This window comes from Schistocerca nitens, chromosome 8 (genome assembly GCF_023898315.1).
Source record: "Schistocerca nitens isolate TAMUIC-IGC-003100 chromosome 8, iqSchNite1.1, whole genome shotgun sequence".
In the NCBI taxonomy this organism is placed as follows: Eukaryota; Metazoa; Arthropoda; class Insecta; order Orthoptera; family Acrididae; genus Schistocerca; species Schistocerca nitens.
The window spans coordinates 455,440,246-455,512,334 of NC_064621.1; positions in this window are offsets into that span (position 1 = coordinate 455,440,246).

Below are 72,089 nucleotides of genomic sequence, written 5' to 3' on the forward strand. Positions count from 1 at the left end.
TGTTCCGGATTTACGAAAATGATATGTGGTGTCACCGCCAGACACCACACCTGCTAGGTGGTAGCCTTTAAATCGGCCGCGGTCCGTTAGTATACGTCGGACCCGCGTGTCGCCACTGTCAATGATTGAAGACCGAGCGCCACCACACGGCAGGTCTAGAGAGACGTCCTAGCACTCGCCCCAGTTGTACAGCAGACTTTGCCAGAGATGGATCACTGACAAATACGCTCTCATTTGCCGAGACGATAGTTAGCATAGCCTTCAGGTACGTCATTTGCTACGACCTAGCATGGCGCCATTACCAGTTTATATTGAGATTGTAATTAATGTATCATCAAGAGCGATGTTCTCCAATTATGGATTAAAGTTAAGTATTCCAGAAGCTATGTACTATTTTGGCTACTATAACTCCTTTAACTGTTCCAGACCTCACGCCAGTCTGCGTGAGCTTAAACGCGTGCATTTCGGTCTCCTCTAGCAACACGGTGTTGGCTCTTCTGCCAACACATCATGATCTAGGTGATAATCTGAGCAGCCCCCTTAGAGTGTTTGCAGATGACGCCGTAATTTAACGTCTAGTAAAATCATCAGACGATCAATTCCAACTACAAAATGAACTAGAGAGCATTTCAGTATGGTGCGAAAGGTGGAAAATGGCTCTAAACAAAGAAAAGTGCGAGGTTCAAAATCGTTCAAATGGCTCTGACCTCTATGGGACTTCACTTCTGAGGTCATCAGTCCCCTAGGACTTAGAATTACTTAAACCTAATTAACCTAAGGACATGACACACATCCATGCCCGAGGCAGGATTCGAACCTGCGACAGTAGCGGTCACTCGGTTCCAGACTGTAGTGCCTAGAACCGCTCGGCCACTCCGGCCGGCAAAAGTGCGAGGTCATCTACATGTGTACTGAAAGAAATCCGATAAATTTTGGGTATACGATAAATCGCACAAATCTAAGGGCTGTCAATTCGACTACATACCTAGTAATTACAGTTACGAGCAACTTAAATTGGATAGATCATATAGATAATATTGTGGGGAAGGAAAAAAAAACTGCGCTTTGTTGGCAGAACACTTACAAGATGCGACAAACCCACTGAAGAGAGAGCCTACATTACACTTGTCCGTCCTCCGCTGGAATATTGCTGGGCAGTGTGGGACCCTTACCAGTTAGGATTGACGGAGGACTTCCAAAAGGTGCAAAGAAGGGCAGCTCGTTTCGTGTTATCACGCAATAGGGGTGAGAGTGTCACTGATGCGATACGCGATTTGGTGTGGCACACTCTGAAACAAAGGCGGTTTTCTTTGCGGCGAGAGCTATTAACGAAATTTTATCACCAACTTTCTCTTCCGAATGCGAAAATATTTTGTTGACACCCACCTACGAATGGAGAAATGATCATCAGAATAAAAGTAGATAAATCAGAGCTCGAACGGAAAGATTTAGGTGTTCCTTTTTCCCACGCGCCATTCGAGAGTGGAATGGCAGAAAAGTAGTATGAAAATGGTTCGATGAACCCTCTACCAGGCACTTAAGTGTGAATTGCAGAGTAACCATGTAGATGCAGATATAGATTCACGCTGATGCGTTGCATGTTCCACAGTCTGTCGTATTACCTTTATAATATGCGATGGCTAAGGGTGTGATAAGTAGTATGATAGCCGAGGAATTGGAGCAACAGAGGGCCTTAGTTCAGCTCCGTCAGCGTATGATTAATAGAAGGCTCTTGGTTCTCATGCAAGTCGAATTAGAGCGGGAAGGTTATTGGAAGGTCCAGGCTTGTAACGAAACCTAAGCGCAGTATTTTGAGAGGGTTCGCACAGCCGTAGTGACGTTGGATATGCGTGTGTCCGACGTTGATTGAATCGAACATATGTTGGAAGGCATGCTGATAAGGATAGCGCCGGATTGAACCTTGTACAGCGCGCTTGCTCTATGGAACAGTTTCTACGTTTGGTTGATTCTATTCATGCTATTTCTAGGGCGGATGAACAGCGTTACGCCGCACAAAAGAGAGTAATATCTGAGGCACCGACGTGTAGTAACTCGGTGATGTTTAAAGCTTTCCCGGCGTACTGATTGTTCCATTAAAACACGGGAGAACGGCCGGATATCAGTAACGTCCTGCCACCATATTTCGGGGCAGAGTCTTCTGGCCATCTTCAGGTCAGTGCCCACTGTAGTAGTACCGGCGAAAACGCGCTGAGCTCCGCTATTTAAAGCCTTCTGAGGTGACATTGCGCATGCGCTGCTCAGCGTGCGCGTTCATAACGGCTCCGTGCGCTGCGGCTCGCGCCCTCCACTGTGAAAGCCTGGCGTATCGGTGTCAGGTCGATTTCCATCTTTATGCAGATAACTACGTCGACTACGAAGTTTCTCTGTAACAGGATTCCAAGCAGAGTTTAGCTGATAACCGTTATCTCGATTGATGAGAGTCTCGTTCTCATACAATCTTATTTCCACAGATTCATTGATAATCGAGCTCCAATGTTTGATGTATCATCTAGAGGGTTGGATCCCCTCCTTCGAAAGCGTCAGATTGCAAAGCATGGGCTACTCTCAGGTTGGAATCTCCGTCTTCGAAGATTGTGTCTGTCTGTCTGTCTGTCTGCCCGTCCGCCGCTTACTGCTGTAGCTGTTCGTCCGTCCGTCCGCCTGCCTGCTCGCTGTCCGTCGCCGTCGCTGTCACCGCTGCTGCCTGCTGTCCGTCCGTCTGTTCGTCGCCGACCGCCACCGCCGCCACCGCCGCCGCCGCCGCCACCGCCGCCGCCGCCTGCCGGTGCTCGCCGCCGCCGCCTGCTGCAGCCGCCGCCTGGTCGCCGCCGCCGCCGCCGCCGCCGCCGCCGCCCCCGCCGCCCCCGCCCCCGCCGCCCCCGCCGCCGCCGCCCCCGCCGCCGCCCCCGCCCCCGCCCTTTTCGCGCGTCGCCAACATGTCCCAACCCACCACCACTATCATTTTCACCTCTCCCTCCGCTGCTCCAACCACCATCACATGGAGCCCATCCTCCACCCCCCTTCCCGTCCTTCCTTCTCTCCCTGTCCACCCCACCCCTGCGCCACTTTCGGTTGTAACCACCCCCAACTCCTCCTCCCCTATCACTGTCGCACCATCGACAGCTACCGACTTTCCGCCGCTCCCTGCACCGCCTCCAACGGGCTCCATGCCAGCACGGATTTCGGCTCGACGTCCCACAGCCTCTGTGACACCCACGCCCCCTCCGTCTACGTCATCCGCTGCTCAGAGTGGTCCTGCCTCCCGCCATCTCCCCCTGCAACCCGTCCCCCTGCCCCCTCTACACACGGTCGTGACCACGAAACCCTCAAAGCGCCCGAATGTTGACCCTTCCCCCGAAATATCCTCCAAAAAAACCCCCACTCCCCATGACCCACCCACCCCCATGGACGCGGCTCCGACCCCCGCCCCCACCTCGCCTGCCACCCACACCTTTGTCCTCTCCAATCCTGACCCACAATTTCTTGATGCCCGCTCCCTCACCCTCGCCATCCGGAAATACTACCCCAATGCCCCCATCTCCCTTCTGATTCCTCGCAAGGACTTGGTCCTCATTAAATCCCCCAATGCTTCCTTCCACACCGATCTCTTCTCCCGCATCCCCCATATCCAATTTGGCCAACGTACAACCCCCACCCCCTACCACACCCCGTCCTCTCGCCGTCAGACTCAACCTCCCCGACGTCTTCCAACCTTCACCGCTGTGATCACGAAGCTTAGCCCCGTGATCACGGAGGCTGAGGTGTTGGCGGAACTCAACTCCCGGCCCGACATTGAAATCCGCTCGGCCCGTCGCATCTTCAATGATGCCGGGCCGACTTTTCTCATGCGGATATTCACCGAATCCTCCTCCCCCATTGGCCGCCTCCTCACCGAGGGAGCCTTCATCTACAATCGCCGTTATAAGGTGGACCTCTCCCGTTCCCCAGTCCAATCCTACCGCTGCCAACGCTGTCTCACCTACAACGACCACGTTACCTCTGCCCGCAAGAACCCCCTACTTGTCCCCACTGCAAAGCTTCACACTTCCTCAAGAATTGCCCCACCCTCACCTCTCCTCCCTCCTGCAACACTTGCAACGAACCACATCCTACCTACTCCTCAAAGTGTAAAGCGAAACCTCCACCAGTCACCCCTGAGCTCACCGTCCCTGTCCGTCCTGTTGATGACCCCATCCACCCCAACAACTCACTCCGCCCTCCCCCTACTGCTGAGGACATCATCCGTTTCACCACCATTGTGCTCCAAAATATCCACCCCTTCCAGCGCTCGCACACTCTTTCCCAACTCGCCCTCGCTGCCTGTTCCATCTTCCATCTTACCACCTATGCCACATACTCCCACAACCAGGCCCACTTCACCTTCACCCCCCTCACCACCCTCGTCTAACTCTCCCCTCCCATGGTATACGAACCCTCCCCTCTTCTGTACACAACATTCGCTCCCTGCCCACCCACAAACTCCTCTTCCTCCACACCCTCCGTCAGCACCACGTGGATGCCTTCGTCCTAAATGAAACCTTCCTTCAACCCCGTATCTCCATCTCCGCGGCTCCTTACACCCTACACCGCACCGATAACCCGTACCCTCTGGAGCATGGCGGAGTTGCTATAGGCCACCTCAAGCACCTCCCTGTCCGGCGCCAACCTCTCCTTAACAATCCTGCCGAGCATCTCACCCTCAGCCTCTTCTTCCCCACCCTTACCATCACCTGTGCCACCATTTATGTCCGCCCTCACACCCCCATCCCGTACGATTTCCTGGCCCACATTGACGGCACCTTCTCCACCTACGTGATTGCCGCCGACCTCAATATCCACAGCCGTGATCCTGCTGACCTCCAGTGGTGGCATCAGTTTCTCACCACTCTCCAGGGCGACCTGGTTCCCCTGCCTCAGCACACCCGACCCGAATCCAACACCACTCCTGAAGTGGTCCTTGCCTCTCCCAACCTCCTTGGGCGCATCACCTCATTGGCAGTGACCATGCTCTTGTTCTCCTCACTATCTCTAATGGTCGCCATCCCTGCAAAGCTCCTCGCACTGACATCCCTCCTAACCTTGTCCATGATTACTCCCGTGCCAACTGGGATGCCTACCGGGACTCCATTCACACCCAGGTTGATGGCCACGACCTTACCCTCCAGTCTCCTGATGACATCTCTCGCGCTGCTGCTTTCCTGCACCAGACCTTGTCTGACGCCGTCGCCACCCATATTCCCACCAAAGCCATACACCCTCACCACACCGCCCTGCCTCCACAGGCCGTACTTCTCCTTCGTGGGTCCCGCCGCCTCTACCACTCTTTTCTCCACACTCGTGACCGGGATACACTTACCCGCCACCGGCAATTACAACGACACAACCGCAAACTGCTTACTGCGAAGAAACGCCATGCCTGGCGCCAGACATGTACACAACTCAACACGACGCTCCCCATAAACTCTTCCAAGTATTGGTCTCCTTTCCACCGCCTAACTGGGAACCGCCCCACCCCCAGTACCCTCTCCTCCTTAATGACCGTCCCTTTCCTGACAACCTCAGTAAGGTCAACCACTTTGCCTCCCACCTCTCTGATGTTTTTTCCATCCCAGATGATCCCCACTTTGATTATTCCCTCTTCCCTGATGTCATGGACCGTACGAATACCTCTGTTCCTCCCCTTGCTCCTAGCTTCCAGTACTTGGGCCACACCCCACCATCTGAACTTAACACTCCCATCACTACCCAGGACATCAGCCTCACACACTGCACCACACGCAACACTGCTCCCGGCCACGACTGCGTTACCTACCGCCACCTCAAACACTGACCTCATTCCTTTCAATCCTTGCCACCCTCTACAATGTCATCCTTGCCACTGGCTTCTATCCCGACCTGTGGAAAACCTCCCGTATCCTGATGTTCTCCAAACCCAACAAGCCTCCATCTGATGCCTCTTCCTATCGTCCTATTTGTCTCACATCGGTGTTCAGCAAGCTCTTGGAATCCATCGTTTCCCGGCGCATCCATCACCACCTCCGCCAAAACCAACTCCTCCCAAACACCCAATGTGGCTTTCGACCTTCCTTCTCTGCTGATGACCAACACCTCCGCCTCACTCATCTCCTCTCCCTCCAGCTTAACTCCCGTCGCTCTGCCATTTTTGTCTCCCTTGACCTTGAAAAGGCCTACGACCGTGTCTGGCATCCCGGTCTCCTGTTTAAACTCCAAACCTACGCCCTTCCTATCAACTACATCCGTCTGGTGGTCTCCTTCCTCTCCCACCGCCCCTCCTATGTTACCATCCATAATGCCAATTCCCACACCTTCTACCCCTCTGCAGGTGCGCCCCAGGGCTCTGTCCTCTCCCCTCTCCTCTACCTCCTGTACATGGCAGATATGCCCCAAACCCCCTCCAGTACACCTCTTGCAATATGCTGATGACACCGCATTCCTCGCCCTCGCTCCTACCCTCCAACGGTCCCAACGCCTTCTCCAGCATCACCTAGACCTTTTTGCTGCATGGTGTAACCAGTGGCTCCTGAAACTCAACCCTTCCAAGACCCAGGCAATCATCGTAGGTCGTACCACTCGCTCTTTCCGGCTCCTGGATTTCTCCCTTACTGTCTGCGCCGGTCCTGTCCGCCTCACCCCCACCCTTACCTACCTTGGCCTCACCATTGACCGTCACCTCACCTGGATCCCTCATCTCCGCTCCATCCAATCCAAAGCCCACAACCGCCTCCGACTCCTCAAACTCCTCTCCGGCCGGACATGGGGGTTGCACCCCTCTACCATCCTCCACACCTACAAATCCTTAATCTGTCCCATCCTCTGTTATGCCAGTCCTGCCTGGACATCTGCCCCCCCCCCCCCCAAATTCCGTAAGTCCCTCCAGATTCTTAAGCGTCATGCACTCCACCTCGCCTTCCGTATACGCCTCCCGTCCCCCACGCGGATCCTCTATGATCTCATTCCTTTCCCCCATCTGCTCCTATTCCTCGACCATATCCGCATCCTCTACACCTCCCGCCATCTTGAACCCCCTCACCCCCTGGTTGCTCCTCTCCTCTCCAATCCCCGCCCCCTGCCACGTCTTCACCGTTGTGTCCCCCCTACCCTCCATCTCTACACCCTACATCTCCTTTCCCAAGGTGGCTTCCATCAACTCCCCCTCCAGTATGATGCCCTCTCTCCCTCCATTTATCCCTCCTATCAACTCTGATCCTCACTCCCCCTCCTTTCCTCTGTCCTTTTCCTGGGCTCCCTCTCCCCCCTTCCATCCTCTTTCTTCCCCATCTCTCCTCTCTTTGCCACCTTCTCTGCCCCGAGTCCTTTTACATTTCCCTCCTCTGCCTCTTCTCATTCCCTCTCGCGTCTGCCTTTCTCCCCCTTTATTAGTCCTCTCCCTCCTTGGTTCCCCCCTTTTTCGTTTTTTCCTCTCCTCCCTCCTTGTTTTTGCCCCTCCTGCAGGTCCCCCCCCCCCATCTGCCTTTGGATTGGGAGTGCCATATTTGTGCCGCCATTTTCATTCAGTGTTTTACGGTGTGTTTTTCCAGTGAGTGTTCCGTGTTGTGTCTTTTGGGAAGTGTAGCGAACAGCCATCATACTGTCGCTGGGTGTGCTTTTTTTATCTCTTGTGAACAGAAACCAGACTGTCGCCATGTTTTTTAATTGTGTGTCTACTACGTTACTTGTCTGATTCCTGTGTATTTTATCTACATTGCCAACCCCTTTTGTTTTCGGTTTTAACTTTCCGCATTTTTACGCCATTTTACACTTTAAATCACCATTTTATCGCCTGTTTTTCCTCGTTTCTTTCTTCTTCCTTTTTTTTTTAAAAAAAAAGAAAGTCTGTAGGCTGTAGAGCAGCGTAGTAAGCTGCTGCCAGCCCGCCCCCTTTGGGGGGAATTGAAAATAATAAAGAAAAAAAAATTGATGTATGGGCCAAAATTTTTGTGTCGTTGTAATTCATGGAATGGTCTGTGGAAATACAATATTCGGCGATTGCGGACTTGGTGAGTTGGAGAAGGCGAGTATGCCGATCGTGTTCCACAATGCGTTCCTGCACAGTTTGTGTTGTTTGCCCTATATATGATTTGCCGCATTCACACGGAATTTTGTAAACACCTGATTTACGCAGGCCCAGGTCGTCTTTAACGGATCCCACCAGTGATGAACTTTTGGATGGAGGGCGAAAGATGATGCCGTGTGAATGCGCCAAATCATACAGAGTGTTACAAAAAGATACGGCCAAACTTTCAGGAAACATTCCTCACACACAAATAAAGAAAAGATGTTATGTGGACATTTGTCCAGAAACGCTTAATTGCCATGTTAGAGTCCATTTTAGTTTCGTCAGTATGTACTGTACTTCCTCGATTCACCGCCAGTTGGCCTAATTGAAGGAAGGTAATGTTGACATGCGACTCATTGCTCTACAGTACTAGCATCAAGCACATCAGTACGTAGCATCGACAGGTTAGCGTTCATCACGAACGTGGTTTTGCAGTCAGTGCAATGTTTACAAATGCAGAGTTGGCAGATGCCCATTTGATGTATGGATTAGCACGGGGCAATAGCCGTGGCGCGGTGCGTTTGTATCGAGACAGATTTCCAGAACGAAGGTGTCCCTACAGGAAGACGTTCGAAGCTATTGATCGGCGTCTTAGGGAGCACGGAACATTCCAGCCTATGACTCGCGACTGGGGAAGACCTAGAACGACGAGCACACCTGCAATGGACGAGGCAATTCTTCGTGCAGTTGACGATAACCCTAATGTCAGCGTCAGAGAAGCTGCTGCTGTACAAGGTAACGTTGACCACATCACTGTATGGAGGGTGCTACGGGAGAACCAGTTGTTTCCGTACCATGTACAGCGTGTGCAGGCACTAACAGCAGCTGATTGGCCTCCACGGGTACACTTCTGCGAATGGTTCATCCAACCATGTGTCAATCCTCATTTCAGTGCAAATGTTCTCTTTACGGATGAGGCTTCATTCCAACGTGATCAAATTGTAAATTTTCACAATCAACATGTGTGGGCTGACGAGAATCCGCACGCCATTGTGCAATCACGTCATCAACACAGATTTTCTATGAACGTTTGGGCAGGCATTGTTGGTGATGTCTTGATTGGGCCCCATGTTCCTCCACCTACGCTCAATGGAGCACGTTATCATGATTTCATACGGGATACTCTACCTGTGCTGCTAGAACATGTGCCTTTACAAGTACGACACAACATGTGGTTCATGCACGATGGAGCTCCTGCACATTTCATTCGAAGTGTTCGTACGCTTCACAACAACAGATTCGGTGACCGATGGATTGGTAGAGGCGGACCAATTCCATGGCCTCCACGCTCTCCTGACTTCAACCCTCTTGACTTTCATTTTAGGGGCATTTGAAAGCTCTTGTCTACGCAACCCCGGTACCAAATGTAGAGACTCTTCGTGCTCGTATTGTGGACGGCTGTGATACAATACGCCATTCTCCAGGGCTGCATCAGCGCAATAGGGATTCCATGCGAAGGAGGGTGGATACATGTATCCTCGCTAACGGAGGACATTTTGATCATTTCCTGTAACAAAGTGTTTCAAGTGACGCTGCTACGTTCTGTTGCTGTGTGTTTCCATTCCATGATTAATGTGATTTTAAGAGAAGTAATAAAATGAGCTCTAACACGGAAAGTAAGCGTTTCCGGACACAAGTCCACATAACATATTTTCTTTCTTTGTGTGTGAGGAATGTTTCCTGAAAGTTTGGCCGTACCTTTTTGTAACACCCTGTCTATCGGGCAAACAACACGAACTGTGCAGGAACTCATTGTGGAACACCAATGGCATACTCGCCTTCTCCAACCCACCAAGTGCGCAATCACTGAACATTTTATTTCCACAGACCATTTCATGAATTACAACGACACAAAAATTTTGGCCCATACATCAAACTTTTGGAGCTCTATTATCAATGAATCTGTGGAAATAAGATTGTGTGACAACGAGACTCTCATCAATCGAGATAACGGTTATCAGCTAAACTCTGCTTGGAATCCTGTTATACAGAAACTTCGTAGTCGACGTAGTTATCTGCATAAAGATGGAAATCGACCTGACACCGATACGCCAGGCTTTCACAGTGGAGGGCGCGAGGCGCAGCGCACGGAGCCGTTATGAACGCGCTCGCTGAGCAGCGCATGCGCAATGTCACCTCAGTAAGGGTTTAAATAGCGAGGCTCAGCGCGTACTCGCCAGTACTACTGCAGGGGCACTCACCTGAAGATGGCCAGAAGACTCTGCGCCGAAATATCGTGGCAGGAAGTTACTGACATCCGGCAGCTCTCCCGTGTTTTTATTGAACAGTGTAGTAACTCTATTAATACCAGTTCTACAATAGTTCGGCGTTCCTACCGTTGCCATGGGGTTTATCATATAGTACGGGATTGTCCGATACGTAGGAGCCCTTGTTCAAACAGCTGACGCCAGAGGATGGGAAAAGGGGGTGAGTTTACTAATTGACCAGTGCCCAGTGTAAAGCCATTCAGGTGACGCACGTTCCGGCGTTCCCTCTTTTCTGTGCTACGGTAGGAGAGGAACCAGTGTGTGCATTGCTGCATTCGGGTAGTTCGGTATCCTTAGGTGATTATGACTGGTACATGGAATGTAGATATTTGAGCAGGTTCTCGTCTGAACAGTCTCCGGCTCAGAAGTGTGGGGTCGCCGATGGACGAGAGTTACCTATAGTAGGGTAGGTGCGGGAGTGGTTGCACGTCGATAAATTCTCATGGCTTAATAGATTTCTCATAGCTAAGAATTTGAGGGTCCGTTTGTTTCTCGCGTGTGATTTCATCCAGTATGCCGGTTTGATATTCAGTTATGACGGGAGTGTCTTTTATTTTATGTTTGCGCCTCACCATCGCCTCTGTTTGTGTTCGTGCCAACAGTCTTCTTGTGCAGGAAATGTGAGCTATGTGTGCAATGTGCTGGTTGACACGGGTTGTCTTTCGGCACCTCAAGTGCAGGCTCTCAACCCGATCTTGAAGCGCTATGCTGAGGTCTTACCGTATAAGTTGGGCGAGACACAAATTCTTAAGTATGACATTCAATTAACTGATAGTGTGTTTGTCCGTCAGGCCCCTTATAGGCTGTCTCCACCGAAGATGGAAATTTTGAGAGCCAAAATCGGTAAGATACTACAAGAGGGGGTGATTATACCATCAACTACGCCCTATGCTTCGCCTGCGTTTCTAGTGCACAAAGACCAGGGTAGCGATTTTCGTATGGTAGTTGATTACCGGAGGCTTAACAAAAAGGTGGTGCCGGAGTCAGTTACCTTGCCCAATTTGCACAACTGCTTCACCTGCTTTGGAGGCACTAATGTGTTCATCATCTTAGATCTCAATGAGGTATATTACCAGATCTCCAGAATCGTCCCCTTAGAAAAACTTAAAAATGACAGTGCTGGAAAACCTCTCACGCTATTTTATTTTCAAACAGCTGTTATATGTATATATAATCAGTTCATGACATCCAATCCTACAAATTTCTTTTTTCTGACGAACACACGTCCAGATCGTCCGCTCTCAAAACTCTGGCATCTCTCTCCACACATCCACCACTGCAGGCGGCTCACCTCCAACTGCGCAACGCTAAGCGCTCTTCATATTAAACTGCCCAACACTACACAAGCGAATATTCCGACAATGAGTCCAACCAGCCACAGACTGCACACAGCACAGTCAAGGATTTTCAGTTCCAACATAAAAACCTAAACAGCCTACTTACACCCCCTTGCCGAGTCATCCAAGCCTATGACAGCGTTTTGCACAGATTGGAATTTATTTGATTTCAACCGGGTCCCCTTTGGGTTCGCCACTGGTGCGGCTGTGTTGTCCCGTTTGTTGGATGTGGTCTTAGGGGGACTTTAAGTTCGTCTGTGTCTACAACTATTTAGATGACGTAGTTATCTACAGTCGCACCTTTGAGAAACACCTTGTTCACCTGGAGCAGGTTTTCCTAAGGTTGCATTCGGCTGACCTCATCGTCAAATCATCTAAGATCACCTTGTGTAAACAACAGATTTATTTTTTATGCCATTTGATATCTGCAGAAAGCGTAAGTATCGACCAGGATAGAACTAAGGCCTTACGAGATTTTCTCCCTCCCCAGAATAAGAAATATGTCGCTCGCTTCATTGGCATGTTGAATTCCTTCCGTAAATTCATTGCCAAACTCGCTCATCTTGCAGCCCCCCATAATGATCTTCGGAAGAAGAATAGCTATTTCGTATGGGGAGAAAACCAGCAGTCAGCCTTCGCACAGATTAAGACTGCAATTACTAATCCCCCGTTATTAGCTGTGCCGGAATTTAATAGTAGATTTGTGGTACAGACCGATGCCTGTCATACCGGGGTAGCGGCGGTTTTACTTCAAGAACATGAAGGGGAGAGGCGACGTTTCTTCACATTTTCCCTGCCCTTCCTGTCCATATCATTCATCAGCCAATTTTACTTCTGTATTCCTGAATGCCCTGAACATTTCTGTAATTTCTTCTTTCATCTATCAACTGATATATATCTTCTGTTACCTATGGTTTCTTCGCAGTCACCTTCTTTACACCTACGTTTTCTTTCCAACTTCTATGGTCGCAGGTTCGAATCCTGCCTCGGGCATGGATGTGTGTGATGTCCTTAGGCTAGTTAGGTTTACTTAGTTCTAAGTCTAGGGGTCTGATGACCTCAGATGTTAAGTCCCATAGTGCTTAGAGCCTTTCCAACTTCTGTGATTGTTCTTTCTAGAGATGTCCATTCCTCTTCCTCTGCCTTCTGAGCTATTCCTTATTGCTGTATCTAAAGCCATAGAGAATTTCAAGAGTGCCGTGTCATCCCTTAGTACTTTTGTATCCCACTTCTTTTCGTTCTGATTTTTTCAGAATAATTCCTAGAACTTCAGCCTTCTCTTCATTACTATTGCATTGTGATCTGAGCCTATGTCTGCTCCTTATTTTATTTCGGAATCTCTGACTGACCATGATGTAATCTAGCTGAAATCTTCCAGTATCACCCGGTCTTTTCCTAGTATACCTCATTTTCTTGTGACTCTTGACAGAACTTATACTTGCTGGAATTTATTACAGAACTCAATTAGTCTTCCTCCTCTCTCTCATATCTTGTTCCAAGCCCATATTCTCCTGTAACCTTCTACTCCTTCCCCTACAACTGCATTCCAGTCGGCCATGTCTATTAAATTTTGATTTCCCTTTATGTACTGTATTACACTTTGAATATCCTCATATGCTTTCTCTATCTCTTCATCTTCAGCTTGCGACGTCGGCATATATACCTGTACTATCATTGTCGGTGTTGGTTTGCTGTCGATTCTGACGAGAACAACTCTATCACTAAACTGTTCACTCTTTATCCTGGTTTCCTATTAATAAGGAATGCTAATCCTGGTGCACCATTTTCTGCTGTTGTTGACATTACCCTATTCTCATCTGACCAGAAATCCTTGCCTTCTTTCCATTTCGCTTCACTGACCCCTACAATATCTATATTGAGCCTTTGCATTTCCCTTTTCATATTTACTAGCTTCCCTACCACGTTCAATCTTCTGATATTCCACATACCGTCATTTAGAACGTTATCCTTCCGTTGATTATTCAATCTTACTCTCTTGGTCACCTCCCCGTTGGCTGTCGCCGATCGAAACTGTGAACGGGGGACTATTGGTTGGTTTGGGAGATTAAAGGGACCAGACTGCTACGGTCATCAGTCCCTTTTTCCAAAAAACTAAAACCACCCAAAGAGAAAAAAAAAACGAACAACAGGAAAGACGGCAGACGACACAGGACAAGAAAGACTCAGACAGAGATCAGACGAAACAAATTAAAATCACACAGAGTGTGAAGATGGTTGGCCGACCATAGAGATAACAAAGGAAAAGCCAACCACCGAGAACACATTAAAAACTCAGTTTAAAAACCGTAGGCGAAAGGCCAGAATCAACACAAAATAATAAAATAAAACATAATAATAAAAAAAACCTGCCCGAATAAAACGCAAACCTAAGCCAGCCATAGCAGGGTCATCAGTTAAAAGGGCAGGTAGCGTATCAGGCAGCGCTAACGTCTGCCTGAGCACAGGTAAAAGGCGACACTCCAACAAAATGTAGACCACAGATAAAACGGAGCCGCAGCGACATAGAGGTGGGTTCTCACGGCGCAATAAGTGGCCGTTCGTCAGCCGAGTGTGCCCAATGCGCAGCCGGCAGAGGACTACAGACTCCTGGCGGGAGACCCGCATGGACGACCGCCACACAGTCGTCGTCGCCTTGATAGGGCGAAGTTTGTTTGGGACGGGCAGGTTGCGCCATTCTGTGTCCCATAGATCGAAAATCTTGCGGTGTAAGATTTCCCGCAAATCAGTCGCCGGGAGGCCAATCTCCAGAGATGGTGCACTGGTGGCCCCTTTCGCCAGGCGGTCAACATTTTCATTGCCGGGTATCCCACCGCGGCCTGGGGTTCACACAAAGACCACAGAGCGGACGCAACGGACAAGAGTATGCAGGGACTCCTGGATAGTCGTCACCAGACGAGAACGAGGGAAACACTGGCCAAGAGCTCGTAAACTGCTCAGGGAATCGCTACAGATCACGAAGGACTCACCTGAGCAGGAGCGGATATACTCTAGGGTACGAAAGATGGCGACCAGCTCAGCAGTGTAAACGCTGCAGCCAGCCGGCAATGAACGTTGTTCGGAATGGTCCCCTAGAGTTAGCGCATAACCGACACGACCAGCAACCATCGAGCCGTCAGTGTAAACAACGCCAGAGCCTTGATACGTTGCGAGGATGGAAAGAAAGCGGCGGCGGAAGGCCTCCGGAGGGACTGAGTCCTTCGGGCCCTGTGCCAATTCCAGCTGAAGGCGAGGGCGAGGCACACACCACGGGGGTGTACGCAGAGGAGCCCAGAAAGGAGGCGGAAGAGGTAAAGCCCCAAGCCCGGAGAGAAGCTCTCGGACGCGGACCGCGATCGTACATCCAGCCCTGGGCCGACGTTCTGGAAGATGGACGTGCGACTGTGGGAATAGTAGACGATAGTTAGGATCCCGTGTAAACTGAAAACATGGGCAGCATAAGCGGCCAGCAAACGTTGGCGCCGTAACCGCAGTGGAGGGACACCCGCCTCCACAAGTATGCTGTCCACTGGGCTGGTCCGGAAAGCACCAGTGGCAAGGCGTATCCCGCTGTAGAGGATTGGGTCCAGCATCCGCAACGAAGATGGGGATGCTGAGCCATAAGCCACGCTCCCATAATCCAGACGGGACTGGATTAACGCCTGGTAGAGCTATAACAGGGTAGATCGGTCGGCGCCCCAGCAGGTGTGGATCAAGCATCGCAGAGCATTTAGATGCCGCCAACACATCTGTTTAAGCTGCCGAATATGAGGCAGCCAAGTCAACAGGGCATCAAAAACCACCCCCAAAAACCTATGTGACTCCATCACTGCAAGAAGTTCGCCGTCAAGATAAAGCCGCGGCTCTGGGTGGACAGTGCGTCGCCGGCAGAAATGCATAACGCAGGTCTTGGCTGCCAAAAACTGGAACCCATGAGCTACGGCCCAAGACTGGGATAGCGCCCTGTAGCTGACGTTCAGCAGCTGCAATGCCAACAGAGCTGTAGTAAAGGTAGAAGTCGTCAGCATACCAGGACGCTGAGACAGACGTTCCCACCGCCGCAGCGAGCCCGTTAATGGCTATTATAAACAGGCAGACACTTAAAACAGATCCCTGTGGCACACCGTTCTCCTGAACTCGGGAGGAACTATGGGAGGCCGCGACTTGCACGCGGAAGGTACGATACGACAGAAAATTTCGGATAAAGATCGCCAGAGGGCCCCGAAGACCCCATCCATGAAGCGTAGAAAGGATGTGATGACGCCATGTCGTATCGTACGCCTTCCGCATGTCGAAAACGACAGCGACCAGGTGCTGACGGCAGGCAAAGGCAGTACGGATGGCCGAGTCCAGGCTCACCAGATTGTCGGGGGCGGAGCGACCTTTACGGAACCCACCCTGAGACGGAGCCAGAAGGCCCCGAGACTCCAGTACCCAACTCAACCGCCGGCTCACCATCCGCTCAAGCACCTTGCAAAGAGGCTAATGGGGCGGTAGTTGTCCACCTCCTGAAGGTTCTTGCCCGGCTTCAAAACGGGGATGACAATGCTTTCCCGCCATTGCGACGGAAACTCACCCTCGACCCAGAGACGGTTGTAAAGGTCGAAGAGCCGTCGCTGGCAGTCCAATGGAAGGCGTTTCAGCATCTGACAGTGGATTCGGTCTGGCCCAGGAGCGGTATCAGGGCAAGCGGCTAGGGCACTGCGAAATTCCCACTCACTGAATGGAACATTGTACGATTCTCCATGGTGGGTGCGAAACGAAAGGCTTCGACATTCCATTCGCTCTTTAATGGAGCGGAAGGCCAAGAGGTAAGTCGCAAAAGCGGAACACTCAGCAAAATGCTCTGCCAAGCGGTTGGCAATTACGTCGGAGTCAGTACAAACTGCTCCATTCAGTGAGAGCGCAGGGACGCTGACAGGGGTCCGATAGCCATAGAGGCGTCGAATCTTGGCCCAGACCTGCGATGGAGTGACATGGAGGCCAATGGTGGACACATACCGCTCCCAGCACTCCTGCTTGCGTTGGCGGATCAGGCGGCTGGCTCGCGCACCCAGCCGTTTGAAGGCGATAATGTGTTCGATGGAGGGATGTCGCTTGTGACGCTGGAGCGCCCGCCGGCGATCTTTAATCGCTTCAGCTATCTCAGGCGACCACCAAGGCACAGTCCGCCGCCGAGTGGACCCAGAGGAACGGAGAATGGCAGATTCGGCGGCAGTAACGATGCCGGTGGTGACCGATTGAACCACCGCATCAATGTCATCATTAGAGAGAGGCTCAATAGCGGCAGTGGAGGAAAACAAGTCGCAGTCAGCCTCATTCATTGCTCACCTGCAAAGGCGCCTAGAAGATTGACGCTGTGGCAGTGACAGAAAGATCGCAAAGTGGTCACTAGCACACAGGTCGTCATTCACTCTCCATTGGACAGACGGTAAGAGGCTAGGGCTGCAGATCGAGAGGTCGATGGCGGAGTACGTGCCATGCGCCACACTGAAGTGTGTGAAGGAACCATCATTTAAAAGCGAAAGATCGAGCTGTGACAATAAATGCTCAATGGTGGCGCCTCGACCTGTCGCCACGGACCCACCCTACAGAGGATTATGGGCGTTGAAGTCACCCAGTAACAAGAAAGGTGGCGGCAATTGGGCTATCAGCGCAGCCAGGACATGCTGCGCGACATCACCATCTGGTGGAAGGTAAAGACTGCAGACTGTAACAGTCTGTGGCGTCCACACCCGAACAGCGACAGCCTCTAAATGTGTTTGTAGAGGGACAGACTCGTTTTGAAGAGAGTTAAGGACATAGATGCAGACGCCACCAGACACCCTTTCATAAGCTTTCCGGTTCTTATAATAACTCGATAGCCACGGAGGGTTGGGGTTCGCATTGCTGGAAACCAAGTTTCCTGAAGAGCAATGCAGAAGGAAGGGTGAAAGCTGATAAGTTGGCGGAGCTCAGCTACATGGTGGAAGAAACCGCTGCAGTTCCACTGGAGGATGATACTGTCCATGGCTGAGAAACCATGAAGGGACTGGAAAGGCAGATTACGCCGCTGGGTCACCTGCTGCCTCCAATGGAGCACCTGTGCGAGTGCTATCCATGGCGTCTGAGGGACCGGCGAGATCGAGGTCCTCAGCGGACGCCAGAATCTCCACCTCGTCCTCAGACGCAGAGCTGCAAAGTTGCGGTGAGGTGGCTGCCATCGCGAGTTCCTTGGGCTTAGAGCTCTTCTTCTTGGGTTTCTCACGCTGCTCCTTGGGTTTCACTAGCTGGGAGGGCTTCACTGATTCAGTCTCCAGGACAGACGAGGATCGCGAAGCCCTACGACCAGCTGATTGTGGGCACTTACGCCACTGTCGGTCGTCAGCCTTCCTGCTAGTGGAAACCTGGGAAGGGAGGGACCCAAGGGACCCCTTGCGAGCCTGAGAAGCCGAAGAATTTGGACACTTCTCCGGCATAGAAGCGGGGACGGATGTCCCCGATGGGTGGGATGGTGTTGCTCCTGAGGTAGGTGGCGCAGAAGCAACCCGGTGGGTAGAGCCCCCCAATGGCGAGGGGGCAGGAGGAGTTGTAATACTCGTCGAACCGGCCGGAATTCGAGAAACTGATGGGACTCGCGCTGGTGTTCTAGCAGCGGCGTAGGAATATGTCATTCTCACAGGATGGAGTCGGTCGTATTTCCGTTTGGCCTCAGTATAGGTCAGTCGGTCCAGGGTCTTATATTCCATGATTTTACGCTCTTTCTGGAAGATTCTGCATTCTGGCGAGCAAGGTGAATGGTGCTCCCTACAGTTGACACAGATGGGAGGCGGGGCACATGGAGTATTTTGATGCGATGGGCGTCCGCAATCTCGACATGTGAGACTGGAAGTGCAGCGGGAAGACATATGGCCGAACTTCCAGCACTTAAAGCACCGCATCAGGGAGGGATATAGGGCTTGACGTCACATCGGTAGACCATTACCTTCACCTTTTCCGGTAATGTATCACCCTCGAAGGCCAAGATGAAGGCACCGGTAGCAATCTGATTTTCCTTCGGACCCCGATGAACGCGCCGGACGAAATGTACACCTCGGCGTTCTAAATTGGCGCGCAGCTCGTCATCAGACTGAAAAAGAGGGTCCTTATGGTAAATAACTCCCTGGACCATTTTTAAACTCTTATGGGGTGTGATCGGAACGGCAACATCCCCCAACTTGTCACAAGCAAGTAACCGTCGTGACTGGGCAGAGGATGCCGTTTGTATCAGGACTGACCCAGAGCGCATTTTGGACAAGCGCTCCACCTCCCCAAACTTGTCTTCTAAATGCTCGACGAAGAACTGAGGCTTTGTGGAGAGAAAAGACTCCCCATCAGATCTCGTACAAACTAAGAATCGGGGCGAATAACTGCTACTGCCATCCTGAGACTTACGTTCCTCCCACGGTGTGGCCAGGGAGGGGAACGTTTTCGGATCGTACCTCTGAGCATTAAATTGAGCCCGAGAATGCTTAGAGACTGATGGCGGCTGGCCACCAGCGAGAGACGATGTACCACGCTTCATTGCGGGTCATCCGCCCTGATGCCACCTACTCCGACCAAGAGCCCTCCCCACAGGCGCCACACAGCCTCAGCAAGAGCCACCTGGCAGGATGGCCGTTGCCGGGAGTCCCGATACCCCAGGAGGATAGGCAACTACTCCTTGGCATACGTTGGGAGTTAACGGCGCTGGCATAGTAGAGCGATCCCTGTGTTGTCAGGGGGCTACAACCTACAGGGTACATGGCAGCCCCACCATAACAGACTGGCTACCGTGCTGGATTTTAGGTGACATGTCGTCCATGGTTTTCGTCTGTGAAGAAAGTGGCACTGCACATCGCATAGAGGAAAGTGCATGCAGGATCGGATCCATGCCCAAGAGATAGAGAGCGGGCAGGACTGCAATGCAACGACGAATAAGCTGGCGAATGATCTCAATGCAAGATGGACACAATGCACCATGTAAGGCGCCCTTCCACAATCGGCTCGCTCTTCGGAACAATTTTGAGATATGGAGGTCAAACCCGACAGGGGACCATCATATAAGACCGAAACGTTTGAGACTCCTTTTAGTCGCCTCTTACGACAGGCAGGAATACCACGGGCCTATTCTTACCCCCGAACCCGCAGGGGGGACTATTCCTGAATCTCCTGCCAATGGAGAGATCATCATGACACTTTTTCAATTACAGGTCTTATGTCGTGTGGATAAACGTTGTGTGTCTTTAATTCAGTGGTTTCCATTACCTTCTGCATTCTCATGCCATTGATCATTGCTGATTCTTCCGCCTTTAGAGATAGTTTCCCACCCCAAGGACAAGAGAGTGCCCTGACCTCTTTCCCCTCCTCCGCACTCTTTGACAAGGCCGCTGGCAGAGGGAGGGTGACTTCTAATGCTGGAAGTCTCCGGCCACCAGTGCTAGAGAACATTTATTCAGTCATACTTTGTTAGAGAGACTGCGGTATAATACGGCTGTACCATGCAGCTGCAGTTACAGTATGCGTGATTTCCTCATAGAGAGTGGTACAGTTCCTCACACGCCATGTCCAAGCGTCCTGCCTGCCGTAGTCATTGGTAATGTAGTGTCCAATTCACTTCTCTTGCTGACTCACCATGTAGTGGAAGTTATACTGTGTTGTACACAATGGATCTGCATTCGAATCGAGAGCTTGCGGACATGGTGTTTACTTACGGATAGGCAAATATCAAGGGCGGCTGGCAGCAAGGTTGTCTCTGGAGATCTATTCCCGCCAACAAGAACAGCAGAATTAAGCGTTTGCAACAATGTTTCGCCGTTTGTCTGAGACAGGGCCGTCTCAGGAAGCAAGAATTCATGAAGGACGTATACGAAATATTCGGACACCACATTTGGAGGAAAACGAGAAAATCACTGTGGAAGGCGGCCGGCGTGTCAGTAGCAGGCAGCTGGTCCGCCCGTATGGGTTAAGCCAGACGATCGTATGGAACATTCTCCAAGACGGTTGTTACCACCCTTACTACTTACAGCGTCTGCAGGGCTTACTAGCGACAGACTTTGCACGTCGATATGAGTTCTGTCTTTGGTTTCTTCAACGGACAAATACGATTCAGGGATTTATGTCATCCATCCTATTAACAGATGAGGCCACGTTTACGCAGAGTGATATCTTCAACTTTCATATCAGTCACATGTAGGATAGTATGCAAAACCCCAGTGGTATGGTGACAGCGAAACATCATCGGCGCAGCCGGAATGTGTGGGTCTAGATAATTGGCGCCCGTATTTGAGACGTCTTTCTTCCACGCTACCTAACAGGCCAGAACCATCTGCGTTTCTTGTGAGTGACTTTACTTCCCACGCTGGAAGGAGTGCCCTAAACGAGTCGAAATGTTATGTAGCTGCTACATGATGGTGCTCCTGCCCACTTCGCAGTTAACGTCCGGACGCATCTCAATCGTGTCTACCGTGGTCGATAAATCAGACGAGGAGGTCCAGCTGCATGGCCGGATCTCAACCCTGTGATTTCTGGTTATGGGGCCATCTAAAAAGTATCAGTTTCAATTCCAGATGTGGAGACAAAAATGGAAATGAGCGTTTGGCGTCATTGGCCAGGAGGCCACTTAGAGGGCAGGTCCAGCCTCCTTGGTGCTGGTCTTATTAAATTCGACGCCTCACTGGGTGACCTGCGCGCCGGATGGGGATGAAACGATGATGAAGACAACGCAACAATCAGTCCCTGTGCGGAGAAAATCCCGGACCCAACCGGGAATGGAACCCGGACCCCTTAGGACGGCAGTCCGTCACGCTGATTATTCAGCAATTAGGGCGGATGATGTGGAGACACTAGTGTAGCGTATTCACGTTGTGCTTCCATTATGCCAGAGCTGCGCTAGCGTGCTTTCAGCAAGGCTAATGGCCCTCTACTGCGCGGGCTGTCAGTGAGGTGTTGGTTTGTGGGGTATCACGGTATAAGTGTATATTTTTTAATTTTTATAATTATATATTTTACGATTTTGGTGGTGGTGGCTTTAAATATCGTGGGCTAGCATGAGACTTTTGATTAACTTATTCCGCGATAACACTCGTACGGACATCGGCTGCTCCCGAAGTACGCACGATATAATATTTTTTAAACACAGCGCGTGACTCACCGCCTTCTAATAAATAGTTTGCGTGAGCGCTGCTATTTAGAAAAGAAAATATGCATATTCTTACGCAAACTGTAATTATTAATGTGGGTCTCAGGGGCTACTGGTTATTCATTTACCAAATTACACAAAGATTAACTGAGATATTGCGGAATGTAAGGCTTTTCAATATTTTTGTTCATTTATTTACAAGGCAAAACTGGAGAGAATCTCGTCTGCCGTTAGGCGGCCAAAATTAAACCTACTGAACTCACTCAGTATTCTAAATATTAATAAACCATATCTATTTTGACTCTTTTTAACTTTGAAATTAATGAAAGATCAAAATTGAGAAGCCTGTCGCATTTACATTTAATATTATGACATGATATTTTAATTAAATAATACAGTCAGCGTAATGGCCGACTAAATCCTGCTAGGGGAGATGAACTCCCGGCACTAGGAAGTTCTGTAAAAATTTTGTTAATCATAATTAATGGTTGCAATCATGAGAGGTGACAACTAAGTCAATAATACACACTTTCTAATGACAATTTCTATTACATTTTTAAAATACAGATAAAACTTACGTTAATTATCAGATAGCACTACAATGGCGGCCTGCCGCTAGACGAAACAAATCAAGGGAGCTAGTTCAATCAAAGCATTGTTTCTGATCTTCATGGCCTGTGTTACACAGAGATTATACCAAAAAACCTGTGTTTTGTTCATCATATCTATATTTGTGTTTTGATAATAATAACTTAAGTTCTTTACTATTTGTTATACATCGCGCACACGTACACAGTCTTGAAATAATTTATAATTCGCACATCTCATACCAAAAACTTCCTTTCCATTTCTCCAAATGTCCATTTATGTGACGTACCGTCACAGGGGGTCGAAGAGACCTAACTACAAAGGCAGTGAGGTGTGGACTCGAGGAAGCTAAACGGCGATCCTATACTGCCAGGTGTCTTCTTCGCAACCAAGGTAAGGCTACGCAGAAAACATCAGGTCGTCAGGTTTGTGACGTGTCTGTGGGAAGGAAGTTCGACGCAGAGAAGAAACAAGCAACACGCTGATGTGTGTACATATTCAGATGTGAAGGGAAGCTCAAAGTCGGCAGAAATGAAAGAACGTGCAGAGATCCTATGTAGCACGCGTTCTCAAAGAGGCCACATAACCAAGTGGTGACGATTTTTTGCACCATGTACAAACTCTAGGGATAGATCAATGAGACGATACGGAACAAAAAATATTTAATGAACTCATGCCGGGAAATGTATGGTTCCCATGCTAGAGATCATTTGATCTATCATACATTGTTACAGAAGCTGGTTAGCTGATAAGTACGTAACTGAGGGGGAAAGAAGACAATCTGCAGTAAGGGTAAGGGAGCTATATCGTGTCAGTTTCTCAGCCCGTCACATTCCTATTGTATGGACCTTTATTGCAGTGCACCAACGACTGCGTTATGTAACCTGTGTTCCCATCTATACGTTCGTTTCGTAGTTTTCCATAACACATCAGTGTTATGCACGTTAAAGGAAACAATGCAAGGATAAGCATTGTCAATGCCAGTATAAGTTTTAAAATCTTAATTAAATGTTTTCACATCTCTGTACTCAGTTTTGCCCATGTTTGTGGTAATGGTTGCATTAGATAACAAACATAATGAATGACAAAGTACTGTTATGGCCCATTAAGAATGCGTGTACGACAAACGATGGTTGTTCAGGTGGAACGATTCCTGACAGATTCCGCCTTTAGTTGTCAGTTACAGGCGAGTGACCTCCACATTCGTTATCGCTAGTTGTTCAAGTGAGTGTGAAATCTTATGGGACTTAACTGCTAAGGTCATCAGTCCCTAAGCTTACACACTACTTAACCTAAATTATCCTAAGGACAAACACACACACCCATGCCCGAGGGAGGACTCGAACCTCCGCCGGGACCAGCCACACAATCCGTGACTGCAGCGCCTTAGACCGCTCGCTAGTTGTGCCGCATCGCTCTACCCCTTTCAATACCTTCTCCTTTGATCTAGAGGAGGCAATACCGAACCTAAAAAAATACGACCTGTGAAACGTCCCCTTAGAAAAATTTATTTAGACTGTGCTTAAACTGACACACATTTTTTTTTTACCGCAACGCAATCTGACTTTCAAAAATCCCTACAAAAGAATGGCCCTGATTATAACATTAACCCATACCTTTCACCAATCACTTACCTCACAAAAATCTTCGTTACTCGAATTACTGCAATACAGCGAGCGCCACTACTGCCAGCTAAATAAAAGATTCAAACTACGGAAGGCACTAACTACTGATAGGCATAGTTAGCAAATGAAAGATTTTAATAGAGAACAAACAATGTATTTACCTTAATAGTGTTGAGAAATCATAATATACATAGCAGTTCATGACATCCAGTCTTACAAATTTCCAAACTCCCCCATTTATCTCCCCACATCCACCACTGCTGGCGGCTCACCTCCAACTGCGCAACGCTACGCGCTATTAACATCCAGCTGCCCAACACTACAATGGCAGACAACAATGCAAACTAGCCACAGACTGCACACAGCACAGCCAGTGATTTTCATACAGAGCACTACGTAACATTGCCAATAAGAAAACATAAACAGCCTACTTCCATAGCCCCCATGCTCCCCACAAAAAAATTTAACAAACTGTTTTGGGCAGTGGCAAATAATGATTTGATAAAATTTTTCATAATTACAATAAAGAAGAAATCAAATGCACACACTTATTGATACAATGTTGGTCAAAAGCTAGAATTTTCTCACAGTCCATAAACACAGTCCTGATCGTTCATCACAGTAAAATAGCAGTATTTTTCTCAAAGTCTGAGCAGTAAAAGAAAATGCACACGGAAGTAGTGGATTTCCATGCAGTCTTGAAGTAGTGTTGTCCTTCCAACGAAGAGACAGTGCTGACTCTTGACATGCAGATAGGTAATGGGCCACAACAGAGCAAACCCACCGCAGAGTCAGTCGAAGTTTTGAAGAATATTGGTAGGTAGGTCATCACAGAGTAGACCCACTGTAGTCCTGGTAGAGATTACAGTATTGGTGGGCCACCAGAGGTGCAGACCCACTGCAGTCCTTGTGGAAATAATGGTACTGGTGAGTCATCAAAGGTGTAGACCCACTGTAGTCCTTGTAGAGATGGCCAGCAGCCATCTGTTGTGACTGTGCGGGTGCACAATCACCATTGAAGAGTCTTGTGGATAATATAGCAAGTCCATAACCACCACTTGTGCACTCACAAAGTTTTTGGAATTGTCCTTAAAACCAGCAATGCTGTTAACGAGTCCCTTGCTGAATTATTAACACACATGCAAGCACTAACAGTCCCCACTTCTCACATATTGTGCATATACTATGACCAAAAGAAATGTGTGCAGTGAAATGAAACTGACAAGTTACTTAATTTGATGAACTGATGTCAATTACAATTATAAATTTACGACATAAGAATACAATTACAAAGGTGCAAAATACATCATTCAAGAATATAACAATACAGATAACATTTGTAGTAAAACAGGCTTTACAAATGAATAGAAAACTTCATGTACATCAGTGTTACAAGAATTATGACGTAAGTACATACATAAAAGATCAGAATGACTTTCGAAACGTCAACATGAGCATTAAAACAAAACAGAATAAATAATGTCTAAACATCTTTACGAAGAAAATATCATAGTATTTGAAAATTTCTACAACATAAATCTTATTAGCTAAACACATAAAGACGGGAAAAACACAAATATACAAGAGTACACAAACAGATAGCAGAATAACACATGGTGAAAGGACAGGGTTTGTTTTCAGTGTAACATTTGGTACTGCAGTATTTTGCAAACAAAACCTTTTTTTTTTTCTTGCAGATCTCCCTTCGTTCATCATTAGTCCCAAAAAGTCCTATCTATACCTGCTTTCTGTACTTTTTTCGTATAACTTCTCAATGCATTTCTTCCAATTCATCGCAACTCATTCTCTTATATTGTGTACCCCATCTTAAGCTAACTAAAATCTACTGAGCTCAGTTGCTGAACAAAGGAACAAGGCAATGCAGCAGCACAAAACAATTAACACAAACAGCAATGATAAAAAATACAAATGGCAAAGCAAGCAGCATAAATTAGCAAAGCAAATACAATATTACAACTAATACAAGGCAATGTGCTGCAAACAAGAAAAATAAATTCGTAGTAAAACTGGCTTAACAGAGTAATACAAAGTCAAATTCAGTTACACTATGCCTGGCAAACAGCAGCAGCAAATGCAATAACTTATATCTAAACATGACAAAGCTCAAGCAGAAAAAATATTACACTAAGGATGCCCATGTCTAATACCTATGTCACATCTTAGTGTCCATGTAATTAAAGTGGTGCACCACAACAACTTATTGTAAAAAAATATTTCCATGTGCTTGAAAAGAAAATTATGTATGCAGTCACTGTGATTCATAAAATTATTTAATAGATCTGTTGACAGAAAGTGTTCACATTAACATATGCATTTACTTTTATTTTATAAAACCAATGCTGCAACACAGCTGGAAAACAGATATCAAATGAAATAAGCAACTATGTACAAAGCATAAAAATATCATTCAATAGTCATGTGACATTTCATAAGTTAGTAGAAATTCTCTCAACTCTCGTAGAAAGACACTTGTCCTAATCAGGTGTGCTGTTGTACGAATATTTCCCATCAATTCATAAGCATTTCAGTAAGTAGCACAAAGTACGAGTAATCATGTTTCCAAGTAATGAGCGTGTCGTATTTGCGATGCTTTCTACAAAGAAATGTCAATAGCGAGGATAATGGCCTCTTTCTTTTCACCTAATGGCTTTTTCTCCAGGCGACTCGCACAGCTGGTCGCCCACAATGCATTACGTCAGGGTCACTTAGCTTTCTTACCGAAATATTTACGACACCAGTTTGCACTACAGTGACAGTCTCATATAAAAAATTTCACAGGTCGAGAATTTGCGTTGCAAATGTGTAGAAACAAAATCCTATAACAGTGTTCAAAAAGTTTTCGTCGGCATTGTGATTCATTCACCCATTTACACACATTTCATAACTCTTAAAGTACGATTCTTGGTTTCCAACATCCTTTTCCACAAATCAGAGTCCCTAACCACTACTCATTATTCATATACGTATTCGTCGACACTTCTTCAATATTTCATCAAAATAAATACGTAGCATAATCAGATTCCTCGTATAGCATCAGCTTATTGATCATAAACATACCTCAACAACATAATACATATTGTCGTCGTAATAATGTCATAACACCTCAGTCAAATCTCAAAAACGTCGTAGCTTTCTGCAATAATGTCAGAACTAAAAAATTCTCAGCTCATGTCAATAGTGTCATCTATCTCAAACGTACTTTACAATCATGCTCCCTTACCAAATACATCATTCAAAGCTCACATAGTATCACAATGGTTCCGAAAAAATATGAACAGTGCACAAAGTACAGACAAAATACAATTTAATAAGTGTGAAGTTATCCAACTGTGTAATTGCGTAAACATGTGTCACTGATGTAGTAAAAAAAATGTTTGTCTCTCAGTTAAATGATCAGATAGCAGTGTAATTCTGTGTTAGAGAAATATGGTACCGATGCGTAAAGTTGTATAAGCAAATACCATATCAGCTAGGGCTCCTTGTGCTTGCCAGACACATGGTACACAAAGTAAGCGTGTACCCCCTGAGGATTTATGTAATTATATCCTCAGGTGTTACAGATTACAGCAATGGAATGAAATGTATCATGGAAAACTTTCTTTGTAATTCAAAAATCTTTAAAAATAAATGGTTCAAGTACAAAATTAATCACTCAAATGCGTGTCCTGTAACGCTAATTGTGCGTCTTGCTGTAAGATAATCTCTGTGGAAGTGTCGTAGTTATTGTCCTCCGAAAGCTAAGTTCTACAGAAGCCAATGTACTTACCTGATGATAATCAAAAGCGAAATGCTTTGCGTATAGATATCTTAGTTGTAACGCTTATTGCCGTGATGGAGAAAGTACTGTGCTGTAACGTATTGTTGTGCTACGGAAAAGGCAGTCTCATTGTAGCTATACCACAAAAGTTACTACTAAAACATGTTTTCCTTTCCAGAAGAATTCAGAAAAATTGTACAGATATAAAACAGATACACCGCAAAAGCAACATTGTAAATTGTCACTCATTAGTAGCGTCGTGATAAAATTGTGTAGCTGTCACATAAACTAACCACTATGTCATCTGGTATCTCGCAGAAAGTACTTTAAATCCAGAATGTATTTTCAAGTAAACCAAAGTGTTGCATTAAAATCTCATTAGCAGTACAAGTATATGTTCTAAGTATGTAAGTCTTATAGTCGTTACGTAATCGCGCCACTAACAAGCAAGAATGTACACACACAATAACACTGTGTCGTCTGTTCACTATAACAATGCATTCGTAATTACTGTCTGAATATGTTCCCTAGGTTATAGACTGGATAGTTTATTTTAAAACATAGTTACATGTTAACAGTTTCTAAGTGTGACAAAGAGTACTAGTAACGTGTAGTGAAAAATTTTATGGCAAAGACTAAGTTATAAAGCAGATTATCTTTCAATAAACGGTTTTACATGTGAAATGTGGTGCAATCCTTTAATCTTCACAGTACTCAGAGTTTAAACTTGTACGTAATTATCATGCGGTATACGTCGATAAAGAATACTGGAATTTTTCTCAAGGTTAACTATGTTATTTTTCTCCCAGCCAGGCGGCGCACGTGGCTGCCTGCGGTACGAGTCATTGTCTGTCTCTTTTTTGGCGCACATCGTTATTGGGATTAGGAGGCCTAACTTCTACAAATTCACCTTGTCGAGAGTGCCCTGCTCTGTTGGAGTCTCGCCAGTTCTGATGCAATTCAAGTCCGTCGTTACGATTATATCGTCTATCGTCATGTCGGTAGTTCCTGTAGTTTCTTTCTTGTCGGATAGGCACTTGGTGCAGGGAGTGGCAACTGTCCCTTAACATAGACAAATGTAATGTATTGCGAATACATAGAAAGAAGGATCCTTATTGTATGATTATATGATAGCGGAACAAACACTGGTAGCAGTTACTTCTGTAAAATATCTGGGAGTATGCGTGCGGAACGATTTGAAGCGGAATGATCATATAAAATTAATTGTTGGTAAGGCGGGTACCAGGTTGAGATTCATTGGGAGAGTGCTTAGAAAATGTAGTCCAGCAACAAAGGAGGTGGCTTACAAAACACTCGTTCGACCTATACTTGAGTATTGCTCATCAGTGTGGGATCCGTACCAGATCGGGTTGACGGAGGAGATAGAGAAAATCCAAAGAAGAGCGGCGCGTTTCGTCACAGGTTTATTTGGTAATCGTGATAGCGTTACGGAGATGTTTAATAAACTCAAGTGGCAGACTCTGCAAGAGAGGCGCTCTGCATCGCGGTGTAGCTTGCTCGCCAGGTTTCGAGAGGATGCGTTTCTGGATGAGGTATCGAGTATATTGCTTCCCCCTACTTATACCTCCCGAGGAGATCACGAATGTAAAATTAGAGAGATTAGAGCGCGCACGGAGGCTTTCAGACAGTCGTTCTTCCCGCGAACCATACGCGACTGGAACAGGAAAGGGAGGTAATGACAGTGGCACGTAAAGTGCCCTCCGCCACACACCGTTGGGTGGCTTGTGGAGTATGAATGTAGATGTAGATGTAGATGTAGAATTTCTCCATGAATTATCACTGCACGGTGGACCGTTGCGTCTGAAGTTATTCTGTCTCCCGTGATAATAATAGTTCTGGTTGCCATATTGCCTCTTTCTATTATTGTATCTGTTATAGTCATTACCGCGGAGAGGTGATCTTTCCCTGTAATTATTACCACTCTGCCAACGGTTGTCATACGTGTGATGTCTGTTTTGGTCACGATTTGTGTTGTGAGAATAGCCTTGTCGTGTCCAGTTATTATTTCTTTCAGCGCGGAATTGCGACGGATGTGACCTGTAACTGTTGTGTTCCTGTTTTCGCTTTCCGCGATTGTCAGTGTCAGTTTCTAATTGTTGTAAGAGTCCCTGAAAAGCTTCAATGTCGTCTTTGTAACGTCCTGCCAAAATAATATGTCGTAAATGTTCAGGCAATTTGATTAAGCAAATGCGGATGACTTCTGAGGGGGCTGTATGGGTTTGAAAGATACTGATTCTTGTGCAACATGTCTTCAAAATATTTCACAAGACTGGAAAATTCAGATTGTTCAAAGTGTTTCATCATTTGATGCTATGTTTTACTCGGTCTTGTGTAGCTTGAGACCAATATGCTGAGAGGAAGGCATGATAAAATTCTCCTTCACTGTGACAATCGTGAATGACCGATCGCATTCTTTCAGCTGGTTCATTCTCCGAGTAGCCACACATAAATTCTAACCTGTGCTCCAATGACCAGTTGGGAGGAAAACAATGAGAGATTTGATGAAGCCATGCTTGTGGATGAATGTCGTTGCCGGAATTCTTAAATGTTTTGAATCTACGTGTAGTAATAAACAGCTCATAGTCAAAATCGTCGTGTCGGCGAGTAGCATATCGGTCATTGTTACGTCGTGTCGGCGGTTCCATCTCAAAATTCGGTGTGCCTTGCCAATTTCTTTCATAATTTCCGAAATGTCCTGTGTTGTTATTTTGTGGTTGTTTCGTATTTCTATGTCCCTCTTCCCGTACTGGAACGCGAGTGTCCTCTGAAATTTGTAATTCTTGTATTACTTGTGTCAACTGATCTTGTACTTCCCGGATTTCTCTTTTGTACTGTGTATTGATTTGATTTTGATTTTGTTTGAATTTTCTAATTTGTTCATACTTTTCAGTGTCAGTGAACTACAGGTCTTGTGTCATTCAGATCATCATCTACCTTTGTAGATAAGTTAGTGAACTGATCTGATAGTTCGGCTACTTTATCCGATAGTGAAATTATTTCCTCTGTGTGTTTTTCTGAATCAAGTTTCAGAGTGTCCATTTGTGTTGAAATCTTATCTACTGTGTCCTTTAAGTTTTCCTGAGTTTTTGCAAGTTGCGTAACTGAATCGGTAGATGCAACTGAGTCAATTTTAGCCTGCAAGGTGTTGTGATTTTCATGAACAATAGTTTGCAGTTCTTTTATGGCTGCTTTCTTGATTCTGTAATGCATTTTCATAACGCGAAAAAATAGGTTGTAAATGCTCACAAATTTGTGTTTTTACGTCATTACAGACTTTTTGACATTTCAATTCGATTTTAAGTAACTCAGCAGTTAAACCTTCACGTGTTTGTTCAAGTGTGGTATCTAACTTTCGAAAATATTCTTCCGTCATGTCTAACTTTTGAAGATTTTGTTCCATTGGGTCTAACTTTTGATGATTATGTTCCATTGTGTCTAACTGTTGCTGTGTTTGTCTCTGATTTTGTTTCATTTGTTGCATTAATTGCAATAATAATGTATTTGTGTCTGGAATCTGTTCCTCTATGCTTTTCGGCAGTGAATTTGCATCGGCAACATTCACATTTTGACAAGCGGAAAATGTGTCTTGACTCATTTGAGAAAACGGTGAGAACCCAAAACCTGAGTCGACAGTATTTGCAATATTGTGTTCTGTCATTCCCGATTCATGAGGCAAGCTGTTGACCGATCGATCGATAATGCTTCCCTGTTCACTACCTGTTTCACTGTCTACACCATTATTTGACGCCCGCTCGATTTCCCTATGCACAGTTACCAAATTACTACTTTGAATGTCTGTTAATTCATTACACAGTGGTGCTGGTAAGCTACGCTCGTCGTTAATATTATTTCTCAGTTTACTTTGGAGCCTAGTGTTACGTTATTCACACGCCATTATTGTCACAATATTTCACACGACAACACAGAAAAGCACAATTTGAAGAGCAAAATAAGAAAACACATTAACATAGCATTGAAAATAATATCTAGTTAATTGCAAGCGCAGCTGCGAAATAATTGGTGCAAATTTACATGCGTGCCACACCTGTTTTACTGTACAACAATGAAAGACTGCAACTACAAAGGATATACTCTCTACAATTACGCGCTAGCAATAAACAAAATCTACACTAATTACACAAACTACAAGAAAAAATCAGAAGAGTCCAGTGAGGTATCCTCGGCTAAGGGTCGACTTATGAAACGTCAACTTAGAAAAATTAATTAAGACTGTGCTTAAACTGACACACATTATTTTTAGCGCAACCCAATCTGACTTTCAAAAATCCCTACAAAAGAATGGCCCTGACTAACATTAACCTATACCTTTCACCAATCACTTAACCCCCAAAAATCTTCGTTACTCGAACTACTGCAATACAGCGAGCGCCACTACTGCCAGCTAAATAAAAGATTCAAACTACGGTAGGCACTAACTACTAATAGGCATAGTTAGCAAATGAAAGATTTTGACAGAGAACAAACAATGTATTTACCTTAATAGTGTTGAGAAATCATAATATACATAGCAGTTCATGACATCCAGTCTTACAAATTTCCAAACTCCGCCATTTCTCTCCCTACATCCACCACTGCTGGCGGCTCACCTCCAACTGCGCAACGTTACGCGCTATTAACATCCAGCTGCCCAACACTACAATGGCAGACAACAATGCAAACTAGCCACAGACTGCACACAGCACAGCCAGTGATTTTCATACAGAGCTCTACGTAACGTTGCCAATAAGAAAACATAAACAGCCTACTGTAAGGACTTTACTTGTTAGTCTGCAATTGGCGTAAATACTGACTCAATGTTGTTCAGTACGCCGTCTTGAGTCACTAGTAGGAACGTCTACGTTTATAGCCGTTATCTACATTTATAGCCGTTACACCCTACCGTATGAGTGGAAGAGGTAGGGGGGGGGGGTGTAGCATAAAAATTACGATCGAAAGTTGTTCGCGAATACTGAAAGGCTGAGAAACGCTGGTCAGACGTGACCAGTGTCTTTTACAGGTCAGTTTTTATAGGAATGCCTCTTTTTAGTTGTGGTGTCACCGCCAGACACCACACTTGCTAGGTGGTAGCCTTTAAATTGGCCGCGGTCCGTTAGTATACGTCGGACCCGCGTGTCGCCACTATCAGTGATTGCAGACCGAGCGCCGCCATACGGCAGGCCTAGTCTAGAGAGACTTCCTAGCACTCGCCCCTGTTGTAAAGCCGAATTTGCTAGCGATGGTTCATTGTCTACATACGCTCTCATTTACAGAGACGACAGTTTAGCATAGCCTTTAGCTACGTCATTTGCTACGACCTAGCAAGGCGCTATATTCAGTTACTAACAGATAATATTGTGAATCATGTACCGTCAAGAGCGACGTTCATCATTAATGGATTAAAGTTAAGGATGAAACTAATTACGTCCGCTTTCTGAATCCTCATTCCTTGTCATGTTGCAGACCTCACGTCAGTATAGTTCTTCCCTCTTCACGCCATGCTGCGTGAGCTAAAACGCGTGCATTTCGGCCTCCTCTAGTAACACGGTGTTGGCTCTTCAGCCAACACATTAGTACTCATAATAGTAGCGTGTGTGGAACGGTACATGCTTGGTATTAGTTAGGCCTGTTTGGCTGTCTGACTCTTGTACCAAGTTACAAGCGTATTTGGGGAAGTGCTTTTTCGGTTACTTGTAGTTTACACTGATCCAGTGCACTTCCAAATAAATTCAGATTCTTTTTTAAAAGACGATTTCTTTGAACCTGATCTACTTTAATGAATGTATTCCGAATTAAAGGATACGATTTATGTAACGGTCTTATGCAATAATCGACAAGCACGTCACAGAGCTCCAGTCTAGTCTTTGGGACAATATGCATTACTATAATGTGTGCTTATATGAGAGGCTCTCAATTGCATCCTATCTGAAAACAACAAAAAACTGAGGTTAGGCGCCGTTAAACTTGTCCTACATAATTATAAATCTATCCCGACAGTGCAAATATGATTCTTTTAGTGTCTTTGTTGGCTCCAAAGCAAATTTGTATATCAGATTCGATGGCCCACCAAAATTATTTCTTCTGTAAAATATGGGAAAAGGTGTTCACCAAGCGCAAGGTAGGCTTTCTGAATCGTCGCTCGAGGGCTCTGACCCGATGCGGCTGTGACCTTAGTACGGCTCATTAGGTATCCGCTGTCCGCGGCTCCTCATGGCTTCCGCACTGATCCACGACGTGCGTACGTCGCGCCTACTGTGGGATTGCATGACGGGGCTTGCAAGGAACCAGGGCACGGACAGCGTTCACGACACGGCCTAAAACCACACACAAATCTTGTCATGCTTCAGTATCCTCACAAGTCAACTTGTGCCAGTTTGGATACTTTTTTTTTTTTTTTACGTATCTTGCGCCATATCTGGCACGTATTTTGTCTGACTCTAGCACAATGTGGTGTGACAACGTTGTGCGGGTTTGGCGGGCGAGCTGCAGCGTCACGCAGGACACATCATTACGTGTCTGTTCTCGAAAATGACACTGGTTAGTGCTTAATGGAATGACGTAATTAATATGGGGAGTAAAATCAGTCCGCACATCACGTTGCAAGGAGCCAATATGTTCCAAAAAACCACGCACAAAAGTGCGGGTTTTCGGGGTTTATATCTCTGGTTCTATTGATCACTGCGATAAGGAACAAGTGCTTTGCATAGCGATTGACCTAGCGACCACTCGTATACCCATCAGAAGAACGGGCATACTGCGGCTATTCTGTAGTGCAGAGTCAAAATTTAAAAATCACACACTTCTTCGGGCCAAGGTAAATTGGTTTGTTGTTCTGTATAAGGCATGATCTAGAATGGACCCTAGGCTGCTTCTAAAAGCACCATTTCTTCAGAGAGAGGTTCCTAAGAAAACCCCTAAGAACCATGATGTTTTGGTACGAAGGGTACCATTTGTGGTACGGCCACTGCTATAGTTTCTATTCACAGTAGGAAGTGGAAATTTTTATCATATATTATTCTCGCGTAACCCCGAAACCTTTTTCGTGATCATTATCCGTTTCCGAGATAAATAGGATAAAATTTACCTTACATAAGCAGAAAACCACAAAAACTGCTTTTTAACCGTTTTGCCCTTGGGCTGCAGTAACTAACCATAGCAAATGGCTCCACTTCAATTGTACATTCTTTAACCATTCATCTAGAAACACCATTTTCCCGTTTTCGAAAATCTGTGTAATTTGTCCAGATAAACGAGAAAAACGATGATTTCTTGATACCAACGGCTATTTTCTATTCATGGCAGAATATCGAAATATTTACCGTATGCTCTTAAGATGATGTTCTCAGCTGAAACATCCATATTTTTAGCCGTTAACGAGATCCAGGGGACGAAGTTACCGTACTTACACACATTAAATATCTACACAGTATCCGGTCGGAATTATAAATGTAGTCTTACCCGACGCAGTGAACACAAGGCAAGGATTGTAGAGTCATCGTAAGAGTTATGATGTCACCAAACGGTGTTTTTAGTGAGAATTTCTTCACTAATAAAAATCAATAACGCTCCGTCCCTGTGAAACGGGGCCCTCACGTCTGTACAAATATGGCCAAAGTTGAATGGCAGTGTCTTAAGCCTCCTGAAAATAACTTAAAATGAGGGCAAAAAATTACACAGGTCTGCAAAAAATATTTTTTGAAAGTTGTTTGAAATTTGATAACTGACTTATGTACTTTTCAGGGCTGATTACAAAAATGCAGTAATTTTTTTCTATCTCGGCAGGTTTTCTCACAAAAAAGGGACTATTTTTGGGTGTAATAACAAAATTTAAGAAATTTATCACATTTTTCCAACGTTATAAGATTTTATACTATTTACAAATCAGGTTCCAAACTATATTTCCAGTACACTTCGGTTTCTCTTTAAGCTTGTAAGTCCTTACAATAACGCTTTCGCTTTCAGTCGAAGCTCCTTTTATTGCTTTTCCGGCTGTGGACTCGTTGAGGATCGTCTCTTTTTATCATCCACCAATAGTCGCTATCGTGTTGATGTTCCATCTTCCTTGATATCTTCTTTCCATATCTTTGATGTCTTGGTGGAATCTTTCGCCCTGCTCTTCACTTACATCACCAAGGTCTGCAGGGAAGTAATAAAGATGTGAGTGGAGAAAATGAACTTTAATGCGCATGTTACAGCCCAGCTTCTTAAAGTTATCGAGCATGTCTGCGACGATTGCCTCAGTTCAACTCACACTGAACAAACTTTGTGTGAGGCCCAAAGCTTATCTCGATCGCCTAACTTTATACCAAAATAGGTGAAATATACTTTTTCATCAAAATCGGAAATGTTTCTTTGTTGCATTTTAACGGTATAGTTACCACAAATGCAGCAGAAGTAATCTGCTGAGTTTATACATACTCTGGTAGCCATTGTCCATAAAAGAACTTCACAGCACAAAAAACAGTCACTACTTTAAAGCGCTACTAACAACAACATGTGAACAGCACAGAGTTAAGAGGTATTTTGAACTGAAGGACAATAGCAGAGGCTCACTGCTCGGTGATGGCGGGGGAAGGGGCAGCGCGACAGACAGGCACTGACATGAAAACACTGCTTGTTTCTCCTAATTAGTCTTTATTTTACGTATATCTAGTATAAAAACGGCTAAATAACAGTTTATGGAGATCCTAAAAACCAAAATTCAAACTCACTAGAGTGCGGAAATAGCGAAAAAAGCTAAAAACTTGAGAAGCAGTTTGTGAAATACCTGAACGTGATGGAATTTTTTTCCCGAAATCAGTGTTGAAAACACTATAAAAATCACTTAATAAATTTGAAATAATTTTTATGTCGCAGACCAGTGTTATGTATACCTGGAAAGTCTCAAAGTGCAAATTAAAAAAAAAAGTCCATTAACATCTTTAGTCTTCTAAGAAACAAACACGAATTGTGATGAATGAGCTGAGTATCCAGAAAGACTGTGAAGCAACTGTGGTGTCACCGCTAGACACCACACTTGCTAGGTGGTAACTTAAATCGGCCGCGGTCCTGTAGTACATGTCGGACCCGCGTGTCGCCACTGTGTACTCGCAATCCTAGCGCCACCACATGGCAGGTCACAAGACACGGACATGACCTCGCCCCAGTTGTACGGACGACATAGCTTGCGACTAGACCTACCAAGTATTCCTCTCATTTGCCGAGAGACAGATTAAATAGCCTTCAGCTAGTCCATCGCTACTACCTAGCAAGGCGCCATGTGTATCATTGCTAATTGCTTACTACTATGCAAGAGATGTATTTCAACAAGAACAAGACTACATTAAAGTTAAGTATATTAAAATCTCTCTTCTTTTCTTTATAGTTTTCATCCAGTCTCCTGTTTCAGAATTTACGCCCGTCTGCGTTAGTTTCGCGTGCTTCTAGCCACTCATTGTGTCGAGACCTTAGGGAATCGACACAACAGCAACGACTTTTATGCCTGCGTATTTGTTGTTCTTGTGTTTCAACCTATGTAGATGTGCCTAAACGTTTAAATAAAGTGCCAAAACTTTACTAACCTCCAGAATTGTCCTTATATAAGCAGTACACCCTCCTGTAGGGGGAAAGAGACAGGAACCAGGGGAAGAATGCGTCTGTTGCAGTCCACAAAAACGCGAACATGTTTCTTTTGAAAAGAATCAGACAAAGAAGCAGGGAACCAGCTGCCCCAATACCCATTCCGCCTTCCTCGCCATAAGATTTCTCATGCGCACACAGTCATGCTTTTTTATCCTCAAAGAAGCAGAGGGACTGTGATGGTGGAACAGGCAGTGCCAGTGGGAGAAAAAGAGAGAGTAGATAATGATAGTGAGAGAGAAAAAGTGGCAGTAAAAGAGAATGAGATACGGAGGAAGACAGTCGCAGTGTGAACCAGGGAAAGAGGAGATATTGATTGTCAGGGATAGACAGTGGCAGTAGAACAGAATGTGAGATGGATGGAGACGGAGGCAGTGGGAGAAAAAGAGAGAAGAGACGGTGGAAATCACAAACAAATGGAGACCATACATGCACTTTGGGTGTGCGGACGCTTCCAGGCCGGGGAACTTTAACACTTAGGTATAGGGGAGACAGCATTTTGGACAGGAATTTTAAACTCGTGGGTATAAGAAAATAAAGAAGTTAGACCTCTCCAGAGTTTCTGAGCTGTCGAGGTGTGATGGAGACAGTGAGTAGTGGGAGAGAAAGACAACATGAGGCAGGTTAAATGAGGGTGGAGACATCGACATAGGGATGTACTGCAAGTCAGTGGAGAAAAACAGTAGCTGTGAGAGGGCGATTCTGAGTATAAAGGCCTAACTACAGAGAGACTGGATAAAGGGATTTAGAATGTTGTGTGTTAAAAGAATGCGAATATGTTCGCATGCGAAAACTTTTGGCGAGGATACTTTTAAAGAGGAACATACTCGCCTTTCTTATGCTCCGATTGGAAAATTTTTTCGCTTGTTTACAAACATGTGATCGGTTTCTACGAGATTTGTACTGAATAAAGCCCGCGTACATCCTTTATAAAATTGGCTTAATTCAGTTTGTGCTCATTTCCGTTCGTGAATAAGAAAGGCCAGAAGAACGAATAGTAAAACGGAATCACGTCGTTAGCTGTGAAAAGTATGGAATTAACACAACACTATTCTGCATGTAATATACAGACTGCCCCAAAGGAATGGTCAATATTCAGGATATGACAGGAATGACCATTCTAAGCGAAAAAGTGTAGTAAACATGGGCTATAAAATGAACAATTCAAGAGCTGTGAGCGCCAGTTCATCTTCGATACCGAGAGACACATCTCTTCTGCTGGAAGCTTAACGTAGCTTTCCATGTTTTGAGACGTGGTAGTATGGATCAGAGCAAGACAAAAATGTGTAAACAACGGCTGATGGTTGTTTGTACTGGCAAAATAGCATATATTTCATGACGGCATGTACGTCCGAAGGAACACTGAAACGGACTTCTTAACACAGCCACTGAAATATCGTAATCGTGATAAAACTTTCATTACGTTAGATACTTACGTTCATGAATATCAGTGTAAGCTGCGACCCACACTGGCTCGAATACATTAATGTATTCGATGTGGCAAGGAAGCAAGCAGCTTCCAATTTTGGAATCTTGAGGAATATCTCACCATGCCCGAAACACATGTGTCAGTCCTTGACGAATGCTAGCCAGAAGCTGGTATGAAAGTATACACCTTCCCATCGCATCGCAGACAATCTATAATGATGATAAACAGGGGGCCAAGCAGCAAGCATGCATACATTTTTCAAGACGTTTGTGGTGTTAAGTTCCTGGAACATGCCCTTCAGCACACTGCTCCTAAAGGGTATAACAACAAGGTACACAATTCTACGCACATACTGACTAGCGCTAAGCCTCCTATAAACCGACAGCATAATTATCTTGGTGTCATATCCAATAGTTCTCTTTATTGTCATTCCTGTAGATGGCGTGCTCCACCACTGACACAGGTCATGGTCGTGACTAGCGTGTATGTTGTGATCAACTGCATGCAATCAAAGCAGTAAGACATGCACAAGTAACAGAATGAGACGAAACAGCTGTTGACGGAGGTAACCGTTGCAACTTCACTGGGTTCTTGTTAACTAAAAAGATATTAAATTAATCACCATTTTCGATCAGTTTGTCGCTATCTGCTCACCAGAGAGCAGGTACATGACATTCAGTTTGCGCATCGCTCACATGTAAATTAGGGGTTCTGTCATGCATTATTGCTTTATGCACTTCTGGAAGCACCAATCTCTCATAAGACAAATCCATTCAGCAGAGAAATTGAGTCAATATTTTATATAACAGTACAACGAGGTAAATAAATTAATAAATGAAGGAAATATTGAAGGAATTATCCTTCAGCATAATGTTGTGGCCTAAGCACAGCTTTAAAACTCACTTTAATTACATCAGTGTTCCAACGACTTCGCCGTAGTGGTAACACCGGTTCCCGTCGGATCACCGAAGTTAAGCGCTGTCAGGCTGGGCTAGCAGTTGGATGGGCGACCATCCGGTCTGCAAGCGGTGTGCACTCAGCCCTTGGGAGGCAAACTGAGGAGCTACTTGATTGAGAACTAGCGTCTCTGGTCTCTTAAACTGACATACAGCCAGGAGAGCAGAGTTTTTTTTTGTTTGTTTGTTTGTTTTAGGGCGCAAAACTGCTATGGTCATTAGCGCCCGGTCTGTGACTTACGAAACAGTAAAAACCGAAAATGAAAACCAGCAGCAATGGCAACGAAACTCAAAAAATTGGAGAAACTAAAAGCAGAAGGAAGGCTTAAAAATCCACTACAGAAAGGGGTTGGTTGTCCCCAAAAAAAGCTTCAAATGATTGACGTCATTTCACTGGCACTAATAAACTCGAGAACGCGATCGGCCGAGCACGTGTCATCTGCTAAAATTGACGATATATCAGGCGACAGCTGTAGACGGGCGCATAACGGAGTAAAATAGGGGCACTCAATTAAAAGGTGTCTTACCGTCCACAGCTGAGAGCAGTGGGGACAGAGTGGGGGAGGATCGCCGCTTAAAAGATGTCGATGGCTAAAAAGACAGTGCCCTATCCGGAGTCTAGTTAAAATTACTCCTCCCGACGACGCGTTCTGGAGGAAGAGGTCCAAGCACAAGGAAGAGCTTTCACGTCCCGCAATTTATCATGGGGAAGTGTCGACCAATGTGCGTGCCATAAAAGAACAACACGACGACATAAAACGCTCCGTAGATCGGCGAAGGGAATCGATTGAATAGCTGGCCGAAGAAGAGAGACTGCAGCCTTGGCCGCTATATCGGCCGCCTCATTTCCACAGATACCAACGTGTCCCGGGAGCCAGAGGAACGCCACCGAGACGCCCCCCAGGTGGAGCAAGCGCAGACAGTCCTGAATCCGGTGGACCAGAGGGTGGACAGGGTAAAGAGCTTGGAGACTGAGGAGAGAGCTGAGAGAATCTGAACAGATAACGTACTGTATCCGCTGATGGCGGCGGATGTTGTGGACAGTCTGGAGAACAGCGTAAAGCTCCGCAGTATAAACCGAACACTGGTCGGGATGCCGAAAGTGATTTGGGATGTCGCCAACAATATGGGCACTCCCTACACCTAACGATATTTTCGAGCCATCAGTGTAAATAAATGTGGCTTCCTTCATTTGTGCACATAGAGCAGCAAATGCCCGACGATAAACAAGTGAAATTGACAAAGGTCACGGAGCAGGCAGATCCGGGGACGGAACCAAGGCGGTGCTGTACCCCAAGTTGTCAAGAAGGTTTTAGGAAAGCGGAAGGAAAGAGAATGGAGCAGTTGACGGAAGCGGAGTCATGGTGGGAGTAGGGAGGAGGGGCGGCCTGCATACCCTACATCAAAGGAGGCGTCGAAGAAAATATCATGGGCTGGATTAGCAGGCATGGAAGACAGATGGCTAGCATAACGACTCAGAAGGACTGCTCGCCGATTGGACAGTGGAGGTTCAGCAGTCTCAGCATAAAGGCTTTCCACAGGGCTGGTGTAAAAAGCTCCAGACACTAAACGTAATCCACGGTGGTGGACAGAGTCGAGACGACGAAGAATAGACGGCCGAGCAGAGGAGTAAACTATGCTTCCATAGTCCAATTTCGAGCGCACTAAGGCGCGATAGAGGCGGAGAAGGACCACTCGGTCCGCTCCCCAGGAGGTACCATTCAGGACACGGAGGGTGTTGAGGGATCGTAGACAGCGAGCCGAAAGATGGGAAACCTGGGAGGACCAGCACAGTTCTCTGTCAAACATAAGACCCAAGAATTTCGCGACGTCCGAAAACGGAAGGTTGACAGGTCCTAGACGTAAGGGGGGTGGAAGAAACTCCTTACGTCGCCAAAAATTAACACAAACGGTCTTACTGGGAGAAAAACGGAAGCCGATGTCGATGCTCCAAGAGTGGAGGCGATCGAGACAGCTTTGAAGACGTCATTCAAGAAGGCTGGTCCGTTGAGAGCTGTAGTAGATCGCAAAATCGTCCACAAAGAGGGAGCCCGACACATCAGGAAGGAGACAATCCATAATTGGATTTATGGCAATGGCAAACAGTACAACACTCAGCACGGAGCCCTGGGGTACCCCGTTTTCTTGGGAGAAAGTACGGGAGAGAGTAGTGTTCACCCGCACTCTAAATGTGCGCTCTGCCATAAATTCGCAAAGAAGAAGGGGCAGCCGACCTCGAAAGCCCCAAGAGAACAGTATGCGGAGGATGCCTGTCCTCCAACAGGTATCGTATGCTCTCTCCAGATCAAAAAATATTGCTACTGTTTGGCGTTTACGGAGAAAATTGATTATGATATAAGTGGAGAGAGCAACAAGATGGTCAACTGCAGAACAGTGCTTTCGGAATCCGCATTGGGCAGGTGTTAAAAGACTGCGGGACTCCAGCCACCAAGCTAAACGGCAATTCACCATACGCTCCAAAACCTTACATACACTACTCGTGAGAGAAATGGGGCGATAACTACAGGGGAGATGTTTGTCCTTTCCAGGTTTCGGAAGAGGAACGACGATAGCTACCCGCCATCGTCTGCGAAAAGTACTGTCGGTCCAAATTCGATTATAAAGGCGAAGGAGGTAACGCAGACTATGGGTTGATAAATGCAGCACCATTTGGACGTGGATACCATCCGGTCCTGTGGCGGAAGAGCGAGAAGAAGAGAGTGGATATTGGAGTTCCCGCATGGAGGAAACAGTGTTTTAGCTTTCGCGATTTTGAGAGAAGAAAGCAAGAGGTTGCTCTTCCGCTGCACGTTTCTTCGGGAGAAACGCTGGCGGGTAATTTGAAGAGCTCGAAATCCCAGCAAATTGTTGACCCAATGAGTTAGAAATTGCGACGGGGTCCACTAATGTATCATGCGCGACAGTGAGCCCAGAGACTGGGGAGAAACTAGGCGCGCCTGATAACCGTCGAATCTGACTCCAAACTTCCGAGGAGGGAGTGAAGGTGTTAAATGAGCTAATAAAGAATTTCCAGCTTGCCTTCTTGCTATCGCGGATGACGCGTCGGCATCGCGCACGGAACTGCTTATAGCGGATACAGTTGGCCAAAGTAGGATGGTGGCGGAAAACACGAAGAGCACGTCGCCGCTCACGCATTGCGTCACGGCATGCCTCGTTCCACCAAGGAACTGGGGGGCGCCGGGGCAATTCGGAGGTGCGTGGTATTGAACGTTCCGCAGCTGTAAGAATAACTTCTGTAATATGTGTGACCTCATCGTCGACGCTAGGAAAGTGACGGTCATCGAATGTCGCTAGAGACGAAAAAAGTGTCCGATCGGCTTGGGCAAACGTCCAGCGTCGCGGGCGCATATATGGCAGTTGAGGCTGCAGTCGAAGGACACATGGAAAGTGGTCACTCGAGTGTGTATCATCAAGGGCGAACCATTCGAAGCGCCGAGCTAGCGGAACAGTACCGACCGAAAGGTCCAAATGAGATAAATTTGTCGTGGAGGCAGACAAAAATGTGGGGACCCCAGTGTTGAAGCAAACTAGATCCGCTTGGTGGAAGACGTCTAGCAATAGTGAGCCACGTGGACAAGGATGTGGAGATCCCCAAAGCGGGTGGTGGGTATTGAAGTCCCCAACCAGCAAATAGGGGGGTGGAAGCTGACCAAGAAGATGAAGAAGATCAGCTCGTGCCATTGGTGTGGACGATGGAATGTATACAGTACAAAGAGAAAAGGTATATCCAGAAAGGGAAAGACGGACAGCGACGGCTTGGAAGGAAGTGTTTAAGGGGATTGGGTGATAATGGAGAGTCTCATGGAGAAGAATCATGAGTCCTTCATGGGCTGGAGTGCCTTCAACAGAGGGGAGATCAAATCGGACGGACTGAAAATGGGGGAGAACAAAGCGGTCATGGGGACGCAGCTTTGTTTCCTGAAGACAGAAGATGACCGGCGAGTAGGATCGTAAGAGGGTCGACAATTCATCCCGATTGGTTCGAATACCGTGGTTATTCCAGTGGATAATGGACATAGGGTGAACAGAAAATAGAGGAATGTGGCCAAGGTTGCGGTCAACTCAACTACTGCTCAGACCTTGCGACCGACCGCATGGAATGGCATTCAGCCAAAGGCAGAAGATCCTGATCCATAGGTTGTTCAAGAGCAGCTCCTGCCTCCAGCGATCGGCCGGTTGATCGGCCGCCAGCAGTGCGCCTCGGCGACACAGAAGACGGCCGAGGGCGATTTCCGCCAGGTGGTGCTGTAGATGAGACACGCCTTGGCGGAGAAGGAGATGAACTGGGTTTCTTATTAGCCTTCTTGGAAACATGATGTTTAGATGAAGGAGGAACAGATGGTTCTGAAGTCGGGGTACGTAAAAAATCTTCATGAGTATGCTCTTTTTTCGAAGTCTTGGTGTCTGACTTTTGGGCTCGAGATTTAGCAGAACCCGATGAAGGGTGAGCCATAGAGTGGGCAGGCGAAAGTGGTGAGGTTGAACGGGCGATCTTTGCGCTGGCCGATCTGACGACCGTGGCACTAAAGGTGAGGTCGCAAGTCTGCGTGGCCGCCTCCTTTGTTGGCCGAGGAGAAGCAAGGACAATGCTGTATTTTCCTATCTGAGGCACGGTGGGCTGTCGACTGGCGAATAATTTTCGAGCAGCAAAGGTCGACACCTTTTCCTTCACTCAGATTTCCTGAATGAGCTCTGGCTCTGAGCACTATGGGACTTAACATCTATGGTCATCAGTCCCCTAGAACTTAGAACTACTTAAACCTAACTAACCTAAGAACAGCACACAACACCCAGCCATCACGAGGCAGAGAAAATCCCTGACCCCGCCGGGAATCGAACCCGGGAACCCGGGCGTGGGAAGCGAGAACGCTACCGCACGACCACGAGATGCGGGCCCTGAATGAGCTTTTCGTCTTTAAAAATGGGGCAGTCACGAGAGGAAGCAGCGTGGTCACCCATACAGTTGATGCAACGAGGGGATGGAGGTGGACAAGCCCCCTCATGGGCATCCTTGCCACACGTAACACATTTGGCCGGATTGGAACAGGACTGGCTGGTGTGATTGAACCGCTGACACCGATAGCAACGCGTAGGGTTTGGGATGTAAGGGCGAACGGAAATTATCTCATAGCCTGCTTTGATTTTCGATCGGAGTTGAACTTTGTCAAATGTCAAGAAGACAGTGCGGTTTGGAATGATGTTCGTGTTAACCCTTTTCATAACTCTATTAACAGCCGTTACGCCCTGGTCAGACAGGTAGTGCTGAATTTCCTCGTCAGACAATCCGTCGAGGGAGCGTGTATAAACGACTCCATGTGAGGAATTTAAAGTGTGGTGCGCTTCAACCCGGACAGGGAAGGTGTGGAGCAGTGAAGTACGCAGCAATTTTTTTGCCTGGAGGGCACTGACTGTTTCTAACAAGATGCCATTCCGTAATCTGGAACAAGACTTTACAGGACCTGCAATTGCGTTGACACCTTTCTGAATAATGAAATGGTTGACTGTGGAGAATTCGTGACCTTCGTCAGACCGAGAAACAACAAGGAACTGTGGCAACGATGGAAGAACTGTCTGTGGCTGAGACTCAGTGAACTTACGCTTCTGAGCAGACATAGTGGAAGATGAAGAAACCATTGTGGAATAATCCCCCATGATTACCGGCATCTCCGATGGCGTGCTCCTCCCTTGTGGGAGGCGTCTCTGAGGGCACTCCCGCCTTAGGTGATTGTTCACACCTCATGTCACACCTCCCGACAAACGGACGGAGGCACCAATCGGCACTTTCGGAAGGTATCAGCTCAGGTAATCACCCCTCCCTGGGCCTGGCCGTTATCAGGGGGTACGTACGTGTCCTACCTGTCTACCTGGGGCGGGTTATTACGCGTTACCCCGTCACCGGCTACGCACGAAAATGCGTGGGTCGGCCTTCAGACACGCACATGGAGGAAGAAAGAGAAAGGGAAAAACAAAGAAAGGGAAAGGAAAGAGGAGAGGTCTCAAACGCCGCAGCGGAGAAAAGGGTAAAGAGAAGAGGTACGGAAAAGAGAAGGACGAAGGAAGGATATACAAGCAGAGAAGGCGAAGAATGCGTTACATTTACGAGCGTCCGTCTCTGGACGTAGGCACAAAACATACTCCCAGAGGGGGAGAAGGGGAAGGAAAGAGCCAGAGGTGAGGGGAGGGGGGGCGAAGATGGGGAATAGGGAAGGATGTGGAAAAGGAAGGTATGCAGCCCGGAAAGGAAGGAGGGCCACATTAGCTCGGGGTCCCATGCTCGCTACGCATGTATCCACAAAAGAGTTGTGTGCTGACCACATGCTCCTCCATATCCGCATCCAGAGAAGCCTGTGGGCTGAAAATGGTTCAAATGGCTCTGAGCACTATGGGACTCAACTTCTGAGGTCATTAGTCCCCTAGGACTTAGAACTAGTTAAACCTAACTAACCTAAGGACATCACAAACATCCATGCCCGAGGCAGGATTCGAACCTGCGACCGTAGCGGTCTTGCGGTTCCAGACTGCAGCGCCTTTAACCGCACGGCCACTTCGGCCGGCCCCTGTGGGCTGAGGATGACACGGCGGCCGGTCGGTACCGTTCGGCCTTCCAAGGCCTGTTTGGACGGATTTTAGTTTTAGTCAGATCTGTGACAAACTTACATCGAATAGTGGCCTTACACAGGCCTATATTTAAACAGAGTAAGGCAATTAGAAATCGACTGACAGAGTTATAGCACAAGAAGCAGAATGTTGTCAGGCAGTAGACTAAATGCATTGTGTAATACATCGTAATACCCATACTGAATTACATTCCTAAAGATCCACGAGTTCTTTCAAGACTATACACCTAATCAAATCCACATGGCGTAAGTTCGTCCACTGACAAGTAAAATAGTACTCACTGTTCAAATAAGTTACAGTGTCACAGTGAAATATTCCTAAGTCTCGAATTCGTGAGTATCCAAATAATTCCATCTCCCAACTAAAACTTATACGAGGGCATGCTGAAAATTAATTTTAATAATTTTTTATGTACAAACGCTTAAGGCTTTTTAAATAATAAAAGCATTATTAACATTCTAAGTCTTCATTCTTCAGGTCTACATGTAGGTAGCTTCAAATGGGTCAAAAGGCTCTGAGCACTATGGGACTTAACATCTATGGTCATCAGTCCCCTAGAACTTAGAACTGCTTAAACCTTACTAACCTAAGGACATCACATAACACCCAGTCATCACGAGGCAGAGAAAATTCCTGACCCCGCCGGGAATCGAATCCGGGAACCCGAGCGCGGGAAGCGAGAACGCTACCGCACGACCACGAGCTGCGGACATGTATGTGGCCCTCTGCTTGGAGAGGGGCGCAAATTGTAAGGTGCTACAAGGCGGTTTGTAACTTAAGCATGTCACAACGTGAGAAACAGCACGGTGTGATCTAGTTTCACCCTCTGCTTCAGAATGACAGTGCCAAACCTGACACGAAGGCAGGGACATGTATAAAAATCCCATGTCTTGCGTTTACTATCATCTGTCATCCTCAATACAGTTCCGATCGACCCTCATATAATTTTCATCTGTTTCCGAAACTATGACTTTGATAGTGATGAAGCGATGCAAGCAGAGCTGATGTTGTGGCTCTGTCATTCTAAAATGACGAAATCGTAGGAAGTGCGTTACAGGCTAACCATCTGAAGCAAAACTCAGTGAAGAGAACAATTATGTTACAAGGAATATTTTTGTTTGATACCACTCAGAATACCCAGAGCTCAACCGATCTTAGCAAAAAGAACCCGAAATAGAGATATACAGATCTTCCTTTTAGTAAGCAGTCGGTACAAAATCACAAGCAAGGAACCTTCACCATCGAATTTCTCCTCACCTGGCCTGCGTCCATCTCTAGGCAGACTGGCTAACTTGACCTTAGTCACAAGCGTAGGTCGCTGGTCCACCATCAATGGCTCCTTCAGCCGGATCAAGCTGCAAAAGCGAGGTGATTCGTAGGGATGGTACCGTCGTTTTTATTAGAAATTCAATAACCTTAAGCTTCACTCTGCAGACTTGCTTCCACATTCGTAACACCAATTTGCTCTCAACTCGAGCCACAAGTCAACGCATTTCCCTGCCTAGAGCTATCTGTCTTTTACACTAATATCGCAACAATCACGGTACAACACAAAAGTAATAGTTTCATATTCATATGCGATTACTAGAATCTTCCCCTCTACCCTTTACTCAGACGTGCAAGTTTTTAATTTAGAACTGGTACTGCTTTTCAGATTATTTATGAGCCACTTTATTGTGTTAGACGGAATTAATTGTGATTCTTTTTTCGTTTAGTAGTCACAGAATTCGAAATTCTTGGTTTCTGCGGGTGTCTAACGTCTGTCAGGTAACAGGGCCAATTAGCATACATTTAGACCCCCAAACACGCGTCCGATTACAAGTTCTGTGATATGACTGGCGTTCCGTACAGCTGTCTCCAGAGAACAATGCGACTTGGGCAATTAAACACATAAAATGGTGAGCAGATTCTGAGAAGTTTTCAAGTTCTGTTATTTAACGTCTGATTATTCTCGGTAAGCTTGCAACGTCAGATTATGGTAAAATCACAATAATCCAAATTGGACGCAGCAAGTTTACCGAGAACTTTATCCACAATACACAAGCCTATGCACAGCCACACTGATTTCACTACCTGATTGGTTTATCAGCAAGAAAATACACGTAATTAAGTGACACACAACAAACGGACGTGCGTGCCGATGTGAATCCTAATTAAATATCAAGAGGCCTTTTTCCACTGCACGTAACCGAATGTTGAAGTTAGGTGTGTTGGTATTGCTGAATTTGTAATACTGATGTTTATCCTTACGACAGTAGTCCGTTCCACTAAATATTAAGCAAATCTTACAAGTGTAAACGTCCGTTTTTCAACAGGACATCGCTTTCATAGCTCTTAGAACGTCACATAATGGTAAGTCCTGTTCTTACCTCTTGATCGATTTCTCCATACTGTACAAGGTACATTTTCATCTATATGATCACTCTTGAATTCACAACTAAATGCCTATAGAGGATTCATCGAACCATCATCAATTTATTTCTCTACCGTTCCACTCTCGAACAGTGGGCGGTAGAAAAAGAACTCTTAAATCTTTCAAAAATGGTTCAAATGGCTCTGAGCACTATGGGACTCAACATCTGAGGTCATCAGTCCCCTAGAACTTAGAACTACTTAAACCTAACTAACCTAAGGACATCACATACATCCATGCCCGAGGCAGGATTCGAACCTGCGACCGTAACAGTCACGCGGTTCCGGACTGAAGTGCCTAGAACTGCACGGCCACCGTGGCCGGCTCTTAAATCTTTCTGTGGGAGCTATGACTTCCCTTATGTTATTATGATGATCATTACGCCCTATGTAGGTGGGTGCCAACAAATTATTTTAAAAACGGAGAACAAAGTTGGGGATTCAAATTTCGTAATAAAATCTTGCCTCAGTGACAAAGCCTCTGTTTTAACAATCGCCACCCCATTTCATGCGTCACATCTGTGGCGCTCTCTCGCCTATTTCGCAACGGTACAAAACGAGTTGCCTTTTTCTGAACTTTTTCGATGTCATCCGTCAGTCCTATGTGGCGTGGATGCCACACAGCAGAGCAATACTCCAGCGCAGGGTGAACAAGCTAGAAATAAGCAGTCTCTTTAGTGGACCTTCTGAGAGTTCTGCCAATGAACTGCTGCTTCCGTTTAGTTCTCAGATGGATGCCTTCATAATTTTCGAAATTTACACTCAATTACCACTTTTCGCATCATTCAGGCATCTTGTCTTAATCATTTTGCAGTTGGTTTTGATTATGTCACGACTTGACAAGGCGGTATGTGACAGAATCATCTGCAAAAAGTCTAAGAGGGCTGCTCAGATTGTCTCCTATGTCGTTTATGAATATCAAGAGCAACAGATGCCCTATAACACGTCCTTGGGGAGCGCCAGATATGGCTGTCGTTTTATTCGATGACTTTCCGTCAGTTACTGTGAACTTTGATTCTTTTGACGCGAACTCATGAGTCCAGTCACAGGACTAGACGATAGTCCATAGGCACTTATTTTGATTACAAGACGCTTGCGAGGAACGGTGTCAAAAGCCTTCCGGAAAGATAAAAATATTGAATCACTTTGACATCCCCTATCGATAGCACCTATTACTTGGAGAGAATAAAGGGCTAATTGTGTTTCATAAGAGATATACTCGTATTTTCCGAATTCGTGCTGCCTCTTTGTTAATAAATCGTTTTCTTCGATGTAATTCATAATATTCGACCACGGTGCATGTTCCAAAATACTACTGTAAATAGAAGTTAGTGATCTGTTCGGTAATTCAGTGGGTTACTCATGTTTTCTTTCTTGGGTATTGGCGTGATCTGTGCAGCTTTCCAGTCCTCAGGAATGGATCTTTCGATAAGCTGGCGGATGTGAGTGAGTGCTAAATATGGAGCTTTTGATCGGCATACTCGTACACAATCTGGACTGGAGGCCTTGATTTTATTAAGTGATTTGAGCCGCTTCGCTACACCGAGGACATCTGCTTGTAAGTTCCTCGTGTTGGTAGTTGTTCTAGATTCGAATTCTGGAATATTTACTTCGTCATCTTTGGTGAAGGCGTTTCGGAAAACAGTCTTTAGTGACATCGAAGTTCGAGCTTAATCGGATCAGTACCATCTCTCATTAATTTATTTGGTATATATTTCTCATTTGCCGTTGATAGTGTTTCTTTAAATTCAAACCCCCACCGACCTACGATTACATAGTCTGATCTGAAGGAGTGGAGACAGTCTCTTCCACAGGCGCTAACGGATTTTTATCTGTTTATTCTTCTTTTCTTTAACAGGTGTACTTTACGTATATTTTCGGTGGGTTTTGATTCTACAGTATTCAGTCTCGCTACGTCGACCTTGTGGCCGAAAAAATTACGTTTTGCCATTCGTGGACCCAGGTTCGTCATTGAGTACACCACCGCAGGCACTGCTGTCTGTGATGCAGCGTCAAGGGTAACCGCAGCCATGGTCTCCAAGCTGATAGTCCATGCTGCTGCAAACGTCGTCGAACTGTTCGTGCAGATGGTTGTTGTCTTGCAAACGTCCCCATCTGTTGACTCAGGGATCGATACGTGGCTGCATGATCCGTTACAGCCATGCGGATAAGATGCCTGTCATCTCGAGTGCTAGTGATAGGAGGCTGTTGGGATCCAGCACGGCGTTCCGTATTACCTTCCTGAACCCACCGATTCCATATTCTGTGAACAGTCATTGAATCTCGACCAACGCGGGCAGCATTGTCGCGATACGATAAACCGCAATCGCGATAGGCTACAATTCGACCTTTATCAAGGTCGGAAACGTGATGGTACGAATTTCTCCTCCTTACACGAGGCATCAGAACAATGTTTCACCAGGCGACGCCGGTGAACTGCTGTTTGTGTATGAGAAATCGGTTGGAAACTTTCCTCATGTCAGCACGTAGTAGGCGTCGCCACCAGCGCCAACCTTGTTTGAATGCTCTGAAAAGCTAATCATTAGCATATCACAGCATCTTCTTCCTGTCGGTTCAATTTCGCATTTGTAGCACATCTTCGTGGTGTAGCAATTTTAATAGCCAATAGTGTATATCGAATGAAGCGGTGAGAGAAAATTTGTAGCAAGGCCAGGAATGGGACCCAGGTCTCATGCTTAATAGGCAGATGCGCTAGCCACTAAGCCACATTGTCACAGCGGTCCTATAACTGCATGGCTTATCCTGGAACGTCTCCTTCCTCGATCCAAATTATCACTGTTGCCCCAGAATTTGGATCGAGCAACGAGGCGTTCCAGGGTAACGCGTGCCGTTGTACGAACCGCTGTGTCCGGGTCGCTTATTGGCTAGCGCAACTGTCTAATAAAAGGAGATTCCCGGCGTTGGCACAAATTTTCACTCGCCGCTTCAGTCTACATACATAAAATTATACCTGTAAGAAACCAGTAAAGACTCTGGAATTCTGCCATTTTAAATGTTGCTACAATATTTTTCGTATCATTTTTGTTAAATTCTTTTAACTTATTTTTAGATCTCTTTCAAGGATTTAATTCTTCACTTATTTACAAGAGAATTTTGACTTAATTAGTAAGGCTGTCTCGAGCCATGGGATGGGTTTTATTTAAGGGCTTTGAAAGAAAGTTCTTGTGCTGCGTTGTCGTAAGTTGTTTTCCCTCTTTTAAAAACTCACTTGTTCTGAAAGTGTATTTTATGTCACGTGCCTGAGGGTGGTTGCTGTTGGCATTATGTTCCTATGGGGACTGTCAGCGGCCGGTTTCCTGTAATCAAGATGGATAAGATTTTAATTTTGTCTTATGCTTGACTATTGCTTGATCGTTATTTGTGATTTAGGTTTTGTAATGAATGTGGATTTGTTAAACTTAAGGCCCCTGGGTTATGATACTAGTGCTCCTGATTTTTGAAGCAATTGTTCTGCTCGTGTTTTGATAATCATATAATAAAGCGGCTATTAACTATGTGACTTATTCTCAGATTATTTTGCTGCACAGCTTTAACATTTACATCTTTAGTCCTTTTATTATTTAGGAGAGGGGTTGTTCAGGCCGTTTCCATCCAACCTGTGACGATGGAACACCCTTTAACCGTAAGTTTAGTATTATGGGGTTTGAAACGCGTATGTACTCGGTAGCAGCGATGGCGAGGCATGACAGAATCTCTGACCATAGAGTTATTTATCGTTGTTAGTCTGCGCTTGACCGCGCGAGAATTCAGAGCAGTTGCGGTCGAGCTGCGAGAGAGTTCAGTTGCATGTAGGGAGTCGGTAACATTAGTTGCTAGTTGCACTCAGTCAGTGCTAGTAGCGCGCGAGACACAGTCGGAGTTGTGTGAGGAGTCGGCGGGCGTCGACATGGCGCTCTGGTCAAGATTCAGGACGAGGTATATTTTTTTAAATAAGGTAATGAAGCAGCATTGCGCTCGTCTGATAATGTAATGCATCTTAACTGTAATTAATTTGTCCAAGAATTGCCCCAATAATAATTTTGTTTTCAAACCAAGCATTTTTAACAAAAAAATAATTTTTTATTGAAAGAAAATTTCCCATGCATTTCCTTAAAGAAAAATTTACTTAAGTTCAAAGAATATTTGCGATGCATTTCCTCCAAGCTATGGCGAAAATAAGAGCAGATGCAGTTTTACTGAGGTAAGAATTTGAGTTTAATTATTTGACAGGGCCTAAGATCGACATTTCGGTCTATTTGCGTTTTCATTGTCACTGAGATTTCATTTTTTATTGAACTGACTTTCATTTTTGTGGGGAGCTTACACATGGCTCAGATTGCTAGTTCTCATTTATTGTCAATAAATATAATTGCTGGGAGGTTACACTCGGCGACATCCGGCCAGGATCGTATTTCTTTGGGAATCTTCTATGAAACAGTCAGATATATGCTCTTATTTGCTTAAATATAATTAGCATTTGGCGCAACGCTTTTACTAATTTTATGACTTTCTTTCCTCAGATCATCGACAATTCGTTGCTCTATTGTATTTGTGTTTTTTGCCTTTTGCATTGTGCTTATTTCATGTGTGAACAATTGTGACTATAGTAAAACTGCCGCGAAAGACTGTGAATAGTGTATCGCGAAGTATTATGAAAGAAATTACCGACTTAAACAACGTGACCCATAGTAATTGTGACACGCAGAGTAATGATGACAATCCTGCGTTCACTGAGAATCAGTGCGTTCCAACCACTAATGATTTTTGTCTTAATAATGAACAAACGAACTCGGTTATGTCCTCCGTTGATTTGACGACAATCGATGACGCGGGGCGCCCTATTGTAATGAGTGCTGCCCAGCTTAACACACCCGGTTTGAAAAATTCAAGTAACGTACAGACAAATTTTTCTAACGAAAATGGACAGTGTACTGAAAGTACGAAGGATACATTTAATTCCGAAATAGCGACGCACAGTGGAGATTCGATAAGCAGACCTTTTTGTGAGTCAGAGAATATCCAAATGGATACACAAAACGTGACAATTGCAGATACACCATCAAACAGCACAGATAATAGGATTGCTAATTTTGGCTCGGATCCAATTATGGCAATGTTGCTACAATTTATTGAAAATTTCAAACAGCTTAATGAAAATTTCAAACAACAGAATAAAAAAATAGACAATAATAACGAAGATCTCAAACAACAATTTAGTAAAGATTTCAAACAATTTAATGAAAAACAAGACGAACAGAGTGAAAAATTAGACAACAATGATGAAATTCTCAAACAACTTAGTGAACAGGTCAAACAACAGAACGAAAAACAAGACAAGCTAAATGAGAAATTAGACAACAATTCCAGGCAGCTTAGTGAACAAATTAGAGCCGTTGCCGCGCAGTGCCATGACACTAAGGAACAGTTACTCGGGGAAATTGAGGCTTGTTCAAAGAAAAGTAGCGAAGAAATTAGATCTGTTGCGCAAGAATTAAGGGATATGCAAACAGCTGCAACAGAAACACTTAGAGAGGAAATTAGCGGAGTCGCTAAACAATGCTTTGAAAAGGCTACACAATTGCGCGACGAATTTAAATTAATGACGGCAGAACTTTCGCGCACAATGGATGAAAAGATTGACGCGAAATTCGACCAACAGAACTCTCAAATTGATGAACGTTTTAATCTTCACATACAAAACAGTGATACGCGTTTCCGCAAATTTATTCAGGATCAAAATAAAGTCAAACGTCAAGTCATGGAAACAATCACTGCTCAGAGACAAGAAGACAAACGTAAAATGTTTGCGAAGGCAAAGACATATGTAGACAACAATATTGCTACAGTGTCCGACGAAATAAATACCATCAAACAGTCGAACACAGAATTACGTGACGAAATTTCCGATCATAAAAAGGCTCTGAGCACTATGGGACTCAACTGCTGAGGTCATTAGTCCCCTAGAACTTAGAACTAGTTAAACCTAAGTAACCTAAGGACATCACACACATCCATGCCCGAGGCAGGATTCGAACCTGCGACCGTAGCGGTCTCGCGGTTCCAGACTGCAGCGCCAGAACCGCGCGGCCACTTCGGCCGGCTTTCCGATCTTAAATCGAAAACAGACACATACACAACAGATTTTCAAACAGTGACCGACAGACTCGAACAATTAGAACTAACAGAGGATTCCGATGTCGTCAAAGCTGACGTTATAAAACTGAATGAAACTACACGTAAATTGCAAAAACAGATTAATGCCTCTGATTCTAAAACCGATGATCAGGTAAAAATACTGACTGAAAAATGTGATGAATTGGCCAGTCGTATTGATGTTATCGAAAGTACTAGTGACAATAAATCAGACGATACTGCACCGGTTTCATTTAACCAAACACCGGAATTTAAAAATTTACAGCAGACAATTAATGAGATCGATTCGTCTAATAACACATTACGCAGAAAATTGTCAAGTTTACAGCAAGAGCTAACAGAGATGAAAAATATTTCAGTTAATAACACATCACAGCAGACGCCACTTTTTGAACATTTGTCAGACTCACGGAGCGCGTATAATTTGAGCAATCTACAGAAGCTACGCGACTTAAAATCTGAAAAGTTACGCAACTTTAAATCCGAAATGACACAGACAATCAGATTCTCTCACAAACCTGAACGTGTTCTCAAATTCAGTGACGAGAACGTTAATTATAAGCAATTTGCATTTGTAAGAAAATCTAAGGAATTTAATAATGACAGAGCACAGATACACGATTTGAACTGTATACGACAATTAATTTTTGTATTTTCAATAGCATTGCCTGTAATGAAGAAACTTGAATTAGCATGGATACAGCAATTTATTTCTGAATTTTTACCGCCATTGCTTGTAGCGCGGAAGTTAAAAATTATTTGCAGCACATAATAGACCTCAGGGGATTCATTGCGCTTTAATGAATATGTGCCGTAGCGTGCATAGGGCCCCGAGCTGTAGTAGTGCTGTTTCATCTTTAGTTTTCTGCACTGCTGCCTTCTCTTCTTTACTTTACTTACTTTACTTTACACGTGGCTAAGGCCTTATCGACCATACACCTGCTCTACGAGCCTCTTCCAATTATTTCTATCCAGGGAAATTGTTGTCCAATCAGAGTTGATGCCCATCCTAGCTGCATCTTCCCGGATATTCTCCATCCACCTAATTCGAGGTCTTCCTCTTCTTCTCTTTCCTTCTAATTTCTTAGTGGATGCTATTTTGGGTAGTCTGTTCTCCGGCATCCTTGCTACATGACCAGCCCAGTTCAGTCTTCTTTTTTTAACATATCCACAATGGTACTATGTTTGTACAGCTCCCGTAGTTCTTCATTTTTCCTTATCCTCCACTTCATGACATTTTCATCGAAGATTGGTCCAAATATTTTTCTTAGTATTTTTCTTTCAAATATCAACAGTTTTTCTTCATCTTTTTTCCTGAATGTAGTAGCTTCACATCCATATAATGCTACTGGTACAATAGTTGACTGATAAAAACGGATTTTGAATTCAGTACTAAGTGATCTCATCCTTAAAATTTTGATACAGCTGTAAAAAGTTCTATTAACTGCTGCTAGACGGGCGTCTATTTCTATTTCTGCTCTATTGTCTCTGCTAAAAAGACTCCCTAAGTACTTGAAGTGGTCAACTGCCTTGAAAGTGAGACCATTTACGGTCAGTGGTGTATTCTTTTGGAGTTTTTTACTTATGACTAGATATTCTGTCTTTTCTTCATTCACATGAAGTCCAGCTTTCTCAGCTATTTTGTAATAATTTTGCATCATCCTGATTAATTCAGCTTTTGAAGTGCTTATTAAGGCTACATCATCTGCATAAGCAAGTCTAGTAATGTTCTGTCCCTGCAGTTGGATCCCTTGTGGATTAGTTTTGGTGAATTCTCTATCAATCTTCTCTAAGATAATATTAAATAGAATAGGTGAGATGGCATCCCCTTGTCTCAGTCCAGTGTACACCTTAAAATTTTCAGTCTCTCCTGCAGGTGTCTTAACTTTGCATATGGTTTCTTCCAAACACATTTTAACTAATTTGATTAATTTTAATGGTATTTCAAATTCTTTCATGGTGTTTAAGAGTGTCTGTCGGTGTATGCTATCATAGGCCTTCTTGAAGTCTATAAATAGAATATGGATATCTACATTAAATTCCCATGCCTTCTCATTTATTTGTCACAATGTGAATAAGTGATCCAAAGTGGATCTGTTAGTGCGGAAACCACATTGGTAGTCCCCAATCAGTTCTTCGGTTATGGGAATCAGTCTGTGTAGTATACACATCGACAAAATTTTATACGTGACATCGAGTAGGGCAATTCCTCTGTAGTTATCACAGACAAGGGGATCATTCTTCTTAAACATGGGGCATATAATTGCTGTTTTCCAATAGGACGGTATGTTTTCTGTCTCCCAAATTGTTTCAATTAAGGAATGTAGTTCTATTTCCAATTGTGGTCCTCCATTTTTTAAAAGCTCAGCATATACCTGGTCTTCCCCACAGGCCTTGTTGTTCTTTAATTTCTTTATTGTTTGTCTTATTTCATTTACTGATGGTGTGGTGACTTGTATATCAACTGTATCTGGTTCTTCAAATGTAAAGTAATATTGTGGATCATTGCAGTTGAGCAGCTGTGTAAAGTATGTCTTCCATGTTTCTTGAATGTCATTCTTGTTTGTAAGTATTTTCCCATTATGGTCCTTTATAAACTGTTTCCTTTTAGTGAATTTTCCCAAGGACTTTTTTATATTCTGGTACATCTGCCTTGCTCTGTGATGCTTGAAATCATCCTCCGCTTCTCTTACCATGTTGTTGTAGTGTTTTCTCTTCTCTTGTCTTAGAGTTCGTTGTGTTTCCTTGCGGATTTTATAGTATCTCTCCTTTAGTGTAATATTGTCCATGACTTGTAACCATGCCTTCCTCGCATTTTGCCTCTCCAGTACTCTTGGAACTTCTCTTCTACTATCCTTTATATCTATCAAAACAGCTCTTTAACTATTGCTCTATCTAGAATTAAGAATATGTAATGAAAACCCGATAAGACAAAATTTTACCGAATGTGACAATTTTCATTAGGCACTCCAGAATCACGAGAACTTTAATTACAGATAAAATCGTAATCATCAGTATGTGTAAAATTTTCAGCAGTTGCATCCACATTTCTGGTAACAATAGATGTTTTTCTCTGCAACAGCATGAAAGTCAGCCGCTTAGCATACCTAACCAACAATGTAATGTACAAGGTCAACCAAGCTTTAATGTTTCGCCGCGTGCACGTATAGTCTCAGCTCCAACAAATAGTAACGCACGGCAGCAAAGAATATTATCATGAATGAACCAGACAATACGTGTCATCCATAGCGTAATACGTCAGGAAGAAATAATAGAACAGATCAAATAGTAAAAATGCCACAGAATCCTGCTGAAAATAATAACACGTACGAAAGCACAGATTGCATATTTCAGTAACGTATGCAATAATTTTGACACGCAGAATCTTGTTCACGAGAATGTTATTTGAAACATGCTTTGTTGAATGCTCCACTTTTATCGCACCCAGATCTTAACAGAAATTTTTCCATTGCCACCGACAGTTCCAAAACCGCTTTAGTCGTACACATTTTTCAGGAAATTGAAGAAGATGGCTCTACAGTAATCAAAAACATCGCATTTGCAAGCCGCATTCTATCACCTGCTGAACGAAATTATTCCGTTACAGAACTTGAAACATTATGTGTTGTATGGGCTTTTACGAGATTTCGACACTTTCTTTATGGCAGACATACCACCGTTTACACAGATCACTGAGCGATACAATTTTTACTTTCGGCTAAATTCACACACGACAGGTTAAGCAGATGGAAGCTTTATTTACAGGAATTTAATTTTACAATTTTTCACATTCCCGGGACACAAAATGTTATAGCAGACGCACTATCTCGTTCTCTCAGCAACAATCAGCAAGACATCGCAACCAACTTCTGCAAAGCAAATTTCAGCGTCATGTACATTCAGCAAGTTGCATTTGAAAATTTTATTTCATCGTCATTACAGGACATAGCACAAGAGCAAAGTAAAGACAATGTGTCGAAAGAAATTAAACACCTCTGGCGAGATAAGGATAATGTTACGATTAGAAACCATTACACTGTACGCAATGACATTCTATTTCGCCGCTCTCATCCTGACAGCAACAATTGGTTATTATGCATTCCTGACGAACTGGTTAACAAATTAATCTGGTACACTCATTTAAGTTATGCACATTACGGAGCCAGAAAATGTTTTCTTATACTGAGACAGAACTGTTATTTTACCAACATGGAAAAACGTATACGACGAGTTTTAGCGTCATGTAAAATTTGCCAGAAAGCTATGTCAGACACCACTTCACATATTCCTCCATTAAATCCCATTGTACCTGTTAAATTAGGACATATGGCCGCAGTAGATATTTTTGGTCCGATTCCCAGAACTAATAGAGGTTTTTGCTACATCTTTGCCGCTGTTGAACTCACTTCAAAATTTGTTACTTTCACTCCGTTACGCAAAGCTACTGCTAAAACTGTTTCGAAAGCATTTGTAAAACATTTTCTATTTCATGTAGGGCATGTGATGAGAGTAATTTCCGATAATGGATCACAATTTCGTTCTGCTATATGGACACGCATGTTACGAGCTAGAAACATTTCTCCGATCTATATATCCAGGTACCATGCTTCTTCGAACCCTTGTGAACGATTAATGATAGAAATTGGTAAACTGTGTAGAATATACTGCCACAAAAGACATATTGCCTGGGACACACACATATTCTCATTCCAAGATGTAATTAATTCCATACCAAATGAATCCACTATGCTCTCTCCGTCTGTTATACTGAAAAATGCTGAACGACCTAACAAAATTAAAGAATTAGTAAACTTTCCTACATCTCGTCGATTACGACACCACGAAATAATTAACATTGCGCTGAACAACATCAAACGTGCCGCAGAGCGCCGGAGAAGACAGCAAAAACAGGTTTGTACACGCCGTGACTTTCACGTTGGACAGAAGATATTAGTACGTACACACTATTTATCCAGCAGAGTAAAAGGTAGGTGCAGTAAATTTGAACTTCTATACGCAGGACCATATCGTATTCGCAGTATTCCTCACCCCAATGTTGTACACGTCGAATCTTTGAGAACCAGAAAAAGTAAAGGAACCCACCACTTATCCAATATTAAACCCTTTATTGAATGAAACCATTTTATGATTTAACATGCTATGATGCCATTTACCAATTTTTATGACCACTTAAGCAATTATATTCACATGATTAATTATTGATGACTATCGTATGTTATCTTGGCATGTTCCCGGCAAGGTAAGGTTAGCAGGTTGCTCTTCTTGTCGTTACACATCAGACTGTGCATATTTTTCCAGACAAACTTACGTATTTTATGAATAATTATGCAATTCTATGTAGTGACGTATTAATTTTATCAAATTCTCCCTCCATTAAAGTCTTTAATTCTCGCCTCTATTAACTACACTACATACAAGCTGAACACAACGAACGTCACATTTTGTCTTTCTTATGTATATGCGATTGTTTCATGTTTTGTTTGTATGCAATATGAAATGGTTAAGACATAGCTAACACCAGTTGACTTTGACATTTTTGCCTTATGATATCTCAACATCGTGACTGTTTTATAATTTTTTTTTTTTTTTGCTGCTGCATTGTGATATTCTCTGTATATTTTTGCCTTTGAACACTGTCTATGCTTTTGACATATTACGTTTTCTGTCATGTTATGCAGTATGCTTAGTTATGTTACCATAAACCAGTCATTTTTTAGTAAGTATATGATGTAAATGCAAGACATTAATCTTTGTTCATCATTTTCAGAAAGAAATAACGTGTAAAGGAAATAAATTAAACAGTAATGGGAATTTCACCTACGGAATAGACGAAAGAAGATACAAAAACCTTATGAGGAAGAGTAAATGGATCAGAATTAACAAGCATTAACAAGAATATACTATACATCATAGAATAGGAGTCTTAACTAATTTTTTCTTTCAGAATACAAGGCGATTGATGCAGGCTGTCAGACAGAACTACACATCTTAGATTTAGTGATGAAATGTGCTAGAGATAAGGAATAGTTGTGTAACGAGTAATGAAGTGACTTTTTTGCAGATGATAATGAATGCTGACGAATAATGATGAAGAATATGCTACTATGAATAATGAAGTTTTTCTTTACAGGTGATGATAATAATGAAGGTATGATAATATGGATAATGAAGTGATGGATAATGAAGTTTTTTTCTTTACTGATGAGGATGATGTTGAAGTTTATGTATTTATGCTATGTAGTTATTTAAGTATTTGTTGCAGTTTATTTTGACGGCATGTTTTATATCGTATGGTATGATGACTGAAGGTTTTGGAAAGGACAGCTATGAAACACATTTTTTATACACATTTCACTACCTGTTAATTCGAAGTTCACTACTTTTCAGCATAGTATGCGTTTCTTCTTTTAGCTCGATAATCCATTTTGTATTTTTTTCAGGAGAAGCTTTTCATGATACTTACTAAACCTGTTACTTATTAAACCTGTACTAGTACTTGCATTTTTTTTACCCAGTTGTGTCTATCATTTATAAATGTGATCACATATACTTCCTTGTTTCATAACCTTGCTACAGCTGACTCATGACGAATGACGTTACACATTTTTCATTTACAGGAACGAACCAGAAACAATTTTTTTTTCTTTTTCTCTTCTTGCTTTCCCTTATAATTACCAAAAGCAATGCATTGCTAAAAAAAAGAAAAAAAGAAAAAATAAGAAAAAAAGAATGTATCACCAGTTCCAAATAATGCTACCCATTTAAGAGAGTTCTGAATAATACTGAATGATGAAAAATGTTTTGTACTATTCAATACTTGCTGGCCAATGAGTGCCAATAGTTAGTGTAACTAAATGAATTATGTTAATACTGTGCCATTCACTGGCTCCTGTTTTTAATGATGACTTTTGATGTTTTGTAACTGGCCACTGAGTGCCAATAATTAGTGTAACTAAATGAATTATGTTAATACTGTGCCATTCACTGGCTCCTGTTTTTAATGATGACTTTTGATGTTTTGTAACTGGCCACTGAGTGCCAATAATTAGTGTAACTAAATGAATTATGTTAATACTATGCCATTCATTAGCTCCTGTTTTCAATGATGACTTTTGATGTTTTGTAACTGGCCACTGAGTGCCAATAATTAGTGTAACTAAATGAATTATGTTAATACTATGCCATTCATTAGCTCCTGTTTTTAATGATGACTTTTGATGCTTTGTAACTGGCCACTGAGTGCCAATAATTAGTGTAACTAAATGAATTATGTTAATGCTATACCATTCATTGGCTCCTGTTTTTAATGATGACTTTTGATGTTTTGTAGCTGGCCAATAAGTGCCAATGTTCACTATAATCAGTTAATTTTATGAACATTATTCTGTCATACTAAATATGCTTTGTAACTGGCCAAGGAATGCCACTGTTTATTGTAATACGATTACCCATGATGCCAATAATTGCTACATTCAGTTAATTTTATGAACATTATTCTGTAATAGTAAATACATGGTACAGAAATGTTCAATAACTGGGCTATGAATGCCGCAAACTACTAATGTAATTCTCAATGAAGATTACTATGTGACTTAATGTCCTTCACCTTCTGACCTAACTACCTGGAATTACTGTAATATCCATTTGTCCTGTCTACCCTCAGGATCATGGAGCACCATATTTGGTTTTTGCACTGATTCTACGTTGGTGTGCCTTGTAAGAGCGTGGTGTTGACACGACATGCTGTCCACCACCGTGAGCGATGGAGACATTATTACGGTCCCACTGTTTGGTGGACCTGATGTACTGACAAAATGATAACATGGAATATTACTACGACATTTCAGTGTCTTGGCTACGCTGATAAATACTTCTGGGAAAAGAACTTCACATTGTCTCACTTGGTGTTGTACTTCTGTGGAAAGATATGGACTTTCAGTGCAGCTGCGTGCAACCTAAGTGCTACAACCATGACGCAGTCCTTTCTATTCCTTCCCTAATTCTTGTAAAATGAAAAAGTCATATACAGTGCGTGTGCACTTCCTTTCATTTGTTAATAAGATCAGTTATCCTGAAATTACGAAAGACTTCTATAGTGCATGTGCACTTTATTACACTCCTTGATTTGTTTGTTTGTTGTAGAAAAATACTAGAGAGCATTACAGTGCGTGTGCACTCTATGCCATTTGTTAATATGATTTGTACTCATTAGGTTTATTTGTCGAAAAAATATTAGAGAGTTTTACAGTGCGTGTGCACATTATGCCATTTGTACTCGTTACCTATACATTTTGTGGTTTTCTGATATATTCCGTATTACAGTGCGTGTGCACTTTTGTCATTTAGTAATACATTTTGTGATTTGCTGATATATTCTCAACTGCAGTGCATGTGCACTTATGTCACTTGTCAACATGATTTTTTACCATTGCGTTTATTTGTTATGAAAATGCTAAAGAGTTTTTCAGTGCGTGTGCACTTATGTCAATTGTTAATATGTTTTGTACTCATTGTATATACATTTTGTTATTGCCTAATATGTTTTGTACTCGGTGCATGTGCACCACATTTACTTCATGTTCTACATCTGTATATTCTGTGATTGTAAAATTAATTAGTTACGAAAAAATTTGTTGCTCATGGCAAATCCAAATGACTCACCATCGGTGCCAAATTATGCCCCCCCAGTGGAGGGTTATGAAACGCGTATGTACTCGGTAGCAGCGATGGCGAGGCATGACAGAATCTCTGACCAGAGAGTTATTTATCGTTGTTAGTCTGCGCTTGACCGCGCGAGAATTCAGAGCAGTTGCGGTCGAGCTGCGAGAGAGTTCAGTTGCATGTAGGGAGTCGGTAACATTAGTTGCTAGTTGCACTCAGTCAGTGCTAGTAGCGCGCGAGACACAGTCGGAGTTGTGTGAGGAGTCGGCGGGCGTCGACATGGCGCTCTGGTCAAGATTCAGGACGAGGTATATTTTTTAAATAAGGTAATGAAGCAGCATTGCGCTCATCTGATAATGTAATGCATCTTAACTGTAATTAATGTGTCCAAGAATTGCCCCAATAATAATTTTGTTTTCAAACCAAGCATTTTTAACAAAAAAATAATTTTTTATTGAAAGAAAATTTCCCATGCATTTCCTTAAAGAAAAATTTACTTAAGTTCAAAGAATATTTGCGATGCATTTCCTCCAAGCTATGGCGAAAATAAGAGCAGATGCAGTTTTACTGAGGTAAGAATTTGAGTTAATTATTTGACAGGGCCTAAGATCGACATTTCGGTCTATTTGCGTTTTCATTGTCACTGAGATTTCATTTTTTATTGAATTGACTTTCATTTTTGTGGGGAGCTTACACATGGCTCAGATTGCTAGTTCTCATTTATTGTCTATAAATATAATTGCTGGGAGGTTACAGGTTTTACTCACGTTGTGCAGTTAATGATGATAATTTGTACGGAACTCCAAGCACTCTGCCTTCTTAATAGCTAGCTAGCGATTAATTCGTCTCATTCTCGTTTCGCTACCTCGTCGCCCGCTGCTTCTACGCTGCACTTAGTGCTGACTAAAATTAATTTACTAGGTCTTGCATCTCGCATACTTAACGCCTGATGAATCAGACGTAAACTCTGACAAGAAGTAACTGCAAAGCAGTATAAAAACTACACTCATTACTGTACTCTGTAGGTATCAGTTATGCTACTGGAAATTTCGTGTGTGTTAAGCACAGTGAACACGTCTAAAAACACATGGCGCAACAATTCTTCTATTGCACTTTTTCAAGTTGTATGCCATCTTAGATCGTTCAAACTTTGTGATATGCTAGAGAGTTGAGGATGGGTAAAAAGGGGGTGAGATATGGTGACGTAAGAAGAAGAACAACAACAAGAACAAGAAGAGGAGCAAAGAAACAGATTGGGAAGACTATAATGAAAGGGAGGTGGAGACATGTGAAAGGGAAAGAAAAGGAGATTCGCATAATATTGCGTTCAGCGCTACGCCCCAAACACCAACCCATCCCCCGTACTGCGACTCTTGTCGCTAGTTTTCGGTTACCACACGGAGCCGCTCTCGTTTAGCCAAGTGAGAAAACACAACGGAAGTGCAAACAGTATTTTTTGCGTTATCCTCTTCTTTGTTACGGCTTTATATTTTTCGGTAGCGAAACAATGAAAAAGGAATTAGGTTATTGTTGCAAGCTATGCTACTTTGCACTGAGTTGTTGTACGGAGATGAATCATACAGAAGAGAATCATTGCAATGCACACCTTTTGTTAAGGTCATGTCCATCTCATTAAATGAGTGAACAGACTTAGCAGCGATCTCGATTAAACAAAAACCGAAAAATGTTTGCAGTGAAAAGTATGGGGGGGGGGGGGGTGCTAGTTACCTTAAAAATGGCACTGCCTTTATAAGACCTGATGATGGCTCTAAAGACGAAACCTGTTACCTGTTTAACCAAATTAAAATTTGATCAAGATTGAGGAGTCTGTGATTTATTTAAGTCTGTAGGTACTGGTATCCTCAACTGAAAATGAACTCATTTCTTACACTGGAAAGAGAGGACAATATTATGAATTTATATTATTGTATGTAAAAGGCAATGTGCTGACTTACCGATTTACTCATTATCGCCCGGCCCAAACCTCTAAGCAAACAAACTTGAAATGTAGAGAAGGTGTTAATCTTATGCTCTAGCCATCGTTTAAGAACGGATTTTTCGAAATTCCACCATTAAGCGGCTGGAATAGGCGATGAAAGGTTTTTTTCAAATATGTTGTTATTAATGCAGTTTTGAAGCTAGAGCTGTGCCATGGTTGACACAGTTCCAACGTATGACCAAAGTTAGCAATGATTCCACCGCTTGCGATTTGCGAGATCGCTGCCGGAAATTGTGTTCATCTGCGGGCCAGCAAGGAGACAGTGGACGGTGATAGTTCAGAGCTGGAGGAGAAAGTGGACACTTGTCGCGGCTTTCCTGGTAAACAGATGGCCGAAGCTGGTTTGGCGCGTGCCTTTAAGTTCATGCTCTGAAAGACTGTACATTTGACGTATCTATCCTGCTAGTCCTGTACGATATAAGAATCTGCATCTGTGTGTTTCTTCTGGCGCTGTCATTTATGCTTCCTACTTTCTGAATCTGAATCGCATTCACGTTATTAAATATCACGTAAGGTGATGTGTCCAGATATTTACGATGGCCGGCAGTTATAGTGAACGGAATAAGTGTAGAAATGGCTTGATGTGAAGAACAGTGATTAGTTATAGTCTATTGCAGGTTCGATTCCCTTTATATTTATTGCTTGGAAGAATTGCACGCCAACCACGGCGGGGGGGGGGGGGGGAGGTGAAGCAGAGCGACTCCAGTATAGCTAGCGCAGGCTACGGAGGAGGAGGGAGGAGATTAGTGTTTAACGTCCCGTCGACAACGAGGTCATTAGAGACGGAGCGCAAGCTCGGGTGAGGGAAGGATGGGGAAGGAAATCGGCCGTGCCCTTTCAAAGGAACCATCCCGGCATTTGCCTGAAGCGATTTAGGGAAATCACGGAAAACCTAAATCAGGATGGCCGGAGACGGGATTGAACCGTCGTCCTCCCGAATGCGAGTCCAGTGTGCTAACCACTGCGCCACCTCGCTCGGTGGCAGGCTACGGAGGCCGATGGGCAGTGAGTAGTTTACATTCAAGTACTGGACGCATTTTTCGGTTGGGGAGGCCGACAAGTGGTTTCCACCTTTTGGCCGGTCAGCGATGACAGAATTCAGGCGGACATCTTGCAATCTTTCTCAAACGATTCTACAGAAACTATTCGGTAAAGACATTTAATTTTTTCTTTATTTACAGCTTTATACGTCAGGTTCACGATGGTGTGACCATCATTTCATTAATGGTCATAGTTATTGCCATATTTACATGGAAGTAAGTCAGTAGGCAAAATTTGGAAGAGTCTGCAACGAAAACTATAGGTCGGTATGTTTCTGCGTTTGATGCATATTACATAATATGTTGTTGTGTATGAAATTTAGCTAACACATTGCCGGCCGCGGTGGTCTCGCGGTTCTAGGCGCGCAGTCCGGAACCGTGGGACTGCTACGGTCGCAGGTTCGAATCCTGCCTCGGGCATGGATGTGTGTGATGTCCTTAGGTTAGTTAGGTTTAAGTAGTTCTAAGTTCTAGGGGACTGATAACCACAGCAGTTGAGTCCCATAGTGCTCAGAGCCATTTTTTAGCTAACACATTGAATTTTTCTTTACACTTGGATAGATGTATCTATCTTTCACCAAGCTAAATAAAACTGATCTGATGCAGCACACTCAATTGCGATCGTGCTGCGCCAACGTTAAAGCAAGAGAGGAGTATCCACAACATTCCTCATATTTCATAAACAATTTCATATAGCGAAATGAGATTTTAGCAAATAATAGCATGCAAAGAGGAGAGTATTTTACCATATCGTTATTAGCTAAAACTTCATTATGTTCTCTGTTATTCCAATAACTAGAAACTTTTACAGTGAAAGGATGTATTTGCTAAGGACCATCGATATCTGGTGAAACAAGAAATGCTATTGGTTTTGGAACAACATGTCTAAAGACATTACACTATTTTTGTACTGAGGATGCGCTTTTTCACAAGCTACTGACTTTCACTTTTCGTCAGTTCCTCACTTAATCTTGATGAACCACTGTTTCATAATTATCTCGTAATTGTGTCTGCACAACATGTTAGTGAGGTGAGACAGTGTAAACTTCACTAAGTTTCAGCGAAAGAAGCCAATTTCGACATGGCAACCAGAAAAATGTGTAGTTTATACTCAAAATTCGCCATTCATGACGCTTCTCTGAGTATTACAAATGGTCAACAAACCAGGTGAAAATAAATCACTGCATTTTCGGCGGATTCTTGTTAGATACTAAAGAAAGCAGAGGTGACAGTAGATCTTTTTGAATGGTCACCATGCAAGTGTAATTGTGGAGCGATCCCACTTAATGTTTACAAGAAATCTGAGGGTAATCTTCAGTTCAGAATGGCACTTTCCCCTCCAGCGCTTGGCGCTTACCCTACAATTTTCTGATTAAACGCCCACCACTTCCACTCTCCTCATCCTTGGTTGCTTGGTTTGTGGGGTTGAAGGGGCCAGACTGCAGAGGTCATCGGTCTCCCCATGCTTCCGCAGCCGATTGCGCATTTAACAGCCACGGCATTTTGGGCGCCATGTACGGCAAGCTGTGGGCAAGGGAAGCTGACATGGTTTAAGTCTTATATTGTGATGAATGTTCTGTATCTGTTGTAATAACATTTCTAATGGTAGTGGGCGTGTTGAAGGATAGTTTTCCTTATTATTGCTCTAACACTTCCCAAGCAGCTTCATTCTCTATTTTTGTGTAATAATCTGCCAAAGAGAACGATATGATCTAGAATTTCCTTTGGCGGTTATGGTTATATTTGTGTACTGCATTGTTTAATGTTTTACATTTTATCTACACCTGTGGGCCTATCTTAATTAGAGCATATTTTTCTCAGGGACATTAATTCTTTCCTCAGGTAAGATTTTTGAGTGTTGTGTTACATGCCAGTCTTTCCCTTCTCCTAATATTGTGTTTCCTGAATTCATTGTTAGTGGGAAACCTGTTTAAATAAGTTGATAGACTTTTGGCTAGAGCTGTCTTCATGAGAGGCTACTTGCTGAACTGTTTTCTTATGTGATTAATGTAAGTGAAGGATTAAGTCTTTTAAATAATTGTGGCCAATTCTTAAATTCATATTTCTTTGAGCTGTGAGTCTGTGTCAGTTGGCTTTGGCATGATGAAGTGGGTTAGTTTTTAAATTAATAATACTTTGAATAAATGATTTAAATAAAACGTGTGACAAAAACTCAATCAATTGTTCCAACATTTTAAACCTGATGGCCCCATACTGTGTATTAGAATTACAAACATTGGTATTAGGTTCCCTGTTCAGAAGTGAAGAAACGTGTTGCAGAATTTTTGGAAAAGTAACCGCTATAATGGTGAAATAGTGACGAATTTTTTTTAACAAATCGTTACTGCAGAACTACTATTGCATTTTTTATGCTACATATGTAAGTGGTGTTTGACCTCTCATATAGAAATAAAAAAATCGTTATATGGGTTTTGGAAATTCAGTCATTAAGGGGGTGAATTAATGAGTGAAATTTTTATTAATAAATCATTATTAAAGTACTAATAACGTATTTTTAAAGCTACGAGGACTGGTCTTTGACTTCTCGATTCGGTATGTAAAAACACATGTTTAAGTGTTTTTGGAAATTCAATCCCTAAGGCAGGGGCTGGCAGGAATCCTGCACATGTGCGGTGCACTTCCACGCGTGCAGTTAACAGGTGTTCCGCGTGCACACAGGGGCAAGCTGGCCACCCGCTTATCTCCCATCCCCACCATACCTTCTGTCCGCTCCTTCCTCTGTAATGCGTTTTGTTTCCTAGCTTGCTTTATTGAGTGAATCGATAAGGTTAGTAGGAGTGCTTGAAAGAAATCATGGTTTGAAAGAGTACCTGTTACCTACGTTACGTTTTATTTAATTATAACAGGTGGAGTTTACAATACGTTTAATATCTGGAACAAAATTTCTACATACAGACAAACACAAATAGTTACGTAAATTTTCATCACTGATGTTTGCTCTTAACCGAGACTTATTAATTCAGCAAATGGTTTTCCAGCTCTCGCTATATTAAGCGCAGTCTTATAACTTGCACATACCGCTGGGCTATTATTGTTGTCGTCCTGAAAACTTGAAAACAGTGCTCCATAAAATGTTAGATCAGTTAGATGAGAGACATGACGAGAGAAAGTCGCAGATCTCTCGTGACAACAGCAACCACGACAAATTCAAATGGCTCTGAGCACTATGGGACTTAACTGCTGTGGTCATCAGTCCCCTAGAACTTAGAACTACTTAAACCTAACTAACCTAAGGACATCACACACATCCATGCCCGAGGCAGGATTCGAACCTGCGACCATAGCGGTCGCGCGGTTCCCTGACTGTAGTGCCTAGAACCGCTCGGCCACTCCGGCCGTCCAACTACGACAGATTCATCTGGTATCGTCAGATCGGTCTTCTTAAGCTCAGTCAATTCCCCACCCGCTCAGAATCCAACAATAAATTGTACTCGTCCTTGTGAAATTTATTATAATGGCCTTCAATACTAAACTTCCGTTGACCAGCGAGAATACTGCCACATATTAAACATTTCGAATTTTCACGTTTTTGCACGAAGAATAAATGATTCTCCCATTACTTTTTAAAAGATAGCAAATCTCCATTTCTTGAAATACAACGTTCACTACATAGTGCTCGCTTCGCATCAACGTCCGCAGCTTAGCCTGGCACTACACTGCCGCAACCTGCCGGCTGTCGCCACAGCCCCGGTCGACGCCTGCACGCGAGCAGCACACGTGCAGCGCTGTGCGCTCATGAGCCGCGTGCAACGTTAGCCCGCCCCTGCCCTAAGGTGATGAAGTGGAGGAATACAATTTTATGGGGATATACTTCATAACGTAATCATTTTTTTTAAAATAAAGCTCTAAAAGTTTTTATTTGGCTTCTCAGTTAGAAATTTAAAAAATCTCGTTTCAGTATTTTTTTGGAAGTTCGAAACCTAAATCTGAGAATCAGGGGATGAAATCTTTTACGAATTTATTCCATTGTATTAAAACATTTACCTTTAAAATCGACGAACCTCTGAATTTCTTTTCTAGCGAAATATGTGTTAGTGGATGAAAGTATCGAAGAAGACATCACCACAAGAAGACAAACGGCAGGATCCACAGAGACATCCGACTAGCTGCCAGAATCGCTTTTTGGTGAGAAGCACATTCGGAGAAAAACCATATTTCTATGGCCTTAAATAACGTGAGAAATTTAAAAGATTTAGCAGATTGTGAAGAACATAAAAAGTCGATTAAAGGACAACCAAACAGTCTGTGTAGAACATACACACCACGCGAGAGAAGCAGCGGACGCTAACAATGGAAGCTAGTTACTCTTTACTTTTCCGTATGCAGTACAGCATTACACATATGTTTTCTTTTGATAATCAGATCTGTCTTGCCCACTTGACATTATACTTGACTTGTACCCTCTTTGAGTTACATAATTGTCACTGCATTATATAACATTGCTGAAAAATGCGGTAATATTTTCCGCGCTATTTTCAGCTTATAGCGTAGCCTTTCGATGTTTTCTGCTAAATATTGGAGTAAGTTTTATATTTAGAAATAGCTAAGAAGACAAACGTCCTCTGATGGCAGAGGCATATCGTTACACTCCGCTGCAGGAGGGGCCGTGGCTTTGAGGGCTGTAATTGAGTAGAGCAGGGAAGCCTTATCGGAGCGTCTGTCTTTAGAGTGACAGCGAAGTGACGTGGAAATTGAAACGAGCAATTTCCGCCACCCAGGAGGCTCCGCACACTAATTGGCTCTTGAGAGAGGTAACTCCTAAGCACGTAGCGCTGCTTCCCGTGGCGGTTTGCGTTGGCTGAGTTTGAAGGCCAAGCGCCGAGCAAACTTCCCCGTCGGCCTAACAAGTTTTTCTGAAACTTTCCGCCGGGCATTGTCCATGTTCACAGACCGTGAAACGCAGCCTGTTACCTAGTTTCCAACCAGATGGAGCGAAATTCTCGAAGTGAAACCTAACAACAGTAGTTACCGAAGCAAACAATCTATACTGCCTGACATAAAACGCAAAACATCTTAAGGGGTAGGTGAAAACTAAATGAAACTTCGCAGGTTGAGAGGATATGTGATTTTATTTCAGCGATCACAAAATCGACTCATACTTACGAAGACAGTATAAGCACACTTATCAGTATGACGTTGCACCATTTCTTACCAGGATGCATGCACTGATTCCATAGGGGAAGGTGTCACAAAGCCATATTATCATCTCCCGAGGCAAGGTCGCCCGATAACTGTTTTAAATGGTCTTACGTATTCCGAATAACCGGTTCTGGGACGGAGCTAACATCCGAGCTGGTGCCGCACACGTTCTATCG